This window comes from Ochotona princeps, chromosome 1 (genome assembly GCF_030435755.1).
Source record: "Ochotona princeps isolate mOchPri1 chromosome 1, mOchPri1.hap1, whole genome shotgun sequence".
NCBI lineage: Eukaryota > Metazoa > Chordata > Mammalia > Lagomorpha > Ochotonidae > Ochotona > Ochotona princeps.
Genome location: NC_080832.1, coordinates 15085541 through 15152359, shown reverse-complemented (window position 1 = coordinate 15152359; position 66819 = coordinate 15085541). Strand labels below are relative to the sequence as shown.

At 50.1% G+C, this 66819-nt stretch overlaps 2 protein-coding genes and 1 pseudogene across 2 annotated transcripts in view; 2 read left to right on the top strand and 1 right to left on the bottom strand.

Annotated features, from left to right (window-relative positions):
• Window positions 1–6264: 6264 nt before the first annotated feature.
• Window positions 6265–6936, bottom strand: LOC131481215 (protein CDV3 homolog; annotated as a pseudogene).
• Window positions 6937–16303: 9367 nt separating this feature from the next.
• On the top strand, window positions 16304–18656 carry LOC131481210 (UL16-binding protein 1-like). The gene is made up of 3 exons (XM_058668913.1): window positions 16304–16319; window positions 17894–18154; window positions 18373–18656. Exons 2-3 carry the CDS (start codon window positions 17974–17976, stop codon window positions 18654–18656), a joined length of 465 nt encoding a protein of 154 aa, XP_058524896.1. The 5' UTR covers window positions 16304–16319; window positions 17894–17973.
• Window positions 18657–63556: 44900 nt separating this feature from the next.
• Window positions 63557–66819, top strand: part of LOC131481205 (UL16-binding protein 2-like) — a 20982-nt gene continuing 17719 nt past the window's right edge. The window contains exon 1 of the mRNA XM_058668910.1: window positions 63557–63633. Within this exon, the coding sequence (XP_058524893.1) occupies window positions 63564–63633 (70 nt within the window). The 5' untranslated portion in view covers window positions 63557–63563. The remainder of the gene's footprint in view (window positions 63634–66819) is intronic.

The window sequence follows — 66819 nt, the reverse complement described above, 5'->3', positions numbered from 1 at the left end:
TTCATATGGGATCCTGGCAGTTGCCAGCTGAGGACCCTAGCCACTAGGCTTCCCTCTCTTTACACCTCTCTTTCCACCTCTTTTGCAGAGAGTGACGGGGTAGTAGATAAACTTAACTGGGTCCACAAAAGAATATCCAGCCTCTTGTGGACAATGGACAATGTTTGTACATAATTCAATGTAACTCTGAAAGTATTCTGTAAAGATAAAATATTTATATCACGGATACACTGATACAACAGTAAAACCTAATCCACTGTTAAATGTTCTTGGGTGTGAGATGCACCCATGTGCTCCTATCTGCTAGTTTCATATTAAGCTACAAAAAATGGGTCCCAGAGAGGTAGTCTAGTGGCTAAAGTGCTTGCCTAGAACACTCCAGGATCCCATATGTGCCGATTCTAATCCTGGCAGCCCTGCTTCCTATCCATCTCCCTGCTTATGGCCTGGGAAAGCTGTCGAGGACGGCCCAAAGTCTTAGGATCCTGTATCCGTGTGGGAACCCGGAAGAGGCTCCAGGCTCCTGGCTTCAGATTTGCACAGCTAAAGCCACTGAGACCTCGCTGAGAGTGAATCACCAGATGGAAGGTCTTCCTCTGTCTCTCCTCCTATCTGTATATCTGACTTTTTAAAAAATAAATAAAATCTTTTAAAAAAGATAAAAATTATTGCATGCATGAAAATGTGTTCTGGATGAGAAAACTTGTGATGGGTATAATTTTCAGATCAAAGAAAAGAGCAAAGCTAAAGAGAAGAAAATATTTAAAGTTGAAACTATTTTTTTTTAAATAAAAGGGATGGGGAATCAAGGAAGATGTGAGAGGAATATATCTTGTATGATTTATATGTATTATAGTTAATCATGTATTGTCTACAGCATTTTCTAAATATTTATCACTGACACTTGGAATTAAAATGGGATCCTCTGATAAAACAACACACAAGTTATTGTAACATCTCGTTTTAAATGGCTTTTATCTCATTAGGGAGTAAGTTTTCCAGGTACCTCCAGGCAACTCTGGATCTGACTCTGTTGAATTGTCTCAGAGTGAGAGATAAGCTGGTGTGCTGCCTCTTAGCTCCAAGTAGTTTCATCTTGAGGTAATCCTTGTGTTCTCTGCCTTTCCTTAGGTTCTCTTTGCTTAGGATCAGTAGGTTATGTACTTGTTTTAATGGTATTTGAGTGATCACTTTATGCCAATAATTACATCTGACCTATATTATATCATGTAAAGAGATTCTATTTCAACCATGTATTTTAAGCCCACTTGACATCCTTGGCAGGCATTCAAAAACTCAAAAGTTTCAAATGTTGGCACTTTGATATCTTCAGTGGGGTCTCCAAAAACATCAAAGAATTTATCTCTCATTTTATAGAGACAATAGCTGATTAGTATAATTGAACTATTTGGATTATATTAAAATACTGTCAAGGTACAAACTGGTGCAAAATTTTGTTATATTAAAATACTCTGGTTACATAACTCTGATGATCTTTTATGTTTTCACTCCTAATTGTTATCTCAATTCAAAATGGTCTAAAAGTTACATCTTTATGTAAATTCCCGTATGTACTTCCTAAGAAAATTAAATAAGTGCCTCAGTTAATGAATGTTATGGGTCCAGACACACCTGTGTGAAATCAGGTTAAAATCTGTTTACCTGTACTTGTAAACCATCTAAAAACATGACAAACTCATGTTACTATAAACAGCAGATAATTTTAATCAATCAATTGCACTTTAAAGCATCTAAAAAACTTTAACCCATTACTGAAACTGATTTGCTGTTCTGTCCTAAATAAGAATACTTTATCACTGCAAAAAATCTCTTTGGTTCATGTAACTTAAATCTCAGACTGTTGATCAAGTTCTCTGATCAACCAAGATACTCATGCTATTCTCATTGTTTTCTCCAAGGAACAAGTTAAGTTCATTGTAAACCTGTACTCTTGTCTCAAATCTACAGCAGACAGAAAATCTTTATAAATGTTTTCTAGAACAGTTACTTAATGATTTTCACTTAATATTGTGACTCAGAGTAATCAGTTGGGTAATTTTGACTTCTTTCCTCACTTCTCTATCTTCTCTCCAAAACTCTCAAAGGCCTCTCAGACCATATAGCTTGATCTCCAGACCTTGTGAAGGATGGCTAACTTACAAGACCAAGGAGGCTAATCATCTCCTGAAGGGCACTGCCTTACTTCCCAGTAAAAACCTTGTAAATGTAACCTGATTAACTATGTCTCCTCCACACTAAAGACTTAGTCACCTTAGCTCCTGATCTGCACTCCATAGCTCCTTGCTGAAATACACACACCAAACAAATAAAGCATCTTTCTCGTTGTCACAGCCATACAGATTGTTTTGGTTTTCTTTTTTACACTCTATTTCCTCACTAGACAATCTTTTAACCAACTCTTCCTAGGCCAAATCAATCCTCTGCTCACCGCTGTGCTAGTCTACCCCTAACCAACAACACCCTCAAACTAAAGGCTGGGACATTGGGGCTGAGCAGAAGTGACTCCAGCACCCTGCCAAAGTCAAGCTCACACACTCCTATCCAGAAATGTTTCAAAGCAGCGCAGAGTCTCATCACCATGCTGGACCTGGGAGACCAGTTGCAGCGAGCCTTGAAACCTCAGCTGCATCCATCAATTCCCCCCAATGACAAGTCACATCTCTGGCCTGAGTGGCCCTTCAAAATCGCCAGGCTCTCAATCTCATGTTGGTGGACAAGGGAGGAACCTGCCTCTGCCCACGGGAACAATGCTGCCTCTACACCAATGCAGCTTCTACACTGCTTCTGGCCTGCTCGACAACATCATCCCCTACAACTCCAGGAGAAACAAAAAACTACATATACCCAATACGTTCTCCCATCTCCCCTGTAGACTTGGTTGGCCCCAGTATTGAGACCTTGATATGTTATGTCTCCTACTCATGTTCGTGCCTTATTCCTCAGGTTCTTCTCTTCATCTATGCAAGAGGTCTCCCATGTGGCCATCAATCAAATCTTGCTGCACCCATATGCTCAACGACCCACCTCCTCCCCTCATGGTCACCCATAGCCCTTTGCATCTCGGTGGGACAGCCACCCTTCCCCTCAACATCCAAGTCAGCAGGAAGCAGCCAAGAGATCAAGCTGCCCCCACTGCCTGGAAAGGGTTGCAATTTAAGGCCCAACTGGGGTGGGTGAGGGGCGGCCTAGGAGGAGGCTGAGAAGGGTGGCTTGGAAGGCCCCTACCGGGAGAGGGTAGCTTCCTCCTGGGCCAGCAGGGACAGAAAGACTCACCAAGGTCAAACAGAGCTTGGAACACTCTAGCACCATGTCAGGCACATTCCTTTGTCCCCCAACTCCCACCTTAACAGCTCCCTGGTAAAAGCAACCCCTCTCTGGTCCCCAGGGCACAACTTCTCTGACCTGCTGCCTGTTGCAGACCAGTGAATCTCGCCAGGGAGTGCTCCTAGTAAAACTTGTTTTAAGCTGAATTCTAGTCTGTGTGGATTTCTTCTTCTGAACATGAACTCCGCAACTTACTGTTGCTGGGTGAGAGTGAGGTCACACCAGACAAGTCTAGTTTTTATTAAGGAGTCCTTATTAACAAAGAAATATCGGTCTCAAGTCCATATAATCCAAACCTGTGACTAGTGATTCAAACATCCCATCTTGGACTCTGCACAGCGTCCTGCTTCCCTCCCACTGCTTGTAAAATTGCACCATTCCTGTAATCTACCAATCAGATGTAAGCTGGCGCCTTACCTGAGAATCCCACTCCCCAGTCTCTCCAGCCCCTCTCCTAGTCCCCATGCACCTCCCTGTGGCTCAGATAATTTCAATCACCAGTCCCTGGGGCCAACACACAGCCCACACAACCCTCCCTTATCCTTTCCCTTGTCTCTCTCTCCTTCCCTTCTCCTGAGCTCCCGAGGACCCCCATCCTGCCACTGCCCTTGCCCTGGCAGCTCCCATCCTGCCACCATGGCAAGAGACATGTCCCTTGCTGTTCCACCCCCATCCCCTTCCTACACCATTGGAAGAATAGGGCCTCCTAATCCCTTGTCGTGTCTGGTGTTTTGGCTCAAGGTAAACTAATCATGAAAAGAGGACTTGGCTTCTGGGATTAGCTATGGGTAACCACATAAGAACTTTAGGAACTTTACCTGCATTTTTAAAACCTAACAAAATCCTAAAAGAAACAAATGGTCATTACCCTTAAGTCCATCCATTAAACTGAAGACCCTTGTCCCAGCTTCCGCAGCAACAGAAGTTATCCTAAGAGATCCAGCGTACAACCTGGGCACTTACAGAGCTGCAGACATATACCTTTCCCTGGCTTCTCTGCACACATTTCATTACTGTGAGGCCTCACCTCTCCTGGAACTCTTGAAAGTACACAAGTTAGAAATACAAAGCATCTTAGCATTCTTACCTTTACTGTCCCGCCCAGTAAATAGAGGGTGAGGAATACAGACATACAGGGGCCATGCGCAGGGCCTACCTGTCCTTGGAGTGTGACCTTGTCCTTGGGAAGCCAGAGAGCAAGCAGGTAGTGGAGAGGCCAAGGGTCAGAGTGCCAGAGCCCCAGAAGCAGGAGGCCAAGAGAGCAAGCCCCTCTGTATCCTGGGCCTTTATGGGGGCTTGTGAGGGGCATGGTTGTACAACAAGGCCATACCTGCCCCCTCTCAGGTTCCAGGTGATGATAGGTGAGCATCACAGGTGGGCAGGAGGGAGCACTTAGGTGGTGGGGGCGTGGCTTCCAAGCTGCTGACCCTGAGCTAGCTGCCTACCCTACCACATTGCATGTTTTATCTGTGTGTGTGTGTGTGTACTGGGGAGGGACTGAGGGGTTCTTTGAACTTCTACCTGGAGTTTCCTTTATTTGTTGCTATCTGATGGCCCAGGCTCCTGCTGCACTTCTGTGGCGCTGGTTCTAGTCCTGGCAGCTCCACTTTCCATCCATCTCCCTGCTTGAGGCCTGGAGGAGAAGTCGAGGACAGCCCAAAGCCCTGGGACCCTGCACCCACGTGGCAGACCAGGACAGAAGTTCCTGGCTCCTGGTTTCAGATTGGTGCAGTACTGGCCATTGTGGCCACTTGGGGAGTGAATCATCACATAGAAGATCTTCCTCTCTCTACATCTGCCTTTCCAATAAAATAAATAAATCACTTTTTTCATAGATTTAGTTTTTACTGAATTTGTTAATGCTACAGGGTTCTTGCACTGCGAAACCATGCCTGAGAACCCAAAGAAATGGTACAATAGACAGCCTCATCCACCCAGCATACAGTAATGAAAACTTGATTCATGAGCATGTTGATAATTTCACATTCCTGTAAAAAATTATGAGTTGGAATTTAAATCTGCTGCAGGTCTTTAGATATCTAACACAGTATATAAAACCTCCACATACACATCTCAGTTCATTTCTCTATCATAGATCCAACAAAATTTTGCTGGAAAAAAAATGTATACGTGTCAGGGGAAATACGTGGCTCATGGTCCAAGGGATAATTTGCTAAGCTTTCCGGGTCCCACATGATGTCCTTAGTTTAGCCTCTTTTTTCCTATTTCATCATCTAACTCCACTGTGGCTGGCTCAGCTACACACACATACACATGCAAGTGTGCATGCACGCAGTCCTACCCATCAGCAACATTATTAGCCAGAGCAGCTGGCAGTATGTTCCAGGTAGCCGTATGCGGCCATAGCCTACTGCAGAGTATTTCTTACCGGTGGGGCACAGGACAGGTCAATTAGTGTCACTTAAATCTTCATATTTTACAGCAGATCAGAACCCAGGCCGCTGACTTTCGTAGGACTTCTGGTAGGAACCCAGCAGGGCTAGTTGCAATGTTTGCTTCAACACCCAACAGCTGTAACCACCTTCTCCAGAGCTGGGATGCAGAGGAAGTCCACAGGGAGGGCAGCAAGTCTGAGGTGGTCAACCCTGATGGAGGCTCAGTATTTGAACATAAAAAGATTTTGAAGTGACCACTAGCTGTGGGGGGTTGAATTCTGAATTTGCAGAGTAATTATGAGAGCACTCCTAAATCTAGCACACCCCTTGTTGTCTTGCTTTTTTTGTTTGGTAACCAATGAAAATTCCCCTACATCCCACACAGAGAGCAGTTGTGGCCCTTTAACTTCCAGAGGGCAATAGGGAAGGTCCCTTTTTGCATGGGGCGCTGCAGATCCAGTAGAGCTCAGGGGATGAATGGCTGCTTGTGGTGCTCAGCTGTGGGCTCATGAGCTTAGCAGGGCTAGCAAAGACCATCCCTCACAGCACTGATTGCGGCTGCTTTTCTGATTCTCAGCTGGAGTTTAAGGGCCTGGTTTTTGGAAACCTCATCTCTACCTCTATTTTTGTGCCTTACTGCTTCATAGCGCTTCTCCATTTCTTTATCCTTCCTGCTTTCTACAAGCTTGGCAGTGGACTGCAGGGATGGGAACTGTGTGCCACTGTAGATCTCTGGTGGTCCCTGTGGCATTTTCCTGGTTGTGGTTAGCCTGGCTCCAGGTGGCCTCTACACACCACTAGACATCGCTGGTTCTGGAGTTTCTGTAACAATTACTGGAGCGGGAGCTGCTTGTAGTGGAGCTGTTTTGTTCCAGGGACCTGAAGATTTTTCTAGGCCACCACGGCCACCTCCCCCTCCACCGTCTTCCCAGTTATCACCTGGATCTTCCCTCTTTTCAGTATCATCTTCTTCCTTTTCACTTACTCGCATTGCCTGAACTCGAAGGCCACTGTAATCAAGCTCTTTTTGCTCAAATTCTTTCCATTCATCTTCATCCTTGGTCACAGCCTTGGCGGCGGCCCCGGGCCCCATCCCCCACGCCCGCTGAGCCGCTGCTCCCGCCGGCCGCTCCTTCTTCTTCTTGTCCCTCTTGGCGAACAAGTTGTCCAAGCTCCGCACCTCCTTCTCGGCCATGGCCGAGGCTTCCTGGGCCCGGATGGGTGGGGCCCGTGGCGCTCTCCCGCCACTAGGGCTCAAGGTCAGCTGGGCGATCACAGGCCTGGCGCGGCGCCACCCCGACCCAGCAGCTGGCCAAGGCGCGAGCGGCTCCCTCCCGCCGGCTTCCCTGGACCGCGCCGCGGCAGCAGGGCTGGAGTCCCGCCTCTCCACAGCCAGGCCAAGTGCAGTCCCTGGCGGCGCGCGAGCCGGAGCTCAGGGAGAGGGCAATAAATCTTAAAAAAAAAAAAAAAAAAAAAAAAAAACACAAGAAAGAGTGAGACGGGTTGTTGCAGCTCATAAAGTTGAAGTTCTTGGTACCGAGTTCTGCATTTTCCCAGGACTGGCCATCAGGGAAATGCACATGGAGGCTCTGCAGAGTGACTGTGCTGGGCCGTGTAGGTGGAGGTGTGTGTTCATTCCCCCAGGGACCCGCTCCCTCCTAAACCCACATGGACGCAGAGTTATTGCTGTTGCTGTTCCTACTTTCAGTGGGCCTGGACCTTTCTTCCACATTTCCCTGAGTCCTGTTAGCAGCCCTCACCTGCACAGGTGATATTGCCCCAGGCAAGGCTGTCATCTGAGCTAAGGCTGGGAACAGTGTGCTCCCCCTCAGCCTCTGCTGCCTGCCGACGTCCTCTATGGGGCTGGCAGCACATGGAAAGAAAAATAAAACAACCGTGTCACTAGGGCAAGAGCCGGATTTGTTGTGACAAGCTCATATAGCTCAGCAGAGTGAGCAGCCTGGCATTTCTGAGGTTCCCAGTTGGAATCTCAGGTAGAGGCTGGGTAGGAGGCAGGGTGAGACCTTGAGACCCTGGAGCGGGGGAGCGCGAGGAAAGGGCCAGCTGTGTCTCCACCGCCTCCCCCACCCCGGGGTGCCCTATTCCTTCACCAGCCCAGCTGAGGTCTCTGTTTCCTCCACCAACCCGCCAGAGGCATGGCAGCCCCTTTCGCCCGTGTCGCAATCTGTGCCCCACCCCCACTGCCCAAGTGCTTATCGCCCCCTCCCCGTCACCCCACCGCCCCACGTCATCCCCCCCGCCCCACACCCCCCGCCCCCAGCGCCTTCCTGCCTTCCTGCCTCCTCATTGGCTCGCACTCAGTAGCCGGGCCTCATCGCCGTCCTGCCCTGTCGCGGTCCGGCCTCCCTGCCGCTGCCTCCAACTTATAAGCGGCTGCGCTCGGGAGCAGCAGCGGTGTTGGCCGAGAGAAGTCCAGAGCGAGCAGGTGTGCCCTGGAGACCCGGATCTACTGCTGCCCTCCTGCCTCTGCGCTGGTGAGTTGGGCATGTGCTTGAACCAGGGCAAGTGGACGGGTGAAGTGCAGGGATGAGACCTACAGGCAGAATGACCTTGGAAATGGCTCAAAGTTTTAAGAAGGGCAGTTTTCTTTTTTGAGGTTTTTTCTTTTTTTTTTTTTTTTAAGCTAGAACTCGGCAGCGCACTGGAGGGCTCCCCGCCGCTCCCCGCCGCCTCCCCTCAGACGCGGGACGGACTCCCCGCCCCCTCCTGGCCGGACCGAGATGGGCTCCCCCATCCCTCTGCCCCAGACCCAGGACGGGCTCCCAGTCCTCTCCCCGCCAGATCGGGACGGGCTCCCCGCCGGATCGGGCCGGGGCACCCGCTGCTCCCCGCCCCCCCTGCTGCACCGAGAGGGGCTCCCCACTGGACCCAAGAGGGAGTCCACACCGCTCACCGCTGCTCCCCGCCGGACCCGGGACGGGCTTCACACCACTCCCGGCCACCTCCCCTAGGGGGCACACCCAGGGGCTGCGCAAACCCCCAAGGGCATACACCCCACGGAGCGCACATCCTGCAGCACACCGGGGGCAGCAGCGGTGATGGTCCACGAGGAGCAAGCAGGTGCGAGCAAGTGTGAGTTGGAACCAGGCAAGTGGAGGGGTGAAGTACAGGGATGAGACTTACAAGCAGAATGACCTGGGAAGTGGCTCAAAGTTTTTTTTTTCTTTCTTTTTTTTTTTTTTTATTAATTTCATTGCATTATGTGACACATTTTTTTATGCACTGGGATTCCCCCCGCCCCTCCCCAAGCCCTCTCCCCGCCGTGGATTGCTCCACCTTGTTGCATTTCCATAGTTCAAATTCAGTTGAGATTCTTTCATTGGAGGTTTTGACCAAGCATAAAGTCCAGCATCTTATTCTCCTGGTAAGTTCAATGGTTTCTTGGTGAGACCATCTCTGGTCTGAAGGTAGAGCCAGCAGAGTATCATCCCAATCAAGTAAAAAACCCAACATAATATTTACAACATTATGGCATTAATTGACATGGTATTGATTAACCAATATGTTACTAGGGAAATACAGGTTCTCAACTACAACCTGTGACTTCCTCATAGTCACTTCAATTTTGGTTTATATTCAGCCATGTTCTATATACCTAAATAGCCTGTATCTCACGCAATAGGACATTGTGAAGTAACCAATGAACCAACAATCGTTATGAGTCAGATTGCTTATGATCTACATCAAGCATTGTAAAACCTAATAAACTTGTGAGGCCCTATGATACTTGGAAATGGGGAGGGAGAGCACAGAAATCTTACTTCACCCTAGAAGGTGTGAGGAAGACGGGAAGTATAACCTATCAGGATCATAACTGGTAACTCATAGACAACAGACTTAAGTCAGCATTAGACAATAGCAAAACTACAAAGGCATGTGGGGGGAATCAGGAGCAATCCTAACAACCTGTTAACAGCAGGTCATACCCATAGAGCAGTAGGGGTCCCCAGAATGGAGCAGGGGGACAGGATGAGGCTTGTATCCCAACCCTGAAGACTCCCAGAGCCTCACCAAGGACTATCAGCGGGGCTCAAAGTTTTAAGAAGCACAGTTTACTTTTTGAGGTGTTTGTTTGTTTGTTTGTTTGTTTTTAAGCTGGAACTGTAATTTAGTCTTCAGATGGAGGGCTGAGGGACAGGAGGAGGAGAAAGAATGGAACTTTGCTGATGACAGCAGGTGGTGGGTGGGACCCAGAGACCCACCTCACAGGGAAGGCCAGCCTCAGGGCTGGGCTGTTCAAGACTCCCAGTGGGTAGTTTGGTCCTGGTGTTGGGCTCAAGAACACTGATTCTGGGCAGGGAGTATATTCTGTGCCTCCTGGCTCTGTTGAGCTTCCTGGTTTTGCCCTGGGAGGACCAGGGCAGAGAGGATGGGGTTTGAGAATAGTAAGATGAGACAAGTGTTCTTAGAAGGAGAAGATTGAGGGACAAGAGGGAGGGAGGAGCCACATCATGTAGTTTCTGAGTTCCCTGTTGTGGTTTTTGCCAGAGGAGAGGAAGGGGCGGGAGTGAGGGAGGGAGCAAGACATGCCTGGGACTGAGCTGAGCCCTGGCCATTCCCCACAGAGGGAGCATGGATGGGAGATCAGCACCCTTGGACTTCTTCCATCTTGTGGTGGGACGGGTGTTCAACAGCAGTCACTGAACTCTAGGTTTTTCCTGCCACTTGAGGTCCACACTATGCAGTTCACATCAGAGGACGGCCATGCCTACAGTCTGATCTTGTAAGGATTTGGCCACATGCTGAGTGGGTGACCTGTCCTCTGCCAGGGACAGAGGCAGAATGCTCATAAGGGTTGCTCAGCTCTTCCTGGACACACTCACTTTTTCAACATTGTTTGATTCCTTGTTTTCTATGATACAGTTCTGTGTATAGGGGTTCTCTGTCTCCCTGCTTTCTCTCCCTCCCTTTTCACTCCTCTCTCCTATTCCCCCATGTTATCATAATAGCCACGTCCCTATGGTGAGTTTCAAGCTTAACTGTCTGGCGTCCCCTCCTGAGAGACTCTTGAAAAGCATGCAGACTTCACAGCTGCAGAGTCTCCTGCACTAGAAATACCAGAAACTTCCCCAAGAACAGCTCCGCAACACCGCATGGCGGGGCATCGCACCCCCAGATCAACATGAAGAACTTCAGAAGAGACCTCCAGTCTCTGCTCCCTGAAAAAGGCTTTTGGGGATTGTATCTCTCAGAGGGAAGTGGAGGCAGGAAACGGCGAGGGATTCACTGTGGAAACTGAGCTGTTCAAATTCCCAAAGACCTAATGTGTTTCTCTTCATCCTCATCTCTCTCCCTCCTCTGTCTTCAGCTGTGAGGCAGGGGACAGAGAACGGCTTTGGGGGAAATGGCAAAATGTCCTGTTTTTCGCCATCACTGCCTCCCTTGCCTTGCACCTTGAGAGGAAACAGAGGAGGGCTCCTTAAAGATGAGGAGGGAATTTGCAAGTTTGAAATGTGTTCACTTAGTAGTTACATGTGGACGTGACAGCAGCCAGATGGTCTACACAACAAGTGTCTTCACACCACACTAAGGCCCCTTACCCAAACCCAACTCCTAGAAACCAAAACACCACTTCTGTGGTGGGCCTCAATTCCCAGTCTCCACCTGAGCTTTGACTATTCTTCTGGGCTCTTAATCCTACATTTTATTTCCTAAAATAAATTTTGGCTTTTAACTTTTGTTTGTCTGATGTAGAAATGACCTGATTAGTTGTTTCCTACTCTGCACTGACAGAGCAACACAAACATGACAGAATATCAAAAACTGAAATTGGGCCTGGCGTGCTAGCCTGGCGGCAGAAGTCCTCACCTTGCACATGCCCTGATCCCATATGGACGCTGGTTCTAATCCCGGCCGATCCGCTTCCCATGCAGCTCCCTGCTTGCGGCCTGGGAAAGCAGTTGAGAATGGCCCAAAGCCTTGGGACCCTGCACAGGCATGGGAGACCTGGGAGAGGCTCCTGGCTCCTGGCTTCAGATTGGTGCAGCTCCAGCTGTTGCGGTCACTTGTGGAGTGAATTAATGGACGGAAATATTCCTTTCTTTCTCTCTTCTCTGTCTGCCTGACTTCTCAATAAAAATAAATAAATCTTAAAAAACAACAACTGGTAGCCTTTTCAACTTTTATTATTGTTATTTTAAACTTTAATTAGTTCTTAGCACATTCATATTTATACATATGTGTGTGTATGTATATATATGAATGAAATTAGATCCCTGTTTTTCACCATGCACAAGCATCAACTCAGGTTGGGTCAAAAATGTAAATTTAAAATCTGAGACTGAGGAGTTGCAGGAAGAAAGCACTGAGGAGGGGCCAGCACAGTGGTGTAGTGGACTCATCCTCAGCCTCTCCTGTGTGGGCACCAGTGTGTGTCCTGGGCTGCTCAGCTTCTGATCCAGCTCGCTGCTATGGCCTGGGAAAACAGCAGAGGATGGTCTGAGACGACACAGAGCATGCTTCCAATCTTGCTGAACTTGCTGAGATTACTTGTAGTCTGGCCCAGAAAATGTTCCATGTGCTGGTGAGACAGCAAGTAGAAGAATCTCCCATCAGTGCCCGTGGGGTCCATTGGCTCCATGGTGTGTGCACTCCAGTGGGTCATTGCTGATCTTCTGGAGGATCTGTCCTCGGTGAGACTCAGATGTTGAGGACATTCACTGTGATTGCATTGGAGTCCATCACTCCTCAGGTCTAATAACAATTGTTATATATCTTTGGGCTGTCTTGGTTAACATATGTTTATGACTGTAATGACTTTATGTCTTGGTTAACATGTATTTATGACTGTAATGTCTTGTTGAATTGAATATATATCAAAAATATGTAATGCCTTTCTTTATCTCTTTTTACATTTTTGTTTGACGTGTGTGTTGTCTGCATCAGGCAGCTACTTCTCACATTTGGTTCTCTTCTGCCTGATGTATCTTTGAAAAAAAATTTTTTTTGTAGGATTTATTTATTTTATTGGAAAAGCATATGTACAGAGAGGAGGAGAGACAGAGAGGAAGATTTTCTGTCTGATGATTTACTCCCCAAGTGACCACAAGAGCCAGTCCTGCACCAATCTGAAGCCAGGAGCCAGGAACTTCTTTCCGGGTCTCCGACGCAGGTGCAGGGTCCCAATGCTTTGGGCTGTCTTCGACTGCTTTCCCAGGTCACAAGCAGGGAGTTGGATGGGAAGTGGGGCTGCTGGGATTAGAACCGGCGCCCATATGGGATCCTGGCGTGTTTAAGGCTAGGACCTTAAGCATTAAGCTATCACACTGGGCCCTGCCTGATGTATCTTTCTCCAACCCATCGCTTTCAGTCTGTATCTCTGTGAAGTGAATTTCTTGTGGACAACACATAAAGGGATCTTAGGCTTAACCCTGGGCTAATCTAAGTGTCTTGGTTGGTAATTTGGATCCGTTTGTATTCAATGGTAATATCTCTAGATAAGAACTCAGGGTAATCGTTTTGTTGATTGAATGATGATTCTACTTGCTTTTTATTGAGTTTAATGGTATCCTGTGTTTTAGTATTCATTTCAGAATGTCTTATACATTTGGTCTGTTCGTGATGAAGTCTCTGTCATTCTTATAACTTATTTTCCCTGTATTTAAAAGAAAAAAAACAATTGGGCCCGGTGGTGGCGTGGCCTAGTGGCTAATGTCCTCGCCTTGAACACCCAGGGCTCCCATATGGTCTCCCTGCAGGATATGGCATGGGCTTGCTGCTTCATCCTCCTGGAGCAGAACAGGCTCCCTGCCGCCTCCCTGCACCTTCCCCGCACCCTCCCTGCAGGACCCGAGATGGGCTCCCCGCCTCCCCGCTGGAAGGGGGACAGGCTCACTCTGGCAGATTCTACAGAGTGAAAAGGAGGATATACATTTCGAGGCATCTTCCATTACCTTCCCAGGCTATAAGCAGGATTAGCCAATTCTGCCAGTGTGCAGCCAGCAGCCCCCCCACCATGTTTTGAAGCATTTGTTTGTAATGCTGACTAAGAGTGTGAACCACTGTGGATGGCTTTCCTTCTTTACACTGTGATCTCGAAATCCACACTCCTCTGGAGGAAATACTGAGGACAGCATCAAGTTACGAGGAAAATAACACTATGGTTATTCACTTACTATGAGTCTCACTATTTGTTTTGTTTTCTTTAAATATTTATTTGTTTATTTATTTTATTGCAAGTTCAGATATACAGAGAGGAGGAGAGACAGAGAGGAAGATCTTCTGTCTGATGATTCACTCCCCAAGTGGCTGCAGTGGCCGGTGCTGTGCTGATCCAAAGCCAGGAACCAGGAACTTCCTCCAGGTCTCCCACAGGGGCACAGAGTCCCAAGGCTTTGATTCGTCCTCTAAAATCAGGGAGCTGAATGAGAAGTAGGGTTGTCAGGATTAGATCCAGTGCCCATATGTTATCCTGGCGCATTCAAGGCAAGGACTTCTGTTCCTAGGCCACTGTGCCGCACCATTAACTCAGCTTTTTTTTCTTAAATAACAATTAAAAAAAGATGTATCCACTTTTATTGGAAAGGAAGACCCATAGAGAGAATGAGGGACAAAGAGAAAGATCTGTCTGCTGGTTCACTCCCCAAGTGCAGCAATGTCTAAATCAGGAGCCAGAAGCTGCTTCCAGGTCTCCTGTAAGCATATAGGATGCCAAGGCTTTGGGTCATTTTCTGCTGCTTTCCCTGGCTGCAAGCAGGGAGCTGGATAGGAAATGGAGAAGCTGGAACATGAACTGGTACTCATATGAGATCCCAGTGCTTACAAGTGAAGGATTAACCAATTGAGCCATTGCGTCAGGCCCTTAACTCAGCCTTTTATGGGAATCCCATCATATATTTTGGAGGGGATCACTGATGTCATTCTATTTCTTTTTTAAAACTATGCTTTTTAGTTTGAATTTCATGGTACAATTCCATAGGGTCTGGGATTTTCTCTGCCTTCCCCCTCCGCCTAATTCTCAGCCCACACTGATTTTCTCCTTATTATTACAATGGTGTAATCCTTCATCAGGAGGATAATTCAATCACTCGGTTATTGAAGTGTGCCCCGACATTGCTGGTACAGACCATGTCAGACCGTCCAGCATCCCCTTGTCTACATAAGTTCAGCAGTTCCATTGGGAGTTCTCTTTATTTTTATCTGGTTTGGGTATTTCCAAAGTGTTGTCCTCCAGAAATTCTTCCCTATACTTGGTCTATTCTGCATCAAAACTGTCAATCGTATTTTTAATTTCACTTATGGTAGGTTTCTGTAACATTTCTATTGGGTTCTTCTTTGTGAGCTTTGATTCCTTAATATGTTTTCATTCACGTCACTCATCAGTTTCCTTATTTCTTTACTTTTATTTTTAAAGATTTACTTTTTTTTTCTTGGAAAGTCAAATATACAGAGAGGAGAGACAGGAGGATCTTCCATCCTCTGATTTACTCCCCATGTGTCCACAATGGCTGGAGCTGAGCCAGTCTGAAGCCAGGAGCCAGGAGCCTCTTCCCGGTCTCCCACATGGGTGCAGGGTTCCAAGGCTTTGGGCTGTCCTCCACTGCTTTCCCAGGCCACAAGTAGGGAGCTGGATGGGAAGCAGGTCTGCTGGGATTGGAACTGGCACCCATATGGGATCCCGGTGGCTTCACGGTTAGGACTTTAGCTGTTAGGCCACTGCACCGGTCCCTCAATGTCCTTGTTTGGTCTGTCTGTATTCTCTTACATCTCACTGGGTTTTCCTTAGATACATGATTTTGAATTCCACATCTGCCATCTCATAGATTCCCTCAGGTCAGGATCTATTCTGGAGGATTGTGGGGTTCCCAGAGTGTGTACTTTGGGTGCATAGAGAGCTCATTGTGTGTCTCCCTGGTGATTGTGACAGCCAGGTCCTTGCTCATGGTGTTGAGAGAGACAAGGCTGGCTGTCCCCTTGTCCTGCTGGCAAGCCTGGGTGACTGCCTGGGCTTATGGGCCTGTGTGATGTGGATGGTCCCTTCCTCGGGTCCAGCGAGGAGAGTCCAAGGGGTGCTGTGGCTTCTAAGCCCAACAGCCCTGGTCCTGGACAAGGGAATGTGAACTGAGCCCTGCTCCTGTCCTACAGAGTGACTACAAGGTAGACGGGAGCCTGTGCTCTGCAGAGTTGAGTCCAGAGTGTTGGGATGCAGGAAGGTCCTGTTGCTTGTAACCACCCCCAGGGGCCAGGGAGAGCCTGAGCTGCACTAGCTTGTGCACTTTTGGGAAAGGGGGGGCAGGAAGCCTCTGAGAGAGGCCCATGGAGAGCAGGGAAAGGGAAGCAGACTCATATCAGTCTCCAGAATGAACCTGCAACTCCATCCAATATTCCTGTGACAGCAGATTCCCTCCAGAGCAGCATTTCCTGCTGCCGTCCTGGGAGCTCCAGAAGTCTTGGATGTGCAGCTGATCATCCACTCTTCTTCCTTCTGCCACAAAGAAGAGGGGACGGCTTTTTGGCTCTGCTCAGTCATGGTGCCTGCGGAAGTCCACAAGTTTGTTCTTTGCGCTCTGCTCCCTCTTCTGCCTCAGGTTTTGGGTGTTCCCCTTGCGGCACATGAAGGTAAGTATGTGACCTGAGGGAATTTTCACCTTGGTTGTGTGTGCAACCCTGTCTTCAGCCCCCTGTGGTTCTAGCTCAGAAGCTTTGCAAGCCAGGAGAGCCAGAAAGGAGAACAAGGGAGCTGTCTTTGGAGTGTCTGGGAATGAAAGCAGCAAGGAGCACAGGTCTTGTTCCCAGGTCAGGGTGGCACCTGAGCAGCCTAGGTCCTGGGGCAGGGCATGCAGCTGGAGCAGTGGTCAGAGCAGGTGGGCAAGAGATGGCTATCAGGGAGAGGGAGAGGAGAGAGATTAGAGGGAGAGGAGAGGTGGAGGGGGCGGTGAAGGGAGAGGAGCCAGGGGGAGAGAGAGCAGGTGGGAGAAGGAGAGGAAGGGAAGAGGGAGAGCAGGAGGAGGGAAAGTTGGGAAGAAGGGCACTGAGCTGGTAAGAGGGAAGGGATGAGGAGGGGAGGAAGGGGGAGGGCAGCTAGAGGGAGAAAGGCAGGGGAGAGGGAAAGCAGGGAGTGAGCAAGAGGAGGGAGAGAGAGGAGTGAGAGGGAGATTGAGAGGGAGAGTTGCAGGGAGATGGAGACAAGGGCAAGGAAACAGACAGAGGAAGAGGAGGGAGAGAGAGGCCAATAGTGACCAGGGTAGGACCCGGGCAAAGCCAAGAGCCTGGAATATTGTTGGGTCTTCCACATGGTTGGCCACCTGCTGCCTCCCAGCAAGCTAGACTGAGTAGCAGAGCCTGGTCTCAACCCAGGCACTCTGATGTGGGATACGGGCAGTCCAAACCACGGCGTAACCACTGCCTCAAACACCCACTTTTCTGCGGACTTTCCTTTTTGCCATGTAGCTCCCCCAGCAGATGGCCTTACGTCCTCTGGGAAAGGCCACCGGAAGCAATGCACTTGCTGTGGGCTGTGGGTCCTTTGGGAAAGAGCCTAGTTTTTCTGATTAGTGGGTCCTGGGTCAGAGGGGTGGCCAAAATCTGGAAATGGACAGAGATTGCAACATTCTTGTTGGAGTGGCTGCATCAGCCTCCTGACCGCCTGTGCTTCCTCTTTGTGGACCTTGTCATTATTCAGATCAGGCACTATCCAGGTAGGCTGGTGAACAAGAGTCTTCCACACCTTCCAGAGGCACAGAGAGCACTGGACCTTTTACTGAATCTCCATTTTATCTCTACAATGGATGTTTTGTGTTCGCTCGCTATGCAATGTACTATGGACGTTGTGAGTTTTGTAGTGCATGTTGTGCGGGCTCATCAGCCCTACTGCCTGTAGTCCTGTCCCAAACCTGTCCCATGGTGATCAGCACCCTCAAGGAAGCCGCCATGCACTGTCCCATCACCTGCAATCCATGTGAGCAGATTTTCTGCTGCCGTCCAGGCCTGGCACTGCCCTAACAGGATCATCACTGGTGGGTGGGCAGAGTGGAGGTGAGGCAGGTATGGGGAGTAAGATCCTTCAGAGGCAGAAGGAGATGCAGAGGTGAGCTCAGGAAAGTGCTCTCAAGTTCCCCTGCCCTTGAGAAGGATGTTCCTGCTGGCACAGAGCCGGTGCCGGGGTGACACTCACCTGTGTTATTCTTTCACAGACCCTCACAGTCTGAGGTATAATGTCAGCATCATTCCTCAGCCCAAGCCTCAACAGCCATGGTGTGAAATTCAAGGGCACATGGATGAGATGGTGTTTCTCTCCTTTCACTGTGGTGGTGAGGTGAACCCCTTGGGGCCCCTAGGAAGGAAGCTCAACAGCACAGAGACCTGGGAGGAACAGATTGAAATGCTGAAATATGTGACTGAGGAGCTCCGGAAGCAGCTGCTGGACCTTAAGTCTGAGAATATCCCAAACAGCGGTAAGTGTGAAAAGGCACCCTGAGGACAGCAGAGCCTGTGAACATGGGCCCTTTTTCATGTGTAGATCAAAGCAACATTTTTGCTATGCAGGGATAAGGGCAGGGTACCAAGCACAGAGCATGCCAGGAAATACCAGCGGGATAGAAGCAGTGGATAGCAGGTGGGACGAAGTATTTATGAAGACTGATGTTGGCCCATCTCTTCCCAATGGGGACAGATGTCCCCACCCTGCAGGGCACGATGCGCTGTGAAAAGGAAGGCAGTGGGAAAACATACTGGTCTTGGGAGTTTGGCTTCAATGGACAGAGAAACCTGCTCTTCAGCTCAGACAACAGTACATGGACAGAGCTTGAAGCTGGAGCCACGTGGCTGAAGACAGCCTTGGAGAATGATGAGGACATGACCATGTTGTTGCAGAAAGTCTCAGCAGGAGACTGTCACACGTGGCTTTTGACCTTCAGTCCATTCAGTGAGGAGATGCTGGGGACCACAGGTAACTAGGACGAGGGCTGGGAGGGAGAGGTCTTCCCTAGGGATGGCATGTGGGTGTGGGTGTGCATCTGAAGGTGTGTGTCTGTGAGTGTGGTTGTGTGTGTGTGCTGTATGAGTGTGCTCTGCCTGTGTGTGTATGAAAGTGCAGATACTGTGAGTGTGTATCTGTGAGTGTTTTTGTGTGTGAATGTGGCATGTGCATGCCTGTGTGTGCACATGAGGGTGTAGGCCTGTGTACATGTGTATGTCAGTCCCTCCCTCTGCCTTTCCCGCCAGCCCCCATACTGTGGCTGCACTTTGTTTCACGACATTCTCCAACACTGTTTCCTTTTCCTAGAGTCACAGTCTCCCATCTCAGCTGCTGTTTCTCTGAGATCCTTCAGATTCCCACAACGTCAGCTCCTGTGGCCCCTCCCCACCACCATTCCCAGCATCTACTCCTCTTGGCCACAGCAGGAAGGACAGTCAGCCTGGTCAGCCCAGCTTCCCTTTCTGGCAGATGTTTCCCTGAGCACAGGACCCATCCTGCCTCCCTGCTACCCTAGGCCCAGCACATAAGAGAGTGGCAGCTGTGTGCAGGGGAGGCAACTCCTGGGGCTTGGGGTCTGGACAGGGGTCTGCAGGTTTCTGCTTCCATTTCAGCGCCATCAACCATGACCCCAAAATCAGTCCAGTCCAAGGCCGTGATCATCAGCATCAGCGTCTTGATCCCTGTCATTTTCTTTATCTGCTTGATTATAGTTAGTAAGTAAGGGGCTCTGTTGAGTGGGAGGGAAGCAGGGACAGATGGGTGGAGTGAGGTGATGGGAGAGGGACATCACTGAGTCTACCCCTGTCCCTGGATTATACCTGTTCATTCCAGAAATGAGACAAGGAAAATCAGACCACATGTCACTCAACAGCATTCATTCACAGTCACTCAACAGGTAAGCTCAGCCCCTGAGTTCTGAGAAGTTCTTGCTGTCACAGGCAAGGCTGGTGTAGCGAAAGGCAGAGAGACCCTTTCCCAAGCTAGGTTTCAACAGCTAGTTCATAGCATATTAGTATGAAGAAAGCTTCACCAGGTCAGGCCTGTGTTAGCCAGGAGTCCCGTTTAATAAAGGCTGAGTGGGGGCGTGGGATGTGTGTCACAGGGGGCAGGTGGGGCAGCCAGCATCCATAGCAGCTCCACATGATGAGTCAGTGTCACTGGGGTGTCTTCACCAGTGCATGGCAGGGTGAGCAGGAGAGCAGGCCTTTGCCAACCCAGCTCCTACGGCCGCAGGTCGCGCTAGATTCCTGTTAGAGCAGAATGTGGCCAGGTTCTCGATACCCTGGCAGCAGGAAACTACAAGAGTCATCAAGGCTACAATGAACTAACAAGGCTTGTTGTCAGCTAAAGTCCACTCCCTGGAGTAGGAAAGTGGAGAGGCTTGGGGAAGAACTTCTGCCCTGGAGACCTTGGGCTGTTGCCTAGCTTTTTGACAATAAAGGTCGTTCCCATCTGGGCTGGCAAGTCACAGGTGGGTTGCAGTTGTCAAGTTACATGTGACACAAAGCTTCCTTTTGCGGGATATTCACCACTTGTTAAGATGTGGGAAATCCTTGGAACCCCTGGGAACCTCCAGGCTGTGCTCATAGTAAGCTGTCTGCCTACACAACCATCTCCAACCCCCTCGTTAGGGAACCTGAACTCATGTCCTATCATGGGAAACATGGGGAGCATTTGTCTTCTGCAACCTCATCAGGCTGAGTAGGGATGTGCACCCTGCCTACCGAAGGAGTCAGTTTCCTGTAACTGACCCAGAGACCCTGCTGTGGAAGGGCTGGATTTGGGAGAATGAGAGAAATGCTTAAGGTTTGATCTAAGCATGCATTTTCCTTTCTCTCTCTCTCTCTCTCACTCTCTCTCTCTCTCTCTCTTTCTTTTTAAGCCTGGAAGACCAATTTATTGCACAAGTTCAAACAGAGAGTAAATGTGAGGAGGAGAGTGAATGCAGAGGAGAGCTCTGAAGAAACTCCACAGCAGCCTTGCCTGACTGACCCACACCCATTGCAGCTCCCACTTTTGGTGCAATGACAGAGACAAAAGTTGCAGGGAATTTGGCGTGAAACTTGGCAGCAACTGAAGAACATCCAGTTCAAAAATGTAACCATTTGCCCCTGCTCGGTGCTAACTGCTGTATTCCTGCTTCTGTAACTTCTGCTTTGCTTGTTCTGCTAAGAGATTGTGTGACCCCTGGTCTGGCAATTTACAGGCAGTTGCCCAGGTACCCTGAGGGCACCATATTTCCTACACGACACTTGTGCCATCATCCCGATAGAAAGCCTCCACCTACCTTTTGAGCTAACCACTAGTGTAAAGGTCCCATACAAATGTAGGATACTGAAAACTAACCCTCTGATTGGCTGATTTTTGTCTAAAAACCCTAAAGTTTGGAGGGTCGAGGCCTTCCTTTTCTTTGGAGACGCGGGCATGCTCGAATAAACGTTCCTGTCGACCTCTGCCTCCTGGTGGTTCCTCGGGGAAGCCCAGCAGCGGTAGTGTGCCTCAACAGGACTGTTTTTTTCTGTAGAGCCTGTGCAGTGCTCTAAGGTGGAAGTGACTTTGTTCCCAGCTTAGCTCTTGGGCAGCTCAGCTGTCCTCCCTTCAGCCTAACAGTGCCTGGCCCCGTGGCACTGACATCTGAGTGCCACTGATGTAGTGCACGTGCAGTTTACCACTGCTGCTCCTGCAGCTTACCAATGCTCTGAGCCCTTGCCTTTCTGTGCAAGAAGGCACCCATGGGGGCAACGACAGAAATCTGAGGTTGTTGGCCATCAGCTCCAGGCACTACACAGACGCTGTATGATGCAAGGCTGGCGCTGCTTTCTCAGTGGGCTCAGCTCTGCAATTAGCTAGAAACAAGCCCACTCTGGGCTTTCACTTAAAATCCACACTCATGGACCCGACGGCGTAGTCTAGTGGCTAAGTCCTGGCCTTGAATGCACTGGGATCCCATATGGGCGCCGGTTCTAGTCCCGGCAGCTCCACATCCTGCCCAGCTCCCTGCTTGTGGCCTGGGAAGGCAGTCGAGGATGGCCAAAACCTTGGGACCCTGCGCCCGTGTGGGAGACCTGGAAAAAAGCTCCTGGTACCTGGCTTTGGATCGGTGCAGCACCGGCCGTTGTGGTCACTTGGGGAGTGAATCATCAGATGGAAGATCTTCCTCTCTGTCTCTCCTCCTCTCTGTATATCTGACTTTGTAATAAAAAATAAATAAATCTTTAAAACAAAATCAATCCACACTCGCTGCCCCATTACATAAGATGTCGCCCAGCGGGGCACTGCTGGAGAATTGGGGCTGCTGGCTTTCATTTCTGGGAACCGCAAATGCCCTGCAGGGAGCAAAGCTGGTGCTGTCCTCCCAGCACAATCAGTTCTATGTGATCAGCCAGAAAGGAGCCCCTGCTGGGTCATTTGGCCAACTCTGTGTTCTGCTTCTCCACACAAGATGGTGTCCAGAGTCCCCTACTTTTCTTCTGCTTGTGGCTGGCCCAAACTGTTCAGCGAGATTGGCAGGTTTCAGACTGCATTCGCCTGCCAAGCTTCCCTTGTGAACCCAACTTCCCGCTGGCTGCCACAAGAGCTGAGCAGAGACCACTGCTGGATGTCTGGTGGTGCTGAGGCCAAGACTGCCAGACCTGGATTGCTGCTCGCCGGCTGCTGGTGGTTTTTTCTGTCCACTGGAACACTTTTCCGCCGTTGCTGCCATTCCCCGTGTCCAGGTTGTCTCCAGGGACCCCCCACTGTCTGCTGACTGACCCCTCTTTCCCCTGTAATCTGCTTCTTGTGCCTCACCCTGTCTAAAGATTCTCTGTCCTCCCCAAGCTGTCTGGACCCTCTGCTGCCATTTTCTCACTGTGGTTTTTACTGGCATTGCCCTGTTGACTAGTGAGCCGGAGCATGTTTCACGTGTCTGTTGGCCATTTGAACTTCATCCTTTGAGGACATTCGTGTCATTTTTTGTTTGTTTGTCCACAGGCTGTTTTGAATGATAACTGCCCTCTAGCGTGTCTTTCAGTGTGTCATCGTGATGTATCCAGCTTTGTTGTTGTTTAAGATTGTTTTAGCTATTCAGGGTCTCTTATGTCTCCACATGAGTTTTAGCAGGCTTTTTTTCTTACCTTAGTGAAATGTCCTTTGTATTTTGATTGGGATCTCATTAAATCTGTAAGTTGTTCTGAGTGATATGGACATTTGAATGTTAATTCTGCCAATCCATGAACATGAGCAAATTTTCCATTTTCTTGTGTCTTCTATTTTTCTTCTTTAATGTTTTGTAATTCTCATTGTAGAGATCTTTCACATTGTTGGCTAAATGTGTTCCTAGGTATTTTAGAAATTGGATAGCTATTGTGAGTGGTACTAATCTTACAAATTCTTTTCAGCCATGGCTTTGTATGTACGATGACTCTTGATTTCATGTGTTGATTTTATATCCTACAATTTTGCTTTTTTTTTTTTTTTTTACAAATTCCAATAATCATTTAGTGGAGTCCTTGTGACACCTATGGATGGGACCATGTCATTTAAAATTCCTTTCCAATTTGTATCCTTTGATTTCTTTTTCCCGCAAAATGGCTCTGGCTAAACCTTTAAGCACTAAATTGAATAATGGTGAAAATAGACATCCTTTTTATTGGTATGAAGTCTCTTTCTCCATCCTTTTACTTTCAATTGTATGTATCTTTGTATGGGTGACATGTGTTCTTTCTTGTAGTGAAAGATAGATGTCTTTGCATTGTAAATAATATTTATTTAATTTTTACTTGAAAGGCAGAAATGCAGAGAAAAGGAGAGAGAAACAGAGAGAGAGCTTCCATTTGCTGGTTTACTACCCAATTTGCCACAATGGCTGGAGTTGACCTGATCCAAAACTGAGAGACAGGAGTGTCTTGTAGATCTCCGTTGTGGGTACAATGGCCAAGGACTTGAATTATTCCCATTGTTTTTCCAAGGCATAAGCAGGGAGCTGTAGGGGCTGCAGTAGTCTGTGCCTGGTGCTCTTGGCTATGGAATGTGATCAGTGAGGAGCTCCACTGGTGGCCCAGCACAGAATCAGGGATGCAAGGGTGACGGCCATGGAGCGTGAGCAGCAAGCAAACACAGTCAGCTAGGCGGTCAGGGACATTATCAGCCAGGGAACCAAGGCCAGCGACACTAGCAGCCAGCAAGCACCTTCAGGGGCTTGACCAGGGAGCCAGTGTGCCCCTCGAGGAGCACTGTCAGAGAGTGAGTGCGCTCAGCAAGGGAGCTCAGAGTGAGCCATGCTATCAGGGAGCAAGTGTGACCAGAGAGCAGCCAGGAGCCCAGGGCCAGCAGGGAGGAGCTGAGGCAGCCAGTGAGCCCTAAGTCAGTGACACTAGCACAGTCAGCCAGTGAGCGCCTCCAGTGAAGCAAGGTTTGAGGAGTGCAACAGTGAGGAGCGCGACCAACAAGGGAACACAGGAGTCAGTGGCGCTGTGGCAGGTGTGGTAGCTTAGTGGCTAAAGTCTCACTTTGCCTGCAGAGAGAGCTACAGTGGAGGAGGGCCCAAAGCCTTGTACCCACATGGAGGGGCACGAAAGCTGAGCAAGCTGGAGGCGACTGGGGAGCGCGAGCAGCAAAGAGGGGCAGCCAGCAGCTCTGAGAGGGTTAGCAAGGAGCTATGGAGCAAGGCGAGAAAGGCGATCAGGGAGCGTGTAGGGACAGCGCCAGCGTGGATCAGAAGCAGAGTGGGAAGGGCAGCCACCCTTTATAAGCGCTTTAGGTCGGGGAACGTCCCCTGGATTTTTCCGAATTTTTTTTTTTTTTCCAGGTGGTCGTCTGCCCTGGACCGGCTTCGTGTTTCCATAGAGTAGCTGTTGTGGTGGCGTTCCAGGAGCGATTTGCGTTACTAAGACGAGAGTCCAATTTGTTGCCATTGCATGTAAGAATCCTCTGAAGTTCAGCATGGAGAGTGGTCGCCTGCCTGGAATTCCTTCAGTGAAGGAGCCCGGAGGCAGTCCACAGTTACGGGCCAGGTGGTGGGGAAGTATTTGGAGGAGCCAGTCTGCACGAGGCGGCTAAGCGCAACAGTTATGACTCTTAGCAGCCTGGAGTTTATTGTGCTTCGGGGATGCTTCTAAGAACATCAGTTATGAGTCATCCAGCAGCTTGCAGTGTAGTGGATGGTCTGCACCAGGAGAGAAGGACCATTGCAGGGAAGCGGTCAGGGAAGGAACCCTTGCTCCTGAGCCAGTCCTGAGCAAGGAGCCTGCTATGCCTGCGCGCCCCAGGTTCACCTGTCTGCTGATTCTGCTTGTGCTGCTGCCTTCCTGGCTCTGGGCTGGTGCTGGAAGGAGCTGGAAACTACAAGCAGAATGGCCTGGGAAGTGGCTCACTTTTTTTTTTTTTTTTTTTTTTTTTTTACAGGGGAAGTTTTTATTACTTGGTATTTATTTTTTTTTAATTATTTATTATTTAACTTCAGTAATTACATTGTATTATGTGACACAGTTACATAGATACTTGGGTTCTCCCCACCCCTCCCCAAACCCTCCCACCATGGTGGATTCCTCCACCTTATTGCATAACCACAGCTCAAGTTCAGTTGAGATTTCCCCATTGCAAGCGTATACCAAACATAGAGTCCAGCATCTTATTGTCCCGTCAAGTTCAACGGTTTCTTAGGTATACCCTCTCTGGTCTGATGACAGAGCCAGCAGAGTATCATCCCAGTCAATTGAAAGCTCCAACATACCATCAGCAAAAATTTACATCATTATGGAATTAATTGACATAGTAATGAGTAACCAATATGTTAAAAGTAAATGCGGGTTCCCAGCCACCTTCTGTGACCACCTCACCTATACTTCAATTTTAGTTTATACACAACATATAACATTCAAAACATAACATGTTATACATAACATCATATCATCTTAAATTAAGGCAAACATGTGGTATTTAACCTTTTGGGATTGGCTCATTTCCCTTAGCATTATGGTTTCCAGTTTGGCCCATTTGGCCACAAAGAACTGCACGGGAAGTGGCTCACTTTTAAGAAAGGGAATTGACTTTTCTGGGCTATTTTTTCTTGCCTTATTTTAAGCTGAAAGTCTAATGGCAACACGCGGGAGAGCCTCCCTTGGGGCCAGGTGAACTTTCTGGGTGGGGAGGGATTGTGCCACTCCTGCAATCCTGCAAAGGGGAGGAACCCTGCAAGGAGACAGTCCCCTTACTTTCCAAACCCTCCCCCCCCCGCCCCCCAAGTGTCTTCTGCTGTTGAAAGAATCACAAAGCCAGGGTTCCCTATCAGCTGCCCAGAAATCACCCTGAATCAAAGGGGATGGAGGATGGGGGGCTGAGGGACAGGAGGAGGACAAAGAATGGAACTTTGCTGATGTCAGCAGGTGGTAGGTGGGACCATGAGAAGCACCCCAAAGGGAAAGGAAGCCTCAGGGCTGGGTTGTTCAGGACTCCCAGTGGGTAGTTTGGTCCTAGTGTTGGGCTCAAGAACACTGATTCTGGGCAGGGAGTATATTCCGTGCCTCCTGGCTCTGTTGACCTTCTTGGCTTTGACCTGGGAGGCTCAGGTGGAGAGGATGGGGTTTGGGAGGAAGGTGAGACACAGGTTTTTAGAAGGGGAAGACTGGGGGAACAGGAGGGAGGCTCCACATCCTGCTATTTCTGAGTCCCCTGTTGTGGTTTTTGCCACAGCAGAGGGAGGGGAGTGAGGGAGGAAGCAAGACTTGCATGGGGCATAGCTGAGCTGCCCAACACAGGAGGCAGCATGCATGGAGTTCAGTGCCCTTGGCTTTCCTGGTGTGTCTCCTGGTGGGAAGGGTGTTGTGCAGCAGCCATTGGACTCTGGAGTTTCTTGAGGTCAGCACTGTGCAGCTCATGTCAGAGGACGGCCATGCCTACAGTCTGACCTTGCAAGGATTTGACCACATGCTGAGTGGTGACCCGTCCTCTGCTTGGATTCATTCTCTGTCAGTGACAGTAGCAGGATGCCAAGGGCTGTTCAACTTTTCCTGCACATACTCAATATTATTGTTTTTAAATTGTTTTGTTCATTATTTTCATGATACAGTTTTGCAGGTATGGGGGTTCCTCAGTCTTCCTCCTCTTCCTCCCTCACTATCCCTCCTCCTCACATATTCCCCATGTTATCCCAATAGCAAAGTGCCTAGGACAAGTTATAACTTAAACATTTGTATTTAAAGGTGTCATGACACGGTAAATATAGAAAAGTTAGGAAAGGCAGTCTTCCCAGTTCTGCCCCTGCACTTAGCATCCCTTGTACTGAGATTTTTCACTGCATTATCACTTTGGGGTCATCTTTCACAGTGCCCAACCCCAGGCTTGAGCAGGAGCTGTGACTGTGCCTCTGATGATGCAGGTGCTCCTTTCTGTTGGCTGGTGAACAACAGAGGCACAGAGAGCACTGGAACCTTTCCTGAATCTCCATTTCATCTCCAACCTGGATGTTTTGTTTTCCCTCCCTATGCAGCCTGCCATGGACGTTGTGAGTTTTGTAGTGCATGTTGTGCGGGCTCATCAGCCCTATTGCCTGTTGTCCTGTCCCAACCCTGTCCCATGGTGATCAGCACCCTCAAGGAAGCCCCCATGCACTGTCCCATCACCTGCAATCCATGTGAGCAGATTTTCTGCTGCTGTCCAGGCCTGGCACTGCTTTGAGTGCTGCCACGTGCTGACATGCCTGTCATCTTTTGAGATTGTGGTTATCATTTTCGTTTTCAATAAATAGGCTTATCCAGGTAAGTATAGAAGAGAATAGTGGGTAAAAAGAAGAGTTGCTGCACCCTGGCTATTCTCCCTACTATGAAAATAATCAGTTCAATTGATCTATTTGCCCTTACTGATGGACTAACACTGATTACATTATTATTCACTAAGACCTGCAGCTTAGGTGAGGTATAGTCAATGGATCTTGTCAAGTGCATACTGTCCTGTGTCCACCATGATGACATCATGCACAAGTCTTAACTGTGCGCAGGTCTTCCGTGTTCCTCCTGTATGTCCCTCCCTCCTCGACAGTTTTGCCACCCCTTGCAAACCGCTCATGTTGCACTGTGTATTTCTCCCTCTCCCACAAAGTCATCAACTTGGAAGTTGATCTGTGCAGGTTTCCCACACTGGCTTTGCTCTTTATCAATATACTTTTCTGGATTGCCCATGTCTTTTATAGCTTATTTTTTAAATTTTGGAATGCTTCACCATTGTGTGTATTCACCAGTGTGCTTATCACACTCCTTCTGACAGATAATTTGCTTGCCCTGAGTTCTCCCAATGAAGCTATGATAACCATATGTGTGCAAGCTCTTCCCAGAACTTCAAATTTCATCTCATCTGTGCAATTACCAGATTGTGTGATGGCTGCATCAAATGAGTTTGTAAGAAAGAACTTCTCTTTGAAGGAGGCTGATGCACTTTTGCATCCTGCAAGCAATTAATGAGAGTCTGTGCTAGTCTACGTTACGTTCCTATGCCAGCTTGTGCAGTAACTCACTTTTCCTTGTCATGATCATGTTTTTTATTACTATTTTAATTTTTCATCTTATAAATTTATTTTCTATCATGCTTACATATTTGAGTAAGTTGGGAAGGGACAGAATTAGTGAGAATATTGCTTTTAACTTTGCTTTTTCTTCTTCCTGTGTCTGGGGAAAGGGAGAAGATGAGGAAGAAGTTGCATACCACTTCCCAACCACCTCATTACCTAGGGATGGGGAACAGCAACCTCATCTCCTCCCAGGGTCCCCAATATGGAGCATGCTCTGAGGTTCTGCTTAGGTGTTTTCAGTAGTTCTGAGATGCTGTTGATCTTGCTGCTCCAAGGATGAGGAAACCCTTCCAAGGTCCATTGGCTGAGATAAGCCACATTGGAGTCTCCATTCACTCAGCTGTTTGCTGTCAATGCTTGGCCAGGGTAGTTGAACAATGTGTGCTGTCTCCCTTCCTCTGCATGGTACCAGATGTTCCCTGCTGACCCCAGTGATGTGCCATATCCTCCTTTTGCATCTGACCATGCACTCCACAGCTCTAAGCCACTGAGGAGACCCAGTTCTGACACGTGCACTCCACAATCAGACCCCAGATCCTACAGTTCTCCCCATGATCAGAATTCTGAGTCCAGCAGTTCAGCTGAGGAAATCCCAAAGAAACTTCTTCTGATGTGATTCCTGAAATGACTCCTGTGTGTGGTTGTCTATACGGGATCCGGCTCTGTCCTTCATGCGCTTCAACCAAGGCATACACTGCTAGTTGATCTTGCACTCTCCAGGTACTTCTGCAGTCTAGCCTGACAAGGTTTGCTTCCAGGCCCAGTACTTGCCAACTGATGCTGAAGCAAAGCCCAACAAATCTACACTGACTCAGGTTTTGCATTGCATCCTGACAAGGGAGTTTCCCAAACCCTGCTATCAGATCTCCAGCGGGAGAGAAGAAGAGGAGAGAAGAGAGAGGGAGAGAGAAGAGAGAGAGAGAGACCAGAGAGAGAGAGAGAGAGCAGAGAGACAGAGACCAGAGAAGGAGGGATAAGAGAGAGAGCTGCACCTTGGGGGGTGGCCTTTTTGTCTGCCAGGTGTGGGGGTGGAGATTGGGAGGGATTGAGGCCAGGCCCCCAGGGGATTGGCGCCTGCAGGTGAATGCCTAGGGATGATTGGCGAGTGGGCGGAGTTGGGGAGGGGGCTGGAAGATTGGGGTGGGATTCTCAGGTGGAATGGCAGGTTACATCTGATTGGTGGACGGCTGGAAGGGCGTGAACTTCATGAGCTGTGAGGAAGAAGGAATTGCGCTGGGTCCAGGGAAGGATATTGGAATAACTACTTACAGTCTGTCCGTCCGTCTCCGTCTTCTTCTTCCTGTCCTGTCCCCTTTCTTCCTGGAACCTCCACTGCTAAATACAATCCTAGTCCAATCAGCTTAAAGGTCACTAATGCACATGACAGGCATGCCAATCATAGCTCTGATCACACATAGCACTCGCGCTAAGCATGCAGCTATGGGCCAGTCAGAAGGCACTTCCTGAAACCTGTGTACCGCTAAGCTCCAAGAGGAGGAGAGGTCTCAGAACCATCTTAGGGCACACATGCAGTGCTCCCGACACATATGGGGTGCCAGCACTGTAGACAGAAGTTCCCCAAGCTCCCCCACCAGGCCCACTACCAGACCCAAATCTCACATGAGCCAGCGGTACTAGACCCCCACCAGGCAGTCTGTGTCTCGATGTTGGCCTTTGGTGGATGTTGCAGCCCAGCCTGTCCCATATCCAATTCTTGGGTGTGCCTGTGGGTACTGCAGGCTGGACTAGCCCTGCCTGTTCTCAACCCCTGTCCCCATGGTGTTGTTGAGTTCTATGATCATGCCTAGCTCAGCCCGTCACCACCCACAGACCTTGAGCAAACCAGCTGCCATGGCAGTCCCACAGGGAAAAGCCTATCCCCCCACAGAATCTGCTCCCAGACCCAGAGTTCTTGTGAGCTGGTTAGTGTGAAGGCCCAGCCTAACATGGTCCATACCCTGCTCCAACACTCTCTGGCGGGTCCTGCGGTTGAGGCTTGCCAGGCAGGACCAAGCCATGGCTTGTATGTGTGCTAGTAGGAGATGGTTGATACTAACAATCCTAACTCAGGTCTCCCACGTGTGCAGGTGTACTGGTTTAGCCTCAAAAGGTTCTCTGGTTTCCCTCCTGTAAACCACCCAGTCTCAGCTTCCTTGCATGTGCAGTAGCCAGGTTGGTTGAAGTTCCCAAGAAGTCACTCCTCACCTGTCACATTCTCTCTTAGCAGACCTCCCTCCCACATTCCAGACCCACTTCCCTGAGCAATCCACAGCCCCCAAGTCCTCACATCCCTAAGCCTGGTCCTCTGGCAGTGTGCAGAAGCAGCCTGGGGCCCTACCTGCTTACCCAGGACCCACACATACTCACCCAAGAATCTCTAGACCCTGTGTGTTGGCGTGCTGGTATCTGTCTCCCAACACATTTACAAAAAAAAAAAGAAAAGAAAATAAGAGTAGTGAACTACGCTGGCACACTGGTGTGGTTAACACAGATTGGGCATTAACCAGACCCAGGAAATCCACCAGCTGTTTGCTGCTTTTCTCCCAGCAGTGTCACACTGGCTTAGGTACCATGCAACCTAGGTCCTTGCCTGCAGCTAGGGGCTGCCAAGCTTTAAAAGTCGGATTCTGCAGTGAGCAAAAGCGACAGCCAGTCAGCAGCAGCAGTGGCAGGAGTCCATGAGTGGCGCTATTGGCCAGAGAGCAGGATCAGCTAGCAAGGGGTTACTTAGGGATGCTCTCAGGGAGCAAGTGCAATCAGAGAGGAGCCATTAGTGATAGTGACCCCCAGGAGCAAGGAGCACAAACCGCCAGGGGGAGCCCTTGGTCTTGCAAAAAGCAACCAGAGAGGAGCCTGACCAACAGGGGAGGATTTGTGTCAGCCGCCTTGGGGGCCCTGCACTGTTGCTCATAAAGTCTCGCCTTGTAAGCGCTGGGCGCCACAGTGGAGGACAGAGGGCCCTAAACCTTATACCCTCCTGGGAGAGGCATGGTGGAGGATGAGGCTCCAGCAGTGATAAGGGGCAGCCAGCAGTTCTGGGAGGGCAGTGGGGAGTGAGGAGCCAGGCGGGAAGGGTGGTCAGGGAGCAGGTGCAAAGTCAGAATGTGAGACTGGCGCATCAGCGTGGGTGTGGAACAGAAGTAGAGTGGGAAGGGCAGCCTCCCTCTATAAGCTCCTTGGGTCAGAGCCTCCCTGGAAAGTGATGATATTTTTGTATGATTTTTTGTTTTTTTTTTTTCTGGTTGGTCCTCAGCCCTGGACTGGCCCCACTGGCCACTGAGCTCCCAGGGGCATTTTATCCGGCCCCTTGGCTTTGGGGCATATTATCCAGGAGTTTTTTTTCCCCCGATTTTTTTTTCAGGTAGCCAGAAGAACAAACTTTTTTTCTTTCTTTCTCTCTTTCTCTCTCTCTCTCTCTCTCTCTCTTTCTTCTTTTTTAAAAGCTGCATTGCTAGGACAAGGGCCCAATTTGTTGCCACTATATGTAAGAAGCGTGTATAGGGGCCCAGTGGTGGCCTCTCAGCTAATGTCCTACCCTTGAACATGTCGAGATCCAATTTGGGCACTGGTTCTAATCCTGGCAGTCCTGCTTATCATCCAGTTCCCTGCTTGTGACCTGGGAAAGCAGTCGAGGACAGCCCAAATCTCTGGGACCCTGCACCCACGTGGGAGACATGGAATAAGTTCCCGGCTCCTGGCTTCAGATCGGAGCAACACCAGAGGTTGTGGTTACTTGGGGAGTGAATCATTGGACAGAAGATCTTACTCTCTGTCTCTCCTCCTCTCTGTATATCTGGCTTTGCAATTTTAAAAAGCAGAAGCAGAAGAAACAGAAACAGCAGAAGCAGAAGGAGAAGCAGAATCAGAAGAAGAAGTTGAAACAGAAGCAGAAGAAGCAGTTGAAGCAGAAGAAGCAGAAGCTGAAGTAGAAGAAGAAGAAGCAGAAGAAGCAGCTGAAGCAGAAGAAGTTGAAGCAGAAGCAGAAGAAGCAGAAGCAGCTGAAGCAGAAGAAGAAGCAGAAGAGGAAGCAGAAGAAGCAGAAGAAGCTGAAGCAGAAGAAGTTGAAGCAGAAGCAGAAGAAGCAGAAGCAGCTGAAGCAGAAGAAGCAGCAGAAACAGAAGAAGTTGAAGCAGTTGAAGCAGAAGAAGCAGAAGCAGCTGAAGCAGAAGAAGCAGCAGAAACAGAAGAAGCTGAAGCAGAAGCAGAAGAAGCAGTTGAAGCAGAAGAAGCTGAAGCTGAAGCTGCAGCCTGGGTGGCTCAGCATGGGGAGTAACCACCTGGAATCCCGAGTTTGTGCGCTCCAGTCAGGTAAGGAAGGGGAGAGAAAGCCAGCAATCAACTAGAGATGAGCAACCATCCTAAGAGGGAAAGCCAGCAACCAATCAGAATGAGGAGGGCGAGCACATAACCAGTCAGCGATGAGGCAGCGAGAGCAAACAACCAACAAAACGCTTTATTCATTATTTCCATGACACAGCTTTGTAGCTATAAGGGTTCTCTATCTCACCCCTCTTCCTCCCTCTTTTCCCCCTCTCCTCTCATTTTCCTCCATGTTATCACAATAGCAAAGTCCCTAGGACAAGTTACAAGTTTAACTTTCTGGTGTTTAAATGTGTCATGCCATGGTAAGTATCGGAAAACGTAGAAAACCGCATATCATAATGTCAATGTGTATTTATAAGTTTCATTAAGATTTCTACTTTTAGTCAGGAGTAGAATGCATACTGGGTAGTCGTTTTACTTCCTGGTATGAAATCTCCCCTGTATACTTTATACATATGCATATAGAGAGTTATTTACATGCCTAAATAGGTGTGTATGTATTTCTTTGCATTTTGGCCTGCTTATGTCAGAGATAACATACGATGTTTGTCCTTTTGGGACTGACTGACTTCAGGAAGCATAATGGTTTCCAGCTGGGACCATTTTTGTGTGAACAGGAAGACGTTTTGTGACCGAGTAGTATTCCACAGAGTAGCTGTAGCACAATTTCTTTATCCATTCCTGAGTTGACAGGCATCTGAGTTGTTTCCGTGTCTTAGTTATGTGGATGGTGCTGCAGGGCAACAAAGGATTGCAGGTTAACCTCTTGATACCAATTTCACTTCCTTTAGATACATTCCCAGGAGCGGGATGGCTGGTTGGATGCCGGATCAATTCTCAGTTGTCTCAGAACTCTCCATACTGACTTTCACAGTGTCTTCATTAATTTCCATTCCCACTAAAATTGGATTAGGATAAATATTCCCACACATCCTTCCCAGCAGTTGCTGTTGGTTGATTTCTTTTATTTTTTTTAACGTGGCTGATCTTTTGTTTATATATATATATATACAAAAATACAATAAAATATATATATATTTTATTGTATTTTTGTTGACAATCTTTATATAGTTAATTGCAGTAAAAAAAAAAAAAGGTTCAGGGGGTATAGGGAAGTGGGTAATAGTATTATGTCCATATTGTTTCCATCATGTATCTGAGGTAAAGGGGGATATTGACGGAGAAGCCCCACCCAGTTTCCCACCCACCCCAAGTCCCGGATGTGGGGCATGCTCTGAGATCCTTGCTCAAATGGTTTTAATAGTTCTCCAGTTGTGAGTCACTGCCAGTTTCACTCGGTGAGGTCGTCCACTGATTGACACAGTCCATCATAGAGTCTTCATTTGCCCAGTATTTCGCTGCCAACATATAGCTGAGGTGGTTGATTGACTTGCTCTGTCCTCTGTCTTTTCTTGGCTAGGGTTCTGAGTCCAGCAGTTCGATTGGGGAGATCTCCAAAGAAACTTTGAGGTATTCCCTGACCAGATTCTTGTATGCTCTAGCAAGCACAGGGCCCGGCACAGTCCGTCACCACGATCAACTGGTGGTTGCAATTGCTGGGTTGGTTCTATTTTCAGTCCTGATTTCCACTGGAAACAATGGGTGTTGCAGTCCAGCCTGGCTCTGCCCAGCACACACTCGGCCCTCCACATCAACCAGTGAGAGCTGCAGCCTAGTCGGGGCGACCCACAATAACCCCCACCGGGCCCGCTCCCTACCCTGGTTTGCCAGTATGTATAGCAGACTAGTCCAGTCTGTCCCACATCCTATTTGGCTCTTGTACTTGTCAGTGGGTATTAAAGCTTAGTTCTATCTAACCAACTCAACTCTCCAGCCCTCATGGATGTTGTTGAGTGCCTCTCTGTCTAGCCACCCCAGTCCCTGTCTAAGTTTTCATGCCCTCCCGCGGGAGTAGTGATCCAAGAAGGGGGAACCCACTATTTCCGTCCCGGGTCTCTCTCAGTCCCGGCTTATGTACTCTTTGGGTGGTTCTGTGATTTGACTTGACAGAATTAGTCCCCAGTGCCAGCTTGCACCAGTTGATGCTGTGGTTAAGCCCAAACATCCCTCACCCACTCTAATTTATGCTTGCACCAGCAGGAATAATCTGCCTAGCCTGGCTTTTCCCTGATCCAGTCCACGTGCAGCGTGCAGGTGTTGTAGCCTTGCTTAGTCTGGTCTGTCCCCATCCCAGCCCAAGCTCTCCAGTGGGAGAAGCTGTCTGGTGAGGGGACCAGCCCCTTAATCCCCCCCGCCGGCTCTGCCCCTCCCTTCCTGGATCTTGCGCGTGCTGGTTGGGTGCTGCAGTCAAATCCAGTACATGCAACCTCACCCTAGCATTCCATAGTGTGCACTGGTTTTGTCGCGACCAGTCCCGGCTCAACCCACACTCTGTTCTGGTGTTCGGATTTACCAGTGTATGACATGAACTGATTCATCCTGGTCTGCCCCTGACCCATGCCAAATGTATGCCAGTGGGAAACTTTCCATGGCCTATTCTGGGCTGTTTCCTATCATGCTTCTTGTGCTTACCTGCAGGGACTGTGTCCTGCCAGAGGAGTTGCCCAGGCTCCTCCATCAGAACCTCTCCCAATGCCAGATTTTGCGCATACCAGGGGGTCGATGAGCCAGCCCTATTCAGTTCACCTCCTGTCCTAGCAGGAACAGTGGCTTTTCCTGGCTTGCTTTCACCCCGTTCTGGTTCTTGTTGTTGGATGTTTCAGCCCAGCCATGGCTCGTCCATACCCACGTACAGCTCACACATGGCTCAGTATGGGGTTGAGACCCAGCCTAGTCAGTCCCACATCCACCCTGGTTCTCCAGGACACCAGATGGTGTTGGGGTCTGGCCTGGCCTGGTGTATCCAATCCCAGTCCACACTAGTGCCTCGGGAGATTGCAACTGTTTCCTAGATAGAATGCAACCTGATTCCAGCACACGCGCCCCTTGGTGGGAACCTCAACCCAGTTAAGGTGTCCCCTTACCTCCCCAAAGGGCCTGTTCCTAGCCGTAGATCATGCGCCTGCCAGTGGTTGCTCTGACTCAGCATGTCTCAGTCCCTCACTTGTCTTGGCCTCTGCCTTAGACAGTGTGACTTAGTGTCCTTGACTCAAGTAGCTACCTAAGCAGTGATTCAGACAACCAATATCCCAGAGCTCCCTGGCCGGGCGGCCAGCAGGCAGAGCCGGGGAGGCCGAAGACTCGTTCACTGCCTTGCGGCAGTGTCTTTGGCGTGAGCCCCAGCATTGGGCCCGGCCCGGCAGGGGCACCCCCACAGCCGCCACACTGTGAGGAGTGGCACTTGCCCCCAAACCCAAGGCCCGAACCCCTCCCAAACTCACCCAGCCACCATATATTAGCAGCTGGGTGGAGCTAGGAAATTTAAGCCAGTTCCCAAGTTCCCTCATGGTGCACTTACCCTGAGGAAAGAGCTCTCTTGGGTCCTGGGGGAGGCCGAGGACTCTGGTTGATTTCTGTGTAGCTTATTCTCATGGTGCTACAGTGGAGTCTCAATGGACTCCTTGTGTTTCTTCTGAGCCTTGAGAACCCAAGCATTGGTCTGCCACCTGTTTACCTAAATTTGAACTGATCTCCTGCTCACTGCCACCCTCACGAGGTCCACCTATGTCCCAGGGTTCCTTCAAATGTCCTTGCCTCCTGACTTCCTTCCTAACCTACCTGGCATTAATATCCAGATGAGTTAACAAGATGCCCTTTATGGAGCAGCTTACTGTAGCTCTTCACTTGCAAGCAAAGGGGATGGGTTGCTGCAGCTCAGGAAGTTGGAGTTCTTGGTACCAAGTTCTGCGTTTTCCCAGGACTGGCCATCAGGGAAATGCGCATGGAGGCTCTGCAGAGTGACTGTGCTGGGCCGTGTAGGTGGAGGTGTGTGTTCATTTCCCCAGGGACCCGCTCCCTCCTAAACCCAAATGGACGCAGAGTTATTGCTGTTGCTGTTCCTACTTTCAGTGGACCTGGACCTTTCTTCCACATTTCCCCAGTCCTGTTAGCAGCCCTCACCTGCACAGGTGATATTGCCCTAGGCAAGGCTGTCATCTGAGCTAAGGCTGGGAACAGTGTGCTCCCCTCAGCCTCTGCTGCCTGCCGACGTCCTCTATGGGGCTGGCAGCACATGGAAAGAAAAATAAAACAACCGTGTCACTAGGGCAAGAGCCCGATTTGTTGTGAGAAGCTCATATAGCTCAGCAGAGTGAGCAGCCTGGCATTTCTGAGGTTCCCAGTTGGAATCCCAGGAAGGGGCTGGGTAGGAGGCAGGGCGAGACCCTGAGACCCTGGAGCGGGGGAGCTAGAGGAAAGGGCCAGCTGTGTCTCCACCGCCTCCCACCACCCCGGGGTGCCCTATTCCTACACCAGCCCAGCTGAGGTCTCTGTTTCCTCCAACACCCAGAGAGGCATGGCAGCCTCTTTGCCTGTGTAGCAGTCTGCGCCCCACCCCCACCGCTGGAGTTATTAGCCTCTCCCGTCCCCATTGGCCCATGTCATCCCACCACCCTGCTATCCCCCCCTCCGCCCCCGCGCGCCCTGGTGTGTAGTTTTTCCCCACCAGCTGCAGTCACCGTTTACTCCACCAAGAAACACCCTGAGCGACTTCCTGAACACTGGGCCCCTTGGCTGCTGGACACCGTCTCTGCCCCACCCACGCCAAGAACTAATAAGGCCCCCGCGGAGGCACGCCCCACTGCTCCCCTTCACGTACCAAGCCAGTGAGGTAAAATCCACTTACGAAAAATCACTGGGGGGAAAGCCAGAAGTTTCCAGAGGGTTCCCTTCTGCTCTCCCGCCCTCCTGTCTGCGGCTCTGTTTTCCTGCGGCCTCTTTCGCTGGCGGACCTACTCATTTGCACTCCTGGCTCCATGCCGCCTCAGCCTCTGACTTGAAGAGGCTCCGCACCGGTTCAGCAGTGGTGTTGGTCCCCAAAGAGCCAGGAGCCCAGAGCCAGCAGGTGTGCCTGGGAGACCTGGGTCTACTGCTGCCCTCCTGCCTCTGCGCTGGTGGGTTGGGCAGGTGCTGGAACCAGGGCAAGTGGAGGGGTGAAGTGCAGGGATGAGACCTATAGGCAAAATGACCTGGGAAGTGGCTCAAAGTTTTAAGAAGTGCGGTTTACTTTTTGGAGGTTTTTTTTCTTTTTTAAGCTAGAACTCAGCAGTGCACTGGAGGGCTCCCCACTGCTCCCTGCCACCGCACCATGGAGCCAGACTTGGGACAGGCTACCCCTGCTGCCTGCCAGACCGCCACACAGGGGACAGGCTCCCCGCTGCCTCCCCACTGGACCCAAGACAGGCTCCCTGTCTCTCCACCAGAAGGCAGACAGACTCACTCTGTATTCTCTTACTCTCACTGTATTTTCTGTCTGTATTCTCTTACTCTTACTGGGTTAGCCTTAGAAACATGATTTGGAATTCCACATCTGCCATCTCATAGATTCCCTCAGGTCAGGATCTATTCTGGAGGATTGTGGGGTTCCCAGAGTGTGTGCATTTGGTGCACAGAGAGCTCATTGTGTGTCTCCCTGGTGATTGTGACAGCCAGGTCCTTGCTCATGGTGTTGAGAGAGACAAGGCTGGCTGTCCCCTTGTCCTGCTGGCAAGCCTGGGTGACTGCCTGGGCTTATGGGCCTGTGTGATGTGGATGGTCCCTTCCTGGGGTCCTGCGAAGAGAGTCCAAGGGGTGCTGTGGCTTCTAAGCCCAACAGCCCTGGTCCTGGGACAAGGGAATGTGAACTGAGCCCTGCTCCTGTCCTACAGGGTGACTACAAGGTAGACGGGAGCCTGTGCTCTGCAGAGTTGAGTCCAGGGTGTTGGGATGCAGGAAGGTCCTGTTGCTTGTAACCACCCCCAGGGGCCAGGGAGAGCCTGAGCTGCACTAGCTTGTGCACTTTTGGGAAAGGGGGGGCAGGAAGCCTCTGAGAGAGGCCCATGGAGAGCAGGGAAAGGGAAGCAGACTCATATCAGTCTCCAGAATGAACCTGCAACTCCATCCAATATTCCTGTGACAGCAGATTCCCTCCAGAGCAGCATTTCCTGCTGCCGTCCTGGGAGCTCCAGAAGTCTTGGATGTGCAGCTGATCATCCACTCTTCTTCCCTCTGCCACGAGGAGGGGACGGCGTTTAGGCTCTGCTCAGTCATGGTGCTTGCGGAAGTCCTCAAGCTCATTCTTTGTGTTCTGCTGCATCTTCCCCTTGTGGCGTGTGCAGGTAAGTATGTGACCTGAGGGAATTTTCACCTTGGTTTGTGTGCAACCCTGTCTTCAGCCCCTGTGGGTCCAGCTCAGTCAGTAGCTTTGCAAGCCAGGAGAGCAGGAAGGAGAACAAGGGAGCTGTCTTTGGAGTGTGTGGGAGTGAAAGCAGCAAGGAGCACAGGTCTTGTTCCCAGGTGAGGGTGGCACCTGAGCAGCCAAGGTCCTGGGGCAGAGCATGCAGCTGGAGCAGTGGTCAGAGCAGGTGGGAGAAGGAGAGGAAGGGAAGAGGGAGAGCAGGAGGAGGGAAAGTTGGGAAGAAGGGCACTGAGCTGGTAAGAGGGAAGGGATAAGGAGGGGAGGAAGGGGAGGGCAGCTAGAGGGAGAAAGGCAGGGGAGAGGGAAAGCAGGGAGTGAGGAAGAGGAGGGAGAGAGATATCAATATACTTTTCTGGATTGCCCATGTCTTTTATAGCTTATTTTTTAAATTTTGGAATGCTTCACCATTGTGTGTATTCACCAGTGTGCTTATCACACTCCTTCTGACAGATAATTTGCTTGTCCTGAGTTCTCCCAATGAAGCTATGATAACCATGTGTGTGCAAGCTCTTCCCAGAACTTCAAATTTCAACTCATTTGTGCAATTACCAGATTGTGTGATGGCTGCATCAAATGAGTTTGTAAGAAAGAACTTCTCTTTGAAGGAGGCTGATGCACTTTTGCATTCTGCAAGCAATTAATGAGAGTCTGTGCTAGTCTACGTTACGTTCCTATGCCAGCTTGTGCAGTAACTCACTTTTCTTTTCCTTGTCATGGTCATCTTTTTTATTATTATTTTAATTTTTCATCTTATAAATTTATTTTCTATCATGCTTACATATTTGAGTAAGTTGGAAGGGACAAGGATTAGGGGAAAGAGAGTGAGAACATTGCTTTTAACTTTGCTTTTTCTTCTTCCTGTGTCAGGGGAAAGGGAGAAGATGAGGAAGAAGTTGCATACCGCCTCCCAACCACCTCATTACCTAGGGATGGGGAACAGCAACCTCATCTCCTCCCAGGGTCCCCAATATGGAGCATGCTCTGAGGTTCTGCTTAGGTGTTTTCAGTAGTTCTGAGATGCTGTTGATCTTGCTGCTCCAAGGATGAGGAAACCCTTCCAAGGTCCATTGGCTGAGATAAGCCACATTGGAGTCTCCATTCACTCAGCTGTTTGCTGTCAATGCTTGGCCAGGGTAGTTGAACAATGTGTGCCATCTCCCTTCTCTGCATGGTATCAGATGTTTCCTGCTGACCCCAGTGACATGCCATATCCTCCTTTTGCATCTGCCCATGCACTCCACAGCTCTAAGCCACTGAGGAGACCCAGTTCTGACACGTGCACTCCACAATCAGACCCCAGATCCTACAGTTCTCCCCATGATCAGAATTCTGAGTCCAGCAGTTCAGCTGAGGAAATCCCAAAGAAACTTCTTCTGATGTGATTCCTGAAATGACTCCTGTGTGTGGTTGTCTGTACGGGATCCGGCTCTGTCCTTCATGCGCTTCAACCAAGGCATACACTGCTAGTTGATCTTGCACTCTCCAGGTACTTCTGCAGTCTAGCCTGACAAGGTTTGCTTCCAGGCCCAGTACTTGCCAACTGATGCTGAAGCAAAGCCCAACAAATCTACACTGACTCAGGTTTTGCACTGCATCCTGACAAGGGAGTTCCCCAAACCATGCTATCAGATCTCCTTCAGTGAGAGATCCTATGCACATCGGTAGGTCGTGGCCCAGCCTGACTTAGTCCTCCTCTTGTCCTGACAGGTACAGTGGCCTTGCCCAACTGGCCCACACCCATTGCTGTTCTTATTGTTGGGTGCTGTAGCCCAGCCATACCTGGTCCACACCCAGACGCAGCACTTGCATGGTTCAGTGTGTGCCAGGACATATCCCACCCCATTCTATCCCTACTCTGGTTCTCATGAGCAACAGTGGGTGCTGCGGTTAAGTCCTATCTGCCACAGCCCTGACCCTGTCCTCATTGTTTGTATAACAAAATTTCTGGTATAATCAAGCATTGTTAAAAAAAATGACCTCCATTACTCATAGGATATTGAATTTACTAAACACACCACAAACAATTTGTGTAAACATGTTTTACTGAGGTGGGAGAGCACAATAGCTTAATTGACTAACCCTCTGTCTGCAAAATTCAGCATCCGATATTGGTGGCAGTTTGTATCCCATCCACTCTACTTCCCTTCCAGGTCCCTGCTGATTACCTGGGACAGCAGTCGGGGATGACTCAAAGCCTTGGGACCCTACACTCAAATGGGAGATGCTGAGGTTCCTGGCTCCTTGTTTCAGATCGGTCCAGCTCTGGCCAACAGCTATTTGGGGAGTAGTCAGTGTTGTACTGAATTTTGAGATCCCCAGAAAACCAGAGTCTGAAGTCGATGCTAATGCATAAAGGACAGTTTGTTCAGGTTAACCTGGGTCTCCCAGCTACTGCCCCCAACCCAGCAGGGCTGGGAGGGGAGGGGCAGCTGCAGCCAAGGCTGCAGCAGGAACAGCTGGGCAGGAAAAAAAAAGAGCGAGGTTGAACAGCACAGGGTTCTTATACATTTCAGGCCTATAGCATGTAATCGCACAGTTATGATTGGTCAGTTTATCTGTTAAAAAAGCAAGTGGGCAGGCTTTTATTGGTGGATTTGAAGCAAACAACTTTCAAAAAGTACAAACTGATGGACGATAGGGTAGTGAGCAACTTATCTAACAAGCACACCAGGGACCTCCTTGCTGAGGAGCGCTCTGCCTACCTGGCCTGCCAGGTGTCCTGCTGGGTGTCACACAGTCTGCCAGGCCTGGCGCTCACACAGCCCCCACCCAAGCAAGTAAGGCAGAAATCACAAAAGCAGAAAACACCTAGGTTCTTCACCAGCAGATGGAGGATCTACTCTCTGTCAATCTGCCTTTCTAATAAGAATAAATAAATTATTTTAAAAGTTGTATAGTTACTTTATCATATAAATACATATACTAATATATAAATATTCATCTGCCACAACTTAATTTACTAACAAATCTCTCTATGTGTAATCTCTAAATCTTCCTCACCAGCTATTTGATTATTCTCTTAAATACATTATCTAATACTTCTGTATAATTCTGTATTAATCTCGACCCTAGCAGGTCAAATGAAAATTGCTTTCATGGGGCTGGCTTTGTGGTGCAGTGGGTTAAGCCACTGCTTATAACACTGCCATCCCATGTGCAAGTGCAAGTTCAAGTCTAGGTGCTCCACAACCGGGAAGATAGTGGAGGAAGGCTCAAGTAGGCTCCACCTACACGGCAGACGCCGATGGAGTTCCTACTGCTGGTGTGGATCTGGTCCAGACGCAGGTGTTGCATCCGCTGGGCAGTGAATCAGCAGATGAAAGAGCTCCTGTGTTTCTCTGTTTCTTTGTCATCTCCCCTTCTCTCTTCCCCCTCTCTCCTCTCTCTCTTCCTAACATTCAAGTACATAAATTTGCAAAGAAAGGCAGAATGAAAAAAGGGAAAGAAAGCAAGCCAGCCAAGAAAGAAAGTCTGCCCCACCCCAAGCCCTGCACACGCTGTGTTGTCTGGTTGCGTGGAGACGACTCAGCGGTGTACCACAATCTCTATGATCTGTTCAGACGTGGCTTTCAAGAAGAAGATCGTGTGTTAGCCTTCATCTTTATCCCGTATCACTCAGGTTCTTCCAAACTCCATGTTGTAACTTACATTATCTGTGTGGATCAAGCTAGAGTCAACACCTAAGCAATGAAAGCAGAAATAAGCAGAAGAAAAACTGATAAAGTTCAGGTCTAGAAGGGATGGGAGATGGTGGACAGTTGGACTGTGGCCTGCAAGACCATGTGCTCAGGGCATATTTGCTAATTATGCTAAGAGCCCTGGGGAGATACTGAGAAGTCAGTGGGCGGGAATGAACATTCCACTGAGTCCCACAGGTCTCATTCTCCTTGGGTCCTTCCAGTATAAAAAGGGACAGCCCAGAGGGCAGGGATGGACTTGGGGAATTCACTTTCCCATTCTCCTACCTCACCCATCTGCCTCCCACTTCCCTCGCAATGCTGCCTTCAACACCAGCTATGCTTAAAGGGTCCACCTACATGCCAAAGCAGAGCTAAGCCAGTGAGGAGCAGGAGGGTCCAGAGGTTGGGCCTGAGGACTGTCGCTTTGGAGGGTGATGCTTCTGTGGTCGTGGTTGGTGTTGCTGAAATGCAAGCAAAAACAGTTATGGCCCCTGTACAGATTCCTGCATCCAGAAATCTTCCAGTTTCTGCAGTTGGGCAATGTGGCCAAGCACACAACTGCCTCCCGTTTCCATGCTGGTCACTGTGACAGGCTCTCAGGTAGCAGCAAGGGAGGATATGTCCTACCCTCAGGGAACGATCTGCCAGATAGGGGAGCCAGGGTGTCCAGACAGATGATACTCTCGCTGTCCCAGACGAGGAGAGGGACCAGGTGGTGGTTGAGATGGGTCACAGCAGTCCATATGGGTTCTGCAGGATCCAAGAGAGTGTGCAGGCAAAACAGGGAGGGTGTGATTCTAGGAAGAGAGCACAGTGAAGGAGGCTTAGACACAAGGACTGCCTCAGCTAGAACGCTGGAGAAGAGGCAGGGTGAGTGGAGTAAAATCCATGCCCTGAGGAAGAGACAATGCAGAGGAAAAGCAGAGGTGGGAGGAAATGCAGGGAGGACGCTGGGCTGGACTCTGTTGTTCTCCTGGGGAGAAGGCTCCAGGTTGGATCACTCTCAGACACACATTCACACATGCACACACAAGCACAACACAATCATACACACACACCCACACGTGCACACATGCACACAACACCCAGACTCACAACACACACAAGGAATCCACACTCCTACCCACACATACACAGAGCAGCCACACTCACATCACACACATGTGCACGCATACACACACACACACACAATTGTTCCCAAAGCTCTTGCTCTTACCTGTGGTCTCCAGCATTTCCTTCCAGTGCGGCAACAAGTTCTCAAGCCAGCTCTGACAATCGCCCATTGACACTTTGCGGAAAAACTCCATCATGTGGCTGTCATTCTGCCATGTCTTCAGCCATCTGGCTCTAGGATCAAGCTCTGTCCATCTTCTTTGCTCTGAGTCAAGGCGGAGAGATTTCTGTCCACTGATGTTGAACAGCCAGGACCCATGTGTGCGCCCAGTGGCTTCACGAACACAGCACATCCTTGCCTGCAAGCTGAGGGCATGTGTCCTCACTGGAAAGAGATCAGCGAAGATTAGTCTTGACAAGCCCTTGTCCCCATCTGCTATCCTCTGCCCCCATCCCTTCCATTGCTCCCGGCCCTGACTGTCCTCCTGGTCCTGCCCCAATCTACACCTCTAAAGGAAGACCGCTGTCCAGTTCTGCCCATGAGAATCCTGAGTCCCTGGTTTCACAACACCTGTCATCTGCCACCCTGGTCTTTTCCCACTCACCCCTGCTTGTGTCATCTGCTGGGTTCATCTCAGCCTGTTGGTTTATGAGGGTGTCAGCCACATCTTTGAGTATTTGCTTCATTGCTTTTTCTTCATTGTCAGGGATATGTGTTTCATTCCCAAGGAGAATAAAACAGTTGGCCTTGTGACAGGTACCAGTTAGAAAGATTTTGCCATCTATATAACCCTGGACATCACACACTTGTTGGCCAGATCGGGCTCTGGGGATGACAGTGAAGCGATGGCAGAGAGAATGAGCATCTGTGAAGGAAAAAATGCAAGTAACATTGATGACAACATTGAAAACAACTCACAGACAGTCCTTCCTCCAGTTCTAGGACACTAAACAGCCCATGAAGGATTGGGCTGGAAATCAGGGAGATCACCTCCCGGCCATGGCACCTGCATCCCTGACTCCTGACTTCCTCACTCCTGTGCTCCTTGTCATTCATGCTGGTTCTATGAGGTACACAGGATCACCTGGAACCAGGGAGCTGGGGACAGAAGCTTTGTACAAACACACACATTGTGCATGTTCACACTCCTACTGAACAGCAACCCTGAAAGAAAGAGACCACGTGGATGAAAGCTGACAGCACAGGGGTGTTCCGGAAAGACTGGTGCGGATGGTGCTGGCCCTGGCAGCAGCAGGGAGGCCCCGTGTGCATGCTCCCTTTGGCGGCTACTTTCTCCTGGGAGCACTCGGCAGAGCAGACTCCAAGATGCAGAGCAAAGGCAAAACAGGTGTGGATCAGAGGAAGAGAATTCCAGAAACAAGGTTCCAGGGCATGTCAGGGACAGTGGGAGATCAGAGCAGATCAGTCAGTCTGGAAGGTTTCTAGAGGCAAGAGTGACAAGAGACAGACTCACACAGGCACCTACATAGAACCCAGAGGGAATTACAGCACACTCCCGGAACAGCACATATGTACATCAAGAAACAAGAAAGACACCAGATCAATGAGCTAAGTGTATACCTGAAGGAACTAGCAAAACAACAGCAAAATAACCCCCAAAACAACAGAAAACAAGAAAGGAAGGAAAGAAGGAAAGGAGGATGGAAAGGTGGGAGGGAGAGGGAAAGAGGAGAGAGCAGCTATGCTGGCATACTGGAATATTTAACACTAATTGGGCTTTAACCGGGCCCAGAATACCCACCAGCTTTTGGCTGCTTTCTTCCCAGCAGTGTAGCACTTCATTAGTGCAAGGCAACCTAGGTCACTGCCTTGATGTGGAGGGTCCCTGGTAGTGCGACTGGGAAGACAGCAGCAGATGGTCCAGCTGCTAGGGCTTGTATGCCCATGTAGGAGATCCAGAAGAAGCTCCCAGCTCTTGGCTTTTGGCTGGCCCAGCCCCAGCCATGTGACCACTTGTGGAATGAACTAACAAATGGAAGATAAACTCTCACTCTCTCTTTGCTTCTCTCTCGCTTGCTTTCTCTTGATATTCCCCCTCCTTCCCATCATCCCTCCCTCCTTCTCTCCCCCTTCTAAATGTAATTCTGATTTGTGAAAGAAATCTTAGAAAAAAACCTGTCAACCCAGAATGCTATATCAGCAAAGATCTCATTTATAAATGTACACAAAAGACCTTCCAAAACAAACAAAAATTGAAATAACCTGTCACCATTCACCAGCTTTACACATGATACTTAGGGCCATGCTGCACACAGAAATGGAATAATAGCCGTCATAAGGAAACAGTGAAGGCACAACATCTGCTGAAAGTGCAAAGGCAATCCAAAAAAAATAATATGAATATTTATGGGAAAACAACAGAATCAAGTTGATATTTATCAGTAATAACTTTGAAGGTATGCTAAATACGGGAAGTCTGAAGGGAAGTGGATCTCATGATCCAATACAAAGACACAGACTGGCTAAATGGATTAAAAAGTAGGCCAGCACGGTGGTGTAGCTCATCAGTTCTCTGCCCGTAATGCCAGCATTCCCTATGGGGACCTGTTTGAGTCCTGGCTGTTCCACTTCCAACCCAGCTCCCAGGTAATGACCTAGCAAAGCATCTGAGGATGGCCCGAGGGCTTGGACTGCTGAAACCATGTGAAAGACCCAGAAAAAACTGACACTCAGTTTCAGACCAGTCCAGCTCTGGCTGCGGCAGTCATTGGGTGAGTGAATCAGTGCATGAAAGATGTTTCTATCCCCTCGCTCTCTAACTCTGATTTTCAGGTAAAAATAAAATAAATCTTTTAAAAAAATACATATGCAATTGGGGCCAACGACATGATATGCTTGTTCACCAGCCAACAGAAAGGAGCACCTGCATCATCAGAGGCACAGTCACAGCTCCTGCTCAAGCCTGGGGTTGGGCACTGTGGAACATGACCCCAAAGTGATAATGCAGTGAAAAATCTCAGTACAGGGGATGCTAAGTGCAGGTGCAGAACTGGAAAGACAGCATGATTGCATTGCTGGGAATGACACCATGTCTGCCAGGACATGTACACATAAAGATCTGTACCTGTGGATTTCAGAGCACAGGGATCCCACAGGCCAGCCGGATGTGCAGCCAACCTGGATAGTGCCTGATCTGAATAATGACAAGGTCCACAAAGAGGAAGCACAGGCGGTCAGGAGGCTGATGCAACCACTCCAACAAGAATGTTGCAATCTCTGTCCCGTTACCAGATTTTGGCCACCCCTCTGACCCAGACCCCACTAATCAGAAAACCTAGGCTCTTCCCAAAGGACCCACAGCCCACAGCAAGTGCATTGCTTCCGGTGGCCTTTCCCAGAGGACGTAAGGCCATCTGCTGGGGGAGCTACGTGGTAAAAGGGAAAGTCTGCAGAAAAGTGGGTGTTTGAGGCAGTGGTTAAGCCTTGGCTTGGGCTGCCCGTATCCCACATCAGAGTGCCTGGGTTGAGACCAGGCTCTGCTACTCAGTCTAGCTTGCTGGGAGGCAGCAGGTGGCCAACCATGTGGAAGACCCAACAATATTCCAGGTTGTTGGCTTTGGCCTAGTCCTGCCCTGGCCACTGTTGGTCTCTCTCTCCCTCCTCTTCCTCACTCCCCCTGCTTTCCCTCTCCCCTGCCTTTCTCCCTCTAGCTGCCCTCCCCTTCCTCCCCTCCTCATCCCTTCCCTCTTACCAGCTCAGTGCCCTTCTTCCCAACTTTCCTTCCTCCTGCTCTCCCTCTTCCCTTCCTCTCCTTCTCCCACCTTCTCTCTCTCCCCCTGGCTCCTCTCCCTTCACCGCCCCCCTCCACCTCTCCTCTCCCTCTAGTCTCTCTCCTCTCCACCTCTCCCTGCTAGCCATCTCTTGCCCACATGCTCTGACCACTGCTCCAGCTGCATGCTCGGCCCCAGGACCTTGGCTGCTCAGGTGCCACCCTCACCTGGGAACAAGACCTGTGCTCCTTGCTGCTTTCACTCCCACACACTCCAAAGACAGCTCCCTTGTTCTCCTTTCTGGCTCTCCTGGCTTGCAAAGCTACCGAGCTGGACCCACAGGGGCCTAAAGACAGGGTTGCACACACAACCAAGGTGAAAATTCCCTCAGGTCACATACATACCTGCACGTGCGGCAAGGGGAACACCCCAGACCCGAGGCAGAAGGCAAAGAATGAGCTTGAGGACTTCCACAGGCACCATGACTGAGCAGAGCCAAAAAGCCGTCCCCTCTTCGTGGCAGAGGGAAGAAGAGTGGATGATCAGCTGCACATCCAAGACTTCTGGAGCTCCCAGGACGGCAGCAGGAAATGCTGCTCTGGAGGGAATCTGCTGTCACAGGAATATTGGATGGAGTTGCAGGTTCATTCTGGAGACTAATATGAGTCTGCTTCCCTTTCCCTGCTCTCCATGGGCCTCTCTCAGAGGCTTCCTGCTCCCCTTCCCAAAAGTGCACAAGCTAGTGCAGCTCAGGCTCTCCCTGGCCCCTGGGGGTGGTTACAAGCAACAGGACCTTCCTGCATCCCAACACCCTGGACTCAACTCTGCAGAGCACAGGCTCCCGTCTACCTTGTAGTCACCCTGTAGGACAGGAGCAGGGCTCAGTTCACATTCCCTTGTCCCAGGACCAGGGCTGTTGGGCTTAGAAGCCACAGCACCCCTTGGACTCTCCTCGCAGGACCCCAGGAAGGGACCATCCACATCACACCGGCCTATAAGCCCAGGCAGTCACCCAGGCTTGCCAGCAGGACAAGCGGACAGCCAGCCTTGTCTCTCTCAACACCATGAGCAAGGACCTGGCTGTCACAATCACCAGGGAGACACACAATGAGCTGTCTGTGGACCAAAAATACACACTCTGGGAACCCCACAATCCTCCAGAATAAATCCTGCCTTGAGGGAATCTATGAGATGGCAGATGTGGAATCCAAAATCATGTTTCTAAGGAAAACCCAGTGAGATGTAAGAGAATACAGACAGACCAAACAAGGACATTGAGGGACGGCACTGTGGCCTAACAGCTTAAGTCCTCACCTTGAACACACTGGCATTCCCATATGGCCGCTGATTCTAGTCCCAGCAGACCTGCTTCCCATCCAGCTCCCTGCTTGTGGCCTGGGAAAGCAGTCGAGGACAGCCCAAAGCCTTGGAACCCTGCACCCATGTGGGAGACCTGGAAGAGACTCTTGGCTCCTGGCTTCAGACTGGCTCAGCTCCAGCCACTGCAGCCACATGGGGAGTGAATCAGCGGATGGAAGATCCTCCTGTCTCTCCTCCTCTCTGTATATCTGACTTTTCAAGAAAAAAAATAAATCTTTTTCTAAATAAAAGCTAAGAAATAAGGAAATTGATGAGTGACATGAATGAAAACACATTAAGGAATCAAAGCTCACAAAGAAGAACCCAATAGAAATGTTACAGAAACCTTCAACAAGTGAAATACAAACTACGATTGACAACTTTGATGCAGAATAGACCAAGTATAGGGAAGAATTTCTGGAGGACAACACTTTGGAAATACCCAAACCAGATCAAAATAAAGAGAACTCCCGATGGAACTGCTGAACTTATGTAGACAAGGGGATGCTGGACGGTCTGACATGGTCTGTACCAGCAATGTCGGGGCACACTTCAATAACCGAGTGATTGAATTATCCTCCTGATGAAGGATTACACCATTGTAATAATAAGGAGAAAATCAGTGTGGGCTGAGAATTAGGCGGAGGGGGAAGGCAGAGAAAATCCCAGACCCTATGGAATTGTACCATGAAATTCAAACTAAAAAGCATAGTTTTAAAAAAGAAATAGACTGACATCAGTGATCCCCTCCAAAATATATGATGGGATTCCCATAAAAGGCTGAGTTAAGGGCCTGACACAATGGCTCAATTGGTTAATCCTTCACTTGTAAGCACTGGGATCTCATTTGAGTACCAGTTCATGTTCCAGCTTCTCCATTTCCCATCCAGCTCCCTGCTTGCAGCCAGGGAAAGCAGCAGAAAATGACCCAAAGCCTTGGCATCCTATATGCTTACAGGAGACCTGGAAGCAGCTTCTGGCTCCTGATTTAGACATTGCTGCACTTGGGGAGTGAACCAGCAGACAGATCTTTCTCTTTGTCCCTCATGCTCTCTATGGGTCTTCCTTTCCAAAAAAGTGGATACATCTTTTGTTGTTGTTGTTGTTGTTGTTGTTGTTTTAAAAAGCTGAATTAATGGTGCAACTGGGTGCGGCACAGTGGCCTGGGAACAGAAGTCCCTGCCTTGAATGTGCAAGGATAGCATATGGGCACTGGATCTAATCCTGACAACCCTACTTCTCATTCAGCTCCTTGATTGTAGAGGACGGCCCAAAGCCTTGGGACCCTGTGCCCAACCCTCCCCTTTCTCCCCCACCCCACCCTCTGCGTGGGAGACCTGCAGAAAGTTCCTGGCTCCTGGCTTCAGATCAGCACAGCACCAGCCACTGCAGCCACTTGGGGGAGTGAATCATCAGACAGAAGATCTTCCTCTCTGTCTCTCCTCCTCTCTGTATATCTGAATTTGCAATAACAATCAATCAATCAATAAATATTTAAAGAAAACAAAACAAAGAGTGAGACTCATAGTAAGTGAATAACCATAGCGTTATTTTCCTGGTAACTTGATGCTGTCCTCAGTATTTCCTGCAGAGGAGTGTGGATTTAGGGATCACAGTGTAAAGAAGGAAAGCCATCCACAGTGGTTCACACTCTTAGTCAGCATTACAAACAAATGCTTCAAAACATGGTGGGGGAGGGGTGCTGGCTGCACACTGGCAGAATTGGCTAATCCTGCTTATAGCCTGGGAAAGTAATGGAAGATGCCTCGAAATGTATATCCTCCTTTTCACTGTAGAATCTGCCACAGAGTGAGCCCGTCCCTTTCCATCGGAAAGGCGGGGAGCATGCGGGGAGGGTGCGGGGAGCCCATGCCGGTCAGGCGGGGAGCAGCGGTAAGCCTGTTCCGCGTCCCGGTAAGCCAGTACCTTTTCCCTTATGCAGCAGCGGCAAACCCGTGCCCTGTCGCAGTAAGCCTGTAGTGTGACCCAGTAAATCTGCCCTGTCCCGGTAAACTGTCCGTGTCACGGTAAACCGTCCGTGTCCCGGAAAGCCCGTGCGGGGTCCCGGTATACCTGTGCGTGTCCCGGGAAATCTATGCCGTGTCCCGGTAAACTCTCCGTGTCTCGGTAAATCCGTGCGGGGTCCCGGTAAACCTATGCCCAGTCCCAGTAAACTCGTTCGGGGTCCCGGTAAATAGATGCGTGTACCGTTATCTGTGCCGTGTCCCGTTAAACTCGTTCGGGGTCCCAGTAAATCTATGCCGTGTCCCGGTAAACTCTCCACGTCCCGTTAAACTCGTTCGGGGTCCCGGTAAAAGGGTGCGTGTCCCGGTAAATCTATGCCGTGTCCCGGTAAACTGTCCGTGTCCCGGTAAACTCGTTCGGGGTCACGGTAAACCGGTGCGTGTCCCGGTAAACCCGTGCGGGGTCCCGGTAAACCTGTGAATGTCCCGGTAAATCTATGCCGTGTCCCGGTAAACCTGTGCGTGTCCCGGTAAATCTATGCCGTGTCCCGTTAAACTCGTGCGGGGTCCCTGTAAACCTCTGCGTGTCCCGGTAAATCTATGCCTTGCCCCGGTAAGCCCGTGCCGTGTCAGGCGGGGAGCGGCGGGGAGCCGGTCCCCAGTAGGGCGGGGAAGTGACAGGGAGCCCTCCAGTGCGCTGCCAAGTTCTAGCTTAAAAAAGAGAAACACCCTCCAAAAAGTAAACTGCCCTTCTTAAAACTCTGAGCCACTTCCCAGGTCATTCTGCCTGCAGGTCTCATCCCTGTACTTCACCCGTCCACTTGTCCTGGTTCCAGCTCCTGCCCAACCCACCAGCGCAGAGGCAGGAGGGCAGCAGTAGATCGGGGTCTCCCAGGCGCACCTGTTCGCTCAGGGCTCCTCGCGGCCCACACCGCTGCTGCTCCGGTGCGGAGCCGCTTCCACGTCCCAGGCGGCGGCAGCCAGGGCGGACCGCGAATTAGACTAGACCGGACGGCGAATCAGAAGGCAGGAAGGCGGAGATGCCGGCGGGCAGGCGGAGAGCAGAAGAAAGCCCTCTGGTGCGCTGCCCAGTGACTTTTTATAGGTGGGGCGTAGGTCACGAGTTTGGAGTGTTGTGGGGAAGATGTGAGACTTCCTCTCCGCGAATGCTAACCGCGAAGGCAAGCGCAGGCGCGCCTCACCAAAAAGATGATCGTTATCTTTCTCGTTCTTTTTTCTCGTTCTTTTTTCTCGTTCTCGTTCTCGTTCTCGATATACTCAACGGAAGGGAGCATGCGCTGTAGCAAGGAGCCCAGGCTGACCCGGGGAAGGCTCACGACAAAACAACACGATTTCCGAGAACGGTATCGGTATACTCAACCGAAGGGAGCCTCAGCTGGTGCCCTCAGCCCGGGCACACTCGGCACGGCTCTGTACGAGACCATTTGCCATCCTTATCGGTTTACTCAACCGAAGGGAGCATCAGCCGGAGCCCGCAGCCCGGCCAGACCCGGGACGGCTCACGACAAAGACCATACAAAACGAAAGGGAGCATCCGCTGGAGCAAGGAGCCCAGGCTGACCCGGCACGGCTCACGACAAAGACGATTTCCGCAAACGGTTTCGTTTTACTCAACCGAAGGGAGCATCCGCCGGAGCCGCAGCCCAGTCCGACCCGGGGAAGGCTCACCAGGGAGACTTTCTTTCTCTGCACATTCACCCCGAAGGGGCACCAGCTGGAGCCCAGAGCCCGGGCACACCCGGCACGGCTCACAAGAAAGACGATTTTCGCAAACAGTTTCGTTTTAATCAACCGAAGGGAGCATCAGCCGGAGCCCGCAGCCCAGGCCGACCCGGGGACGGCTCACCAGGGAGCTTCCCCGATAGGTAGACTCACCCCGAAGGGAGCATCCATCTGAGTCCGGAGTCCAGGCATGCCCGGGACGGCTCACCACAAAGACGACTTCCCTGAGCGGTGATCCGGTATGCCTACGCCGAATGCAGCATCCGTGTGACACGACCGTTCCCGGGTCTGCCCGTGTTAAGGGCTCCAAGTGATGCTCCCTTCAGGGTGAAGTGCAGAGAAAGATAGTCTCCCTGGTGAGCCGTCCCCGGGTCTGGTCAGGTCCCGGGCTCCGGCCTCTGCTCCCTTCCGTTGAGTATAGCGATACCGATCGTGGAAATCGTCTTTCTTGTGAGCCGTGCCGGTGTGCCCGGGCTCCGGGCTCCAGCTGGTGCCCCTTCGCGGTGAATGTGCGGAGAAAGAAAGTCTCCCTGGTGAGCCTTCCCCGGGTCGGACTGGGCTGCGGCTCCGGCGGATGCTCCCTTCGGTTGAGTAAAACGAAACCGTTTGCGGAAATCGTCTTTGTCGTGAGCCGTGCCGGGTCAGCCTGGGCTCCTTGCTCCAGCGGATGCTCCCTTTCGTTTTGTATGGTCTTTGTCGTGAGCCGTCCCGGGTCTGGCCGGGCTGCGGGCTCCGGCTGATGCTCCCTTCGGTTGAGTAAACCGATAAGGATGGCAAATGGTCTCGTACAGAGCCGTGCCGAGTGTGCCCGGGCTGAGGGCACCAGCTGAGGCTCCCTTCGGTTGAGTATACCGATACCGTTCTCGGAAATCGTATTGTTTTGTCGTGAGCCTTCCCCGGGTCAGCCTGGGCTCCTTGCTACAGCGCATGCTCCCTTCCGTTGAGTATATCGAGAACGAGAACGAGAAAGAGAACGAGAACGAGAACGAGAAAAAAGAACGAGAAAAAAGAACGAGAAAAAAGAACGAGAAAGATAACGATCATCTTTGTGGTGAGGCGCGCCTGCGCTTGCCTTCGCGGTTAGCATTCGCGGAGAGGAAGTCTCACATCTCCCCACAACACTCCAAACTCGTGACCTACGCCCCACCTATAAAAAGTCACTGGGCAGCGCACCAGAGGGCATTCTTCTGCTCTCCGCCTGCCCGCCAGACACGGCACGGGCTTACCGGGACAAGGCATAGATTTACCGGGACACGCACAGGTTTACCGGGACCCCGCATGGTTTTACCTGGACACGGCATAGATTTACCGGGACACGGCAGAGATTTACCAGGACCCCGAACGAGTTTACCGGGACACGGACAGTATACAGGGACCCCGCACCGGTTTACCGTGACCCCGAACGAGTTTACCGGGACACGGACAGTTTACTGGGACATGGAATAGATTTACCGGGACACGCACCGGTTTAAAGGGACCCCGAACGAGTTTAACGGGACACGGCATAGGTTTACCGGAAACCCGCACTGGTTTACTGGGACACGGAGAGTTTACCGGGACACGCACAGGTTTACCGGGACCCCTCACGGGCTTACCGAGACACGGACGGTTTACCGGGACACGGACAGTATACCGGGACTGGACAGATTTACTGGGTTACAGTACAGGCTTAGCGGGACGCGGCACAGGCTTACTGCTGCTCCCCGCCGGACCGGCATGGGCTCCCCGCCGCCTCTCCGCACCTTCCCCGCACCCTCCCTGCAGGACCCTAGATAGGCTTCCCGCCTTTCCGCTGGAAGGGGGACGGGCTCACTCTGTGGCAGATTCTACAGTGAAAAGGAGGATATACATTTCGAGCATCTTCCATTACTTTCCCAGGCTATAAGCAGGATTAGCCAATTCTGCCAGTGTGCAGCCAGCACCCCTCCCCCACCATGTTTTGAAGCATTTGTAATGCTAAGAGTGTGAACCACTGTGGATGGCTTTCCATCTTTACACTGTGATCCCTAAATCCACACTCCTCTGCAGGAAATACTGAGGACAGCATCAAGTTACCAGGAAAATAACACTATGGTTATTCACTTACTATGAGTCTCACTCTTTGTTTTGTTTTCTTTAAATATTTATTGATTGATTGATTGTTATTGCAAATTCAGATATACAGAGAGGAAGATCTTCTGTCTGATGATTCACTTCCCCAAGTGGCTGCAGTGGCTGGTGCTGTGCTGATCTGAAGCCAGGAGCCAGGAACTTTCTGCAGGTCTCCCACGCAGAGGGGGGGTGGGCACAGGGTCCCAAGGCTTTGGGCCGTCCTCTACAATCAAGGAGCTGAATGAGAAGTAGGGTTGTCAGGATTAGATCCAGTGCCCATATGCTATCCTTGCACATTCAAGGCAGGGACTTCTGTTCCCAGGCCACTGTGCCGCACCCAGTTGCACCATTAATTCAGCTTTTTCAAAACAACAGCAAAAGATGTATCCACTTTTATTGGAAAGGAAGACCCATAGAGAGCATGAGGGACAAAGAGAAAGATCTGTCTGCTGGTTCACTCCCCAAGTGCAGCAATGTCTAAATCAGGAGCCAGAAGCTGCTTCCAGGTCTCCTGTAAGCATATAGGATGCCAAGGCTTTGGGTCATTTTCTGCTGCTTTCCCTGGCTGCAAGCAGGGAGCTGGATAGGAAATGGAGAAGCTGGAACATGAACTGGTACTCATATGAGATCGCAGTGCTTACAAGTGAAGGATTAACCAATTGAGCCTTTGTGTCAGGCCCTTACGCAACCTTTTATGGGAATCCCATCATATATTTTGGAGGGGATCACTGATGTCATTCTATTTCTTTTTTAAAACTATGCTTTTTAGTTTGAATTTCATGGTACAATTCCATAGGGTCTGGGATTTTCTCTGCCTTCCCCCTCCGCCTAATTCTCAGCCCACACTGATTTTCTCCTTATTATTACAATGGTGTAATCCTTCATCAGGAGGATAATTCAATCACTCGGTTATTGAAGTGTGCCCCGACATTGCTGGTACAGACCATGTCAGACCGTCCAGCATCCCCTTGTCTACATAAGTTCAGCAGTTCCATTGGGAGTTCTCTTTATTTTGATCTGGTTTGGGTATTTCCAAAGTGTTGTCCTCCAGAAATTCTTCCCTATACTTGGTCTATTCTGCATCAAAGTTGTCAATCGTAGTTTGTATTTCACTTGTTGAAGGTTTCTGTAACATTTCTATTGGGTTCTTCTTTGTGAGCTTTGATTCCTGAATGTGTTTTCATTCATGTCACTCATCAATTTCCTTATTTCTTAGCTTTTATTTAGAAAAAGATTTATTTTTTTTTTCTTGAAAAGTCAGATATACAGAGAGGAGGAGAGACAGGAGGATCTTCCATCCACTGATTCACTCCCCATGTGGCTGCAGTGGCTGGAGCTGAGCCAGTCTGAAGCCAGGAGCCAAGAGTCTCTTCCAGGTCTCCCACATGGGTGCAGGGTTCCAAGGCTTTGGGCTGTCCTCGACTGCTTTCCCAGGCCACAAGCAGGGAGCTGGATGGGAAGCAGGTCTGCTGGGATTAGAATCAGTGCCCATATGGGAATGCCAGTGTGTTCAAGGTGAGGACTTAAGCTGTTAGGCCACTGTGCCGGTCCCTCAATGTCCTTGTTTGGTCTGTCTGTATTCTCTTACATCTCACTGGGTTTTCCTTAGAAACATGATTTTGGATTCTGCAGCTGAAGCAGAAGAAGCAGAAGCAGAAGAAGCAGAAGCAGAAGAAGCTGAAGCAGAAAAAGTTGAAGCAGAAGCAGCTGAAGCAGAAGAAGCAGAAGCAGAAGAAGTTGAAGCAGAAGCAGCTGAAGCAGAAGAAGAAGCAGAAGAGGAAGCAGAAGAAGCAGAAGCTGAAGCAGAAGAAGTTGAAGCAGAAGTAGAAGAAGCAGAAGCAGCTGAAGCAGAAGAAGCAGCAGAAACAGAAGAAGTTGAAGCAGAAGAAGCAGAAGCAGAAGTAGAAGAAGCAGAAGCGGAAGCAGCAGCTGAAGCAGAAGAAGAAGCTGAAGCAGAAGCAGCTGAAGCAGAAGAAGCAGAAGCAGAAGAAGTTGAAGCAGAAGCAGCTGAAGCAGAAGAGGAAGCAGAAGAAGAAGCAGAAGAGGAAGCAGAAAAAGCTGAAGCAGAAGAAGTTGAAGCAGAAGCAGAAGAAGCAGAAGAAGCAGAAGCAGCTGAAGCAGAAGAAGCAGCAGAAACAGAAGAAGTTGAAGCAGAAGAAGCAGAAGCTGAAGTAGAAGAAGCAGAAGCAGAAGCAACAGCTGAAGCAGAAGAAGAAGCTGAAGCAGAAGAAGTTGAAGCAGAAGCAGCTGAAGCAGAAGAAGCAGAAGCAGAAGAAGTTGAAGCAGAAGCAGCTGAAGCAGAAGAAGAAGCAGAAGAGGAAGCAGAAGAAGCAGAAGCTGAAGCAGAAGAAGTTGAAGCAGAAGTAGAAGAAGCAGAAGCAGCTGAAGCAGAAGAAGCAGCAGAAACAGAAGAAGTTGAAGCAGAAGAAGCAGAAGCTGAAGTAGAAGAAGCAGAAGCAGAAGCAGCAGCTGAAGCAGAAGAAGAAGCTGAAGCAGAAGAAGCAGAAGCAGCTGAAGCAGAAGAGGAAGCAGAAGAAGAAGCAGAAGAGGAAGCAGAAAAAGCTGAAGCAGAAGAAGTTGAAGCAGAAGCAGAAGAAGCAGAAGCAGCTGAAGCAGAAGAAGAAGCAGAAGAAGCAGAAGAAGCTGAAGCAGAAGAAGTTGAAGCAGAAGCAGAAGAAGCAGAAGCAGCTGAAGCAGAAGAAGCAGCAGAAACAGAAGTTGTTGAAGCAGAAGAAGCAGAAGCTGAAGTAGAAGAAGAAGAAGCGGAAGCAGCAGCTGAAGCAGAAGAAGTTGAAGCTGAAGCAGAAGAAGCAGTTGAAGCAGAAGAAGCAGAAGCAGCAGCAGCAGCTTGGGTGGCTCAGCATGGGGAGTAACCGCCTGGAATCCCGAGTTTGTGCGCTCCAGTCAGGTAAGGAAGGGGAGAGAAAGCCAGCAATCAACTAGAGATGAGCAACCATCCTAAGAGGGAAAGCCAGCAACCAATCAGAATGAGGAGGGAGAGCACATAACCAGTCAGCGATGAGGCAGCGAGAGCAAACAACCAACAAAACACTTTATTCATTATTTCCATGACACAGCTTTGTAGCTATAAGGGTTCTCTATCTCACCCCTCTTCCTCCCTCTTTTCCCCCTCTCCTCTCATTTTCCTCCATGTTATCACAATAGCAAAGTCCCTAGGACAAGTTACAAGTTTAACTTTCTGGTGTTTAAATGTGTCATGCCATGGTAAGTATCGGAAAACGTAGAAAACCGCATATCATAATGTCAATGTGTATTTATAAGTTTCATTAAGATTTCTACTTTTAGTCAGGAGTAGAATGCATACTGGGTAGTCGTTTTACTTCCTGGTATGAAATCTCCCCTGTATACTTTATACATATGCATATAGAGAGTTATTTACATGCCTAAATAGGTGTGTATGTATTTCTTTGCATTTTGGCCTGCTTATGTCAGAGATAACATACGATGTTTGTCCTTTTGGGACTGACTGACTTCAGGAAGCATAATGGTTTCCAGCTGGGACCATTTTTGTGTGAACAGGAAGACGTTTTGTGACCGAGTAGTATTCCACAGAGTAGCTGTAGCACAATTTCTTTATCCATTCCTGAGTTGACAGGCATCTGAGTTGTTTCCGTGTCTTAGTTATGTGGATTGTGCTGCAGGGCAACAAAGGATTGCAGGTTAACCTCTTGATACCAATTTCACTTCCTTTAGATACATTCCCAGGAGCGGGATGGCTGGTTGGATGCCGGATCAATTCTCAGTTGTCTCAGAACTCTCCATACTGACTTTCACAGTGTCTTCATTAATTTCCATTCCCACTAAAATTGGATTAGGATAAATATTCCCACACATCCTTCCCAGCAGTTGCTGTTGGTTGATTTCTTTTATTTTTTTAACGTGGCTGATCTTTTGTTTTATATATATGTATATATATTTTTTTTATTGTATTTTTGTTGACAATCTTTATATAGTTAATTGCAGTTAAAAAAAAAGGTTCAGGGGGTATAGGGAAGTGGGTAATAGTATTATGTCCATATTGTTTCCATCATGTATCTGAGGTAAAGGGGGATATTGACGGAGAAGCCCCACCCAGTTTCCCACCCACCCCAAGTCCCGGATGTGGGGCATGCTCTGAGATCCTTGCTCAAATGGTTTTAATAGTTCTCCAGTTATGAATCGCTGCCAGTTTCACTCGGTGAGGTCATCCACTGATTGACACAGTCCATCATAGAGTCTTCATTTGCCCAGTATTTCGCTGCCAACATATAGCTGAGGTGGTTGATTGACTTGCTCTGTCCTCTGTCTTTTCTTGGCTAGGGTTCTGAGTCCAGCAGTTCGATTGGGGAGATCTCCAAAGAAACTTTGAGGTATTCCCTGACCAGATTCTTGTATGTTCTAGCAAGCACAGGGCCCGGCACAGTCCGTCACCACGATCAACTGGTGGTTGCAATTGCTGGGTTGGTTCTGTTTTCAGTCCTGATTTCCACTGGAAACAATGGGTGTTGCAGTCCAGCCTGGCTCTGCCCAGCACACACTCGGCCCTCCACATCAACCAGTGAGAGCTGCAGCCTAGTTGGGGCGACCCACAATAACCCCCACCGGGCCCGCTCCCTACCCTGGTTTGCCAGTATGTATAGCAGACTAGTCCAGTCTGTCCCACATCCTATTTGGCTCTTGTACTTGTCAGTGGGTATTAAAGCTTAGTTCTATCTAACCAACTCAACTCTCCAGCCCTCACGGATGTTGTTGAGTGCCTCTCTGTCTAGCCACCCCAGTCCCTGTCTAAGTTTTCATGCCCTCCCACGGGAGTAGCGACCCAAGAGGGGGGAACCCACTATTTCCGTCCTGGGTCTCTCTCAATCCCGGTTTATGATCTCTGTGGGTGGTTCTGTGATTTGACTTGACAGAATTAGTCACCAGTGCCAGCTTCTGCCAGCTGATGCTGTGGCTAAGCCCTAACAACCCTCACCCACTCTAATTTATGCTTGCACCAGTAGGAATAATTGGCCCAGCCTGGCTTTTCTCTGATCTAGTCCACATGCAGCGTGCAGGTGTTGTAGCCTTGCTTAGTCTGGTCTGTCCCCATCCCAGCCCAAGCTCTCCAGTGGGAGTAGCTGTCTGGCGAGGGGGCACCCCTTAATCCCCCCCGCCGGCTCTGCCCCTCCCTTCCTGGATCTCGCGCGTGCTGGTTGGGTGCTGCAGTCAAATCCAGTACATGCAACCTCACCCTAGCGTTCCATAGTGTGCACTGGTTTTGTCGCGACCAGTCCCGGCTCAACCCACACTCTGTTCTGGTGTTCGGATTTACCAGTGTATGACATGAACTGATTCATCCTGGTCTGCCCCTGACCCATGCCAAATGTATGCCAGTGGGAAACTTTCCATGGCCTATTCTGGGCTGTTTCCTATCATGCTTCTTGCGCTTACCTGCAGGGACTGTGTCCTGCCAGAGGAGTTGCCCAGGCTCCTCCATCAGAACCTCTCCCAATGCCAGATTTTGCGCATACCAGGGGGTCGATGAGCCAGCCCTATTCAGTTCACCTCCTGTCCTAGCAGGAACAGTGGCTTTTCCTGGCTTGCTTTCACCCCGTTCTGGTTCTTGTTGTTGGATGTTTCAGCCCAGCCATGGCTCGTCCATACCCACGTACAGCTCACACATGGCTCAGTATGAGGTTGAGACCCAGCCTAGTCAGTCCCACATCCACCCTGGTTCTCCAGGACACCAGATGGTGTTGGGGTCTGGCCTGGCCTGGTGTATCCAATCCCAGTCCACACTAGTGCCTTGGGAGATTGCAACTGTTTCCTAGATAGAATGCAACCTGATTCCAGCACACTCGCACCTTGGTGGGAACCTCAACCCAGTTAAGGTGTCCCCTTACCTCCCCAAAGGGCCTGTTCCTAGCCGTAGATCATGCGCCTGCCCGTGGTTGCTCTGACTCAGCATGTCTCAGTCCCTCACTTGTCTTGGCCTCTGCCTTAGACAGTGTGACTTAGTGTCCTTGACTCAAGTAGCTACCTAAGCAGTGATTCAGACAACCAATATCCCAGAGCTCTCTGGCCGGGCGGCCAGCAGGCAGAGCCGGGGAGGCCGAAGACTCGTTCACTGCCTTGCGGCAGTGTCTTTGGCGTGAGCCCCAGCATTGGGTCCGGCCCAACAGGGGCACCCCCTACAGCTGCCACACTGTGAGGAGTGGCACTTGCCCCCAAACCCAAGGCCCGAACCCCTCCCAAACTCACCCAGCCACCATATATTAGCAGCTGGGTGGAGCTAGGAATTTTAACCCAGTTCCCAAGTTCCCTCATGGTGCACTTACCCTGAGGAAAGAGCTCTCTTGGGTCCTGGGGGAGGCCGAGGACTCTGGTTGATTTCTGTGTAGCTTATTCTCATGGTGCTACAGTGGAGTCTCAATGGACTCCTTGTGTTTCTTCTGAGCCTTGAGAACCCAAGCATTGGTCTGCCACCTGTTTACCTAAATTTGAACTGATCTCCTGCTCACTGCCACCCTCACGAGGTTCACCTATGTCCCAGGGTTCCTTCAAGTGCCCTTGCCGCCTGACTTCCTTCCTAACCTACCTGGCATTAATATCCAGATGAGTTAACAAGATGCCCTTTATGGAGCAGCTTACTGTAGCTCTTCACTTGCAAGCAAAGGGGATGGGTTGTTGCAGCTCAGGAAGTTGGAGTTCTTGGTACCAAGTTCTGCGTTTTCCCAGGACTGGCCATCAGGGAAATGCACATGGAGGCTCTGCAGAGTGACTGTGCTGGGCCGTGTAGGTGGAGGTGTGTGTTCATTTCCCCAGGGACCCGCTCCCTCCTAAACCACATGGACGCAGAGTTATTGCTGTTGCTGTTCCTACTTTCAGTGGGCCTGGACCTTTCTTCCACATTTCCCCAGTCCTGTTAGCAGCCCTCACCTGCACAGGTGATATTGCCCTAGGCAAGGCTGTCATCTGAGCTAAGGCTGGGAACAGTGTGCTCCCCTAGCCTCTGCTGCCTGCCGACGTCCTCTATGGGGCTGGCAGCACATGGAAAGAAAAATAAAACAACCGTGTCACTAGGGCAAGAGCCCGATTTGTTGTGAGAAGCTCATATAGCTCAGCAGAGTGAGCAGCCTGGCATTTCTGAGGTTCCCAGTTGGAATCCCAGGAAGGGGCTGGGTAGGAGGCAGGGCGAGACCCTGAGACCCTGGAGCGGGGGGAGCTAGAGGAAAGGGCCAGCTGTGTCTCCACCGCCTCCCCCACCCCGGGGTGCCCTATTCCTACACCAGCCCAGCTGAGGTCTCTGTTTCCTCCAACACCCAGAGAGGCATTGCAGCCTCTTCGCCTGTGTAGCAGTCTGCGCCCCACCCCTACCGCTGGAGTTATTAGCCTCTCCGTCCCCATTGGCCCATGTCATCCCACCACCCTGCTATCCCCCCCTCAGCCCCCGCGCGCCCTGGTGTGTAGTTTTTCCCCACCAGCTGCGGTCACCGTTTACTCCACCAAGAAACACCCTGAGCGACTTCCTGAACACTGGGCCCCTTGGCTGCTGGACACCGTCTCTGCCCCACCCACGCCAAGAACTAATAAGGCCCCCGCGGAGGCACGCCCCACTGCTCCCCTTCACGTGTCAAGCCAGTGAGGTAAAATCCACTTACGAAAAATCACTGGGGGGAAAGCCAGAAGTTTCCAGAGGGTTCCCTTCTGCTCTCCCGCCCTCCTGTCTGCGGCTCTGTTTTCCTGAGGCCTCTTTCGCTGGCCAGCCTACTCATTTGCACTCCTGGCTCCATGCCACCGCCTCTGACTTGAAGCGGCTCCACACCGGTTCAGCAGTGGTGTTGGTCCCCAAAGAGCCAGGAGCCCAGAGCCAGCAGGTGTGCCTGGGAGACCTGGGTCTACTGCTGCCCTCCTGCCTCTGCGCTGGTGGGTTGGGCAGGTGCTGGAACCAGGGCAAGTGGAGGGGTGAAGTGCAGGGATGAGACCTATAGGCAAAATGACCTGGGAAGTGGCTCAAAGTTTTAAGAAGTGCGGTTTACTTTTTGGAGGTTTTTTTTTTTTTTTCTTTTTTAAGCAGAACTCAGCAGCGCACTGGAGGGCTCCCCACTGCTCCCTGCCACCAGACCATGGGGCCAGACTTGGGACAGGCTACCCCTGCTGCCTGCCAGACCGCCACACAGGGGACAGGCTCCCGGCTGCCTCCCCACTGGACCCAAGACAGGCTCCCTGTCTCTCCACCAGAAGGCAGACAGACTCACTCTGTATTCTCTTACTCTCACTGTATTTTCTGTCTGTATTCTCTTGCTCTTACTGTATTAGCCTTAGAAACATGATTTGGAATTCCACATCTGCCATCTCATAGATTCCCTCAGGTCAGGATCTATTCTAGATGATTGTGGGGTTCCCAGAGTGTGTACATTTGGTGCACAGAGAGCTCATTGTGTGTCTCCCTGGTGATTGTGACAGCCAGGTCCTTGCTCATGGTGTTGAGAGAGACAAGGCTGGCTGTCCCCTTGTCCTGCTGGCAAGCCTGGGTGACTGCCTGGGCTTATGGGCCGGTGTGATGTGGATGGTCCCTTCCTGGGGTCCTGCGAGGAGAGTCCAAGGGGTGCTGTGGCTTCTAACGGCAACAGCCCTGGTCCTGGGACAAGGGAATGTGAACTGAGCCCTGCTCCTGTCCTACAGGGTGACTACAAGGTAGACGGGAGCCTGTGCTCTGCAGAGTTGAGTCCAGGGTGTTGGGATGCAGGAAGGTCCTGTTGCTTGTAACCACCCCCAGGGGCCAGGGAGAGCCTGAGCTGCACTAGCTTGTGCACTTTTGGGAAAGGGGGGGCAGGAAGCCTCTGAGAGAGGCCCATGGAGAGCAGGGAAAGGGAAGCAGACTCATATCAGTCTCCAGAATGAACCTGCAACTCCATCCAATATTCCTGTGACAGCAGATTCCCTCCAGAGCAGCATTTCCTGCTGCCGTCCTGGGAGCTCCAGAAGTCTTGGATGTGCAGCTGATCATCCACTCTTCTTCCCTCTGCCACGAGGAGGGGACGGCTTTTAGGCTCTGCTCAGTCATGGTGCTTGCGGAAGTCCTCAAGCTCATTCTTTGTGTTCTGCTGCCTCTTCCCCTTGTGGCGTGTGCAGGTAAGTATGTGACCTGAGGGAATTTTCACCTTGGTTTGTGTGCAACCCTGTTTCAGCCCCCTGTGGGTCCAGCTCAGTCAGTAGCTTTGCAAGCCAGGAGAGCAGGAAGGAGAACAAGGGAGCTGTCTTTGGAGTGTGTGGGAGTGAAAGCAGCAAGGAGCACAGGTCTTGTTCCCAGGTGAGGGTGGCACCTGAGCAGCCAAGGTCCTGGGGCAGAGCATGCAGCTGGAGCAGTGGTCAGAGCAGGTGGGAGAAGGAGAGGAAGGGAAGAGGGAGAGCAGGAGGAGGGAAAGTTGGGAAGAAGGGCACTGAGCTGGTAAGAGGGAAGGGATAAGGAGGGGAGGAAGGGGAGGGCAGCTAGAGGGAGAAAGGCAGGGGAGAGGGAAAGCAGGGGGAGTGAGGAAGAGGAGGGAGAGAGAGGCCAACAGTGGCCAGGGTAGGACCAGGCCAAAGCCAAGAGCCTGGAATATTGTTGGGTCTTCCACATGGTTGGCCACCTGCTGCCTCCCAGCAAGCTAGACTGAGTAGCAGAGCCTGGTCTCAACCCAGGCACTCTGATGTGGGATACGGGCAGCCCAAGCCAAGGCTTAACCACTGCCTCAAACACCCACTTTTCTGCAGACTTTCCTTTTTGCCATGTAGCTCCCCCAGCAGTTGGCCTTACGTCCTCTGGGAAAGGCCACCGGAAGCAATGCACTTGCTGTGGGCTGTGGGTCCTTTGGGAAAGAGCCTAGTTTTTCTGATTAGTGGGTCCTGGGTCAGAGGGGTGGTCACAATCTGGTAACGGGACAGAGATTGCAACATTCTTGTTGGAGTGGCTGCATCAGCCTCCTGACCGCCTGTGCTTCCTCTTTGTGGGCCTTGTCATTATTCAGATCAGGCACTATCCAGGTTGGCTGCACATCTGGCTGGCCTGTGGGATCCCCGTGCTCTGAAATCCACAGGTACAGATCTTTATGTGTACATGTCCTGGCAGACATGGTGTCATTCCCAGCAATGCAATCATGCTGTCTTCCCAGTTCTGCACCTGCACTTAGCATCCCCTGTACTGAGATTTTTCACTGCATTATCACTTTGGGGTCATGTTCCACAGTGCCCAACCCCAGGCTTGAGCAGGAGCTGTGACTGTGCCTCTGATGATGCAGGTGCTCCTTTCTGTTGGCTGGTGAACAAGCATATCATGTTGTTGGCCCCAATTGCATATATACTTTTTTTAAAGATTTATTTTATTCTTACCTGAAAATCAGAGTTAGAGAGTGAGGGGAAAGAAAGATCTTTCATCTGCTGATTCACTCACCCAATGACTGCCACAGCCAGAGCTGGACTGGTCTGAAACTGAGTGTCAGTTTTTTCTGGGTCTTTCACATGGTTTCAGCAGTCCAAGGCCTCATGCCATCCTCAGATGCTTTGCTAGGTCATTACCTGGGAGCTGGGTTGGAAGTGGAACAGCCAGGACTCAAACAGGTCCCCATAGGGAATGCTGGCATTACGGGCAGAGAACTGATGAGCTACACCACCGTGCTGGCCTACTTTTTAATCCATTTAGCCAGTCTGTGTCTTTGTATTGGATCATGAGATCCACTTCCCTTCAGACTTCCCGTATTTAGCATATGTGCTGCCGAAGTGAGCATACCTTCAAAGTTATTACTGATAAATATCAACTTGATCCTGCTGCTTTCCCATAAATATTCATATTATTTGTTTTGGATTGCCTTTGCACTTTCAGTAGATGTTGTGCCTTCACTCTGTTTCCTTATGACGGCTATTATTCCATTTCTGTGTGCAGCATGGCCCTAAGTATCATGTGTAAAGCTGGTGAATGGTGACAGGTTATTTCAATTTTTGTTTGTTTTGGAAGGTATTTTATGTACATTTATAAATGAGAACTTTGCTGATATAGCATTCTGGGATGACAGATTTTTTTTAAGATTTAGTTCTTTCAAAATTCAGAATTGCACTTAGAAGGGAGAGAGAAGGAGGGAGAGATGAAGAGAAGGAGGGGCAGAGAAAGAAAGCAAGCAACGGACAAACAGAGAGAGAGAGAGAGAGAGAGAGAGAAGGGGTGAGAGAGTGAGAGTTTATCTTCCATTTGTTAGTTCATTCCACAAGTGGTCACATGGCTGGGGCTGGGCCAGTGAAAAGCCAAGAGCTGGGAGCTTCTTCTGGATCTCCTACATGGGTGTACAAGCCCTAGCAGTTGGACCATCTGCTGCTGTCTTCCCAGTCGTACTACCAGGGACCTGAATCAGACAGAAAGCAGCCCTCCACATCAAGGCAGTGACCTAGGTTGCCTTGCACTATTGAAGTGCTACACTGCTGGGAAGAAAGCAGCCAAAAGCTGGTGGGTATTCTGGGCCCGGTTAAAGCCCAATTAGTGTTAAATATTCCAGTATGCCAGCATAGCTGCTCTCTCCTCCCTCCTTCTCCCTCCCACCCACCTTTCCATCCTCCTTTCCTTCTTTCCTTCCTTTCTTGTTTTCTGTTGTTTTGGGGGTTGTTTTGCTGCTGTTTTGCTAGTTCCTTCAGGTATACACTTAGCTCATTGATCTGGTGTCTTTCTTGTTTCTTGATGTACATATGTGCTGTTCCTGGAGTGTGCTATAATTCCCTCTGGGTTCTATGTAGGTGCCTGTGTGAGTCTGTCTCTTGTCACTCTTGCCTCTAGAAACCTTCCAGGCTGACTGATCTGCTCTGATCTCCTACTGTCCCTGACATGCCCTGGAACCTTGTTTCTGGAATTCTCTTCCTCTGATCCACACCTGTCTTTGCCTTTCTCCTGCATCTTGGAGTCTGCTCTGCCGAGTGCTCCCAGGAGAAAGTAGCCGCCAAAGGGAGCATGCACACGGGGCCTCCCTGCTGCTGCCAGGGCCAGCACCACCTGCACCAGTCTTTCCAGAACACCCCTGTGCTGTCAGCTTTCATCCACGTGGTCTCTTTCTTTCAGGGTTGCTGTTCAGTTGGAGTGTGAACGTGCACAATGTGTGTGTTTGTACAAAGCTTCTGTCCCCAGCTCCCTGGTTCCAGGTGATCCTGTGTACCTCATAGAACCAGCATGAATGACAAGGAGCACAGGAGTGAGGAAGTCAGAGTCAGGGATGCAGGTGCCATGGCCGGGAGGTGATCTCCCTGATTTCCAGCCCAATCCTGCATGGGCTGCTTAGTGTCCTAGAACTGGAGGAAGGACTG

Coding starts and splice junctions, on each gene's coding strand:
- LOC131481210 (XM_058668913.1), top strand. CDS start 17,974: ATGGATGAGATGGTGTTTCTCTCCTTTCACTGTGGTGGTGAGGTGAAC. Junction 18,155..18,372: donor TGAGAATATCCCAAACAGCG/GTAAGTGTGAAA, acceptor CAATGGGGACAG/ATGTCCCCACCCTGCAGGGC.